Source organism: Triticum aestivum, chromosome 3D (genome assembly GCF_018294505.1).
Source record: "Triticum aestivum cultivar Chinese Spring chromosome 3D, IWGSC CS RefSeq v2.1, whole genome shotgun sequence".
Classification (NCBI taxonomy): Eukaryota; Viridiplantae; Streptophyta; class Magnoliopsida; order Poales; family Poaceae; genus Triticum; species Triticum aestivum.
The window spans coordinates 477,153,519-477,225,607 of NC_057802.1; positions in this window are offsets into that span (position 1 = coordinate 477,153,519).

Sequence of the window (72,089 nt, forward strand, 5' to 3'; positions counted from 1 at the left end):
GATAGTATTCGGACAAGAGAATGGTTTCGGGACGTTTCGGATATTTATCGGAGTACCGAGGGGTTACCGGAACCCCCCGGGGAAAGTAATGGGCCTACATGGGCCATAAGGGAGAGAGAGGGGAGCCCGCAAGGGGTGGGCCCCCATGGGCTGTCCGAATTGGACAAGGGGAAGGGGGCGCGGCCCCCCTTTCCTTCTCCCTCTCCCTCTCCTTCCCTTTTCCCCCTCCGAAATAAAGGAAGGGGGGCCGACTAGGACTAGGAGTCCTAGTCGGTCCCCCCCACTTGGGCGCGCCCCTAGGGTCGGCCTCCTCCCTCTCCTCGTTTATATACAGGGGCAGGGGGGCACGCCATAGCACATCAATTGTTCACTTAGCCGTGTGCAGTGCCCCCTCCACAGTTTACTCCTCCGGTCATATTGTCGTAGTACTTAGGCGAAGCCCTGTGCGGATCACATCACCATCACCGTCACCACGCCGTCGTGCTGACGAAACTCTCCCTTGACACTTTGCTGGATCAAGAGTTCGAGGGACGTCATCGAGCTGAACGTGTGCAGAACTCGGAGGTGCCGTACGTTTGGTGCTGGATCGGTTGGATCACGAAGACGTTCGACTACATCAACCGCGTTAAGCTAACGCTTCCGCTTTCGGTCTATAAGGGTACATGGACACACTCTCCCCCTCTCATTGCTATGCATCTCCTAGATAGATCTTGCGTGATCGTAGAATGTTTTTGAAATTGCATGCTACGTTCCCCAACACGATCTTGCGGTGCTCAACCTAAGTGACATAAAGAGACATGACACACATGTATCATTGATATTAAGGATAAAAAGATGGGGTCTATTCCTACATGAATAGATCTTGTCTACAACATGTCATGGTTCTTATTGCATTACTCCGTGTTTCCATGAACTTAATACACTCGATGTATGTTGGATAGCTGTCGATGTGTGGACTAATAGTAGTAGATGCAAAATTGTTTCGGTCTGCTAATTTTGGACGTGATGCCTATATACATGATCATTGCCTTGGATATCGTCATGATTATTCGCTTTTCCATCAATTGCCCAACAGTAATTTGTTTACCCACCATATGCTATTTTCTCGAGAGAAGCCTCTAGTGAAAAGTAAGACCCCGGGGTCTATTTCCTATCATATTAAAACCAAAAATATTTTTCTGCATTTTTTATTTATTTATTTTATTTTGTGTTTTAGTTAGATCTATTTTTTTAATCTCATACAATTTAATCAATCTCAGTACCAAGGAGGGATTGACAACCCCTCTTACGCGTTGGGTTGCAAGTATTTGTTATTTGTGTGCAGGTGTTGTTTACATGGTATTGCTTGATTCTCCTACTGGATTGATAACCTTGGTTTCATAACTGATAGAAATACTTACCTTTGTTGTACTGCACCATCCTCTCCTCTTCGGGAAAATACCAACGCAGATACAAGCAATCAGGAAAAATTTCCGGCGCCGTTGCCGGGGAGACATCATCAACATCTATCAAGTACCCAATCATAAATATCATCTCCTTGCAATTACTTTCACTACAAAAAAATACACTTCCGTGATGATACGTGTTTGTCACAGTAGGTCACGTTTTCTGGCATGCATGTACATCCATGACGATTTTACGACGGAATCAAGATAGTCATACCTGTGCTATCATAGAAGTGTTCCATGACATTACCAAAATTATCATCACTAAAGTGTCCACTTCCATGACGATAAATGGCGCGTCATGGAAGTGTTTTTGCCAAGGGTAACCGACACGTGGCATCCACCGTAACGGGTCGTCGTAAGCTATCGGGTCCGGTTTTGGATCCGATAACCCGTTAACATCCAGGACCAATGAGGATTTTCCATGTGTAAAATTCTCATTGGCCGGAGGAAACACGTGTTGGCTCACCGTTGGGACAGATGTCATCCATTCATTGGACAGGAGGCGCCTATGACACGTCGACATTTGGCACGGCCCAACAGAGGCCCATTCCGATGAAAAGGCCGGCCCATTTAAATTGGTCAAAAGGTAACGGGCCGGCCCACGGAAAGCCTGTTCACGGCCTGTTCGTTTATAGCCCATTTACGGCCCGCTAACTCACGGCCCGTTACGGCCTATCGAAATTAAGCCCAGTAGCTTCATCTGGGCCGTCCAATATGATTCTAGCCTGTTGTAACTTCCGGCCCATGATGTCTTTTAGCCCATACGAGGCCATTTGTAACTCTTGGCCCATTAAAGGCCCGTAGTGAATCTGGTCTGCAATGAAAAGTGCACCGCTTTATACCCATTAACGGGCCATTATTCCATTGGGCCATTTCCAACCCGTGTTATCTTTCGGCCTTCTCAGACCCATTTATTCTTGGGCTCATTTCCAGCATTCGGTTACTTACGGCCCGTTACTCGCCTTTTATGCTTGTGGGCCAAATTCAGCCCGTGGTTACAATCGGCCCGTTTGCGGCCCGTTAATCCATTGGGCCGTTTTCATAGCGTCATCAAATAGGACCAATTAATGATGGTCCATTATGGTCGGCCCATGAACAGACGATTCCAAATCTAGCCGTTTAGGGCCCATAATGCGGTCTGTTATTAGCCCATGTTTGGCCGATCGATCATACGGCCCGTAGAAGGCCCTATTGATGCTACGACCCGTAGAAGGCCCATTGTTTCTACGACCCTTAGAAGGCCCATTGTTTCTACAACCCGTAGGGGGCCCATGGTAACTACAGTAAATACATAGCCCATGGTTATTGTGGCCTGGTTTTAAAAAATAGGTTACCGCAGCCACTAGCAAACCGCGGAAAAAGAATTGCACTGACTACAAGCAAACAAATAAACAAGACAACAAGGAAATAAATAAGCAAGCAACTTACGCTAGGCTATCACGACTATTACACATATTACATCCACTGGCATCAAAGTTCGCCACCCGTGCAAATATAGGGAACAAAGTGGCATATCATATACACTGGTTGTCAAAGTTGGCGACCAGTGCAAATAAACGCCGCAGCAAAACGAGTCCAGAACTGAAACCACTTCGGAAGAGCTCAAGAAACAATATCCTGGGTACCCATAATGCTGGCAAGATGCTTAGCAAGCTTATTGACTTTCTCTTGTTTGGCGCTTAAATCCTCCAGCACTTGTTGTTGCACCAGAAAGTATGCATCTGAATTCTGCAAGGACTTCCTCAGTTCTTCAGCTTCCTGTCGCATAACATCTGATCGATGCCTTTCAACTTGAAGTTGAGGCTCAAGAAGCCGAACTGATTCAGGCAGCGAGTTCAAAGAGCTGTTGCCAGCAGTAGTAGCCAGTAACTCGAACACTACATCAAGACATGACTTTGGGGTTGTCTAAGTGTCTTCAATATAGTTTTTATCAGCTTTCTTGGAGACCAACAGGGATGTCTCGCTATCTTGAACCTTATCTTCATTACTTCCTTTACCATTGCATAACGGGGTATTCTTCTCCAATATTTTATCCGCGTTCTAAAAGAGAAACAAACAAACACATCACAGGGTTACCATGTTGTATATGAAACTCATTTTGGTAAACTAGTTCAGTAGTAAGGTGGACAGGATAACAGCATGAAACAAACATATATCTATGTAGTATGGTCACTTGTATGGTCTATATCATTCTAGTTTATGTTGCCAAATCAAGATAGAGACAGTTCGAATCATATCTATTTAAGACAAAGCAGCATAGATAGAATATAAGTGTGGGAAACTACACAACAATAACAACACTTGTAATGTGCATGACATGAGAACATAATTGTTTATTCAATTGAAACTGAAATCAACATAGAGCAAGTTACAATAGCAAACACGTTAAAGAAACAGGTTCAAAACATAGGGCCATTTGCATTTCTGCCCCTAACTCGAACCACCTACTCACATTTGCCCCTAATTTCAAAGCATGCTCAAATTTGCCCCTCTGCCGTTAAGCACTACTCAGAAATGCCCTTCCGTCCAGTCAAAGGCCTTTGACCGTCAAAGGCTCATGTGTATTGTAGCAGACGGAAAGTTCTACAGTATTGGACGGAAAGTGCTACAGTACTGTACGGAAGGGCATTTCTGAGTAGTGACTTAACGGCGGAGGGGCAAATTTGAGCATGCTTCAAAATTAGGGGCAAATTTGAGTAGTGGGTTCGAGTTAGGGGCACAGATGTAAATGTCCCTAAAACATACCTGTTGCGCCATTGGAGTTTCAATTACATCCTTCAAATTTGAAATTAGTTGGTATGAGTAAATACAGTGATGCAAGAGCAAAGTAGTATGAACCATAGCTATGAACCTGACCTGAGAACAATTCTTCTTCTACTTTAAGCGTTGACTTGGGGTTCGGAGTGGTGGTCCTCGTGCTTTGGCCACTGCAGTTGCCTTACTAACTGCTCATGTTTGGGTGCTCTATGGTGGAGACGGTGTTGTGTCAACTGGAACTGGGTTACTATCTGCTGGGATTGGGGTTAGAAGGGGTGTAGCTGGTTCTCAGTCCAACTGGGTAGGGGTAAAATCTGCGTGAGTCTGGGTTATGTGTGGTGGGGCTGGTTCTTGGGCAAGTACAACCGTGGTTCTATCTGCATCGACACGTAGCACGATCTTTTCTGAAGACCGTGTTTTTACTCCCACAGCTACTGCCATCACCCCCTCCAATTGAAATGGCTGATAAACAAGAAAAGTAATTGAATGTATAGACATTGTAAGATAGACAAGTGCAATGGATAGTAGGGAAGAAAACAGGGCATGAAATAATTCACATTTATGTTGTCTAACCAAACAGAATAGCAGGACATAATTTCACAAATATGATGGCTAATTAAACAGGGTAGCATGACACAATTTCACATGTATGATGGCCAACTAAACATGATAGAATGACATACTTCAAAATATGACGCCTATGTAAACAGGATGACATGATATAACTATACGATGTGTCTATTAAAGTGGTTGGCATGCCATAAATCACAAACATGCCGTCGATGGAAACATGATGACATGATATAATTCACGGATAGAATGACATAATTCAAAATATGATGATTATGTAAACGGGATGAGATGATATAACTATATTATGTCTTTAGAAAATGGGTTGGCATGTCATAATTCAGATACATGCAGTCTATGTAAGCATCATGGCATGATATAATTCAAATATATGATTTATATACTAATCAAGTGAGCAGAGGGCAATCGCATATATGATGTGTCAACTAAGGAGATGTCATTCAATATTGTGTATATGATGTAAAAACTAAGCATTGCAATACAACATATGCACGATATGAGTAATATAACCCTGCCAAGTTTGAGCATACACCTCAGGGGGGATAATAGGACTGGTCATCTGCCTCTGAATCCTCCTCTGAAGAGCTATCTGTAACCAGAATTATCTGCTTCAGTCGGTAGCATTGTCTGCCTGAAGACCTTGTTTTCACTCCAGATTTCTCCATCACCAATTCAAATGGCTGATGCACAGGAAGAGCAGTTGAATATACAAACATTGTCGACAAATGCAATGAGAAATACAAAAAAGGACGGCATGATATAATTCACATATATGACGCTGGCTAAACAACATGGCATTGCATAATTCACATATATAATGCCTTGCAACAAGATAGCATTGCATAATTCACATATATAATGTCTTGCAACAAGATGGCATTGCATAATTCACATATATGGTAATTAGACACTAAACAGGTGGCATTCACCCAAAGCATGTCTAAACTAAGCAAATGACATAGCAATGCAAGATACCATATGCACGATATGAGCAACATAACCCTGCCAAGTTAGAGCATGCACCTCGGGGGGGAAATATCATTGGTCATCTGTCTCTGAATCCTCCTCTAAGGAGCTATCCGTAACCAGCAAGACATGTGCTTCGTCAGATAACATTGTCTGCTCCGAAGACTTGTTTCCACTCTAGATTTTTCCATGACCGTGCCGAATGGCTGATGCACAGGAAGAGTAATTGAATGTACTAAAATTGTTGATAAATTTAATACGTAATAAAAAAATGATGGCATGATATAATTCACATATAAGAGGACGGCTAACCAGGGTGGCATTGCAAAATTCACATATATGATGCCTGGCTAAACAAGATGGCATTGCATGATTCAGATATACGATAAAGAAACTAAACAGATGGCATTCACAAAAAGCATGTCTAAACTAAGCAGATGCCATATTTGATGTATAAAGTAAGCAATGCAAGGCACCATATGCATGATATTACCAACATCAACATGCCAAGTTAGAGCGAAGACCTCAGGGGGTAAATAGGAGTGGTCTTCTCCTTCTGAATCCCACTCAGAACAGCTATCTTCTTCTTGATTACAATCCGAAATGGGTGGAGGGGGCTGCCTTTGCGCCAACCATGGAGCGACGTCTGCATGAAATTTTATATTTCCACGCAAGGCTCGTCTCTTTTGCTCTACCTGTTCAGTTCCATTGTGTACAATAACTGACATGCATAGGAATAAAACATAGTGAGATTATGTAAGGAGTGCATGCACACATCCAGAGTGATGGTAGAAAACTGTGGATAGACCCAAAACCAATGATAGCAGGCAGATAATAGCTTTAGTTAAAAAATACAGATAATGGCTCCTTTAATGTTTGTTTGCACCCAACATGAAACTCATAGTAGACACTCGAGATTAACCAGATAGTACTGATTGCTGCCCCAATATGTACCCCACAATCATTTAAAAACTCAAGTTTCAGCATTAGTTTGGACCTGACTCGGAGTCTAATAGGTGAACACGATGATAAAGTAGCATGTCATCATATTAAGCGATGCATAACATAAGCAGACACGGAAGAGTGCGACCTCTCTTGCGGACTGATACGTCTCCAACGTATCTATAATTTTTGATTGTTCCATGTTGTTATATTATCATTCTTGGATGTTTTATAATCATTTTATATCTTTTTTGGGACTAACCTATTGACATAGTGCCAAGTGCCAGTTGCTTTTTTGCATGTTTTTTACATCGCAAGAAATCAATACCAAATAGAGTCCAAACACCGCGAAACTTTTTGGAGATTTTTTTATGGACCAGAACACCCAGGATGGGCCAAAGCAGCACCTGTGGGGTGCTCCGAGGGGGGAATAACCCACCAGGGTGCGCCTGGGGGCCCAGGCACGCCCAGGTGGGTTGTGCCACCTCAGTGGCCTCCCGCACCCCCTCTTTACCCTATAAATTCACAAATATTCCAAAAACCCTCAGGGTTAACCTAGATCAGAAGTTCCGCCTCCGCAGGCCTCTGTAGCCACTGAAAACCAATCTAGACCCTTTCCGGCACCCTACCGGAGGGGGGGTCATCTCCGATGGCCATCTTCATCATCCGGGCGGCCACCACGATGAGGAGGGAGTAGTCCACCCTCGGGGCTGAGGGTTTGTACTAGTAGCTATCTGTTTAATCTCTCTCTCTCTCTCGTGTTCTTGAGATGTCACGATCTTGATGTATCGCGGGCTTTGTTAATATAGTCGGATCATATGGTGTTTTCCTCTCTCTATCTTGTTGTGATGAATTGAGTTTTTCCCGTTGAGATTTCGTTGTTATTGGAGTGAATACTTTTATGTATTTGAGAACACTTGATATAAGTATTGCAATTGAATACTCATGGTGACAATGGGGTATGGTATTGATTCACTTGATATATGTTTTGGCACTCAACTCGCGGATTCCCGAGGTGACATTGGGGTAATCTATGCATAGGGGTTGATGCACGTTCTTGTCTTTGTTTCTCCGGTAGAAATCTTGGGGCACTCTTTGAAGTTCTTGGTGTTGGATTGAGTATTAAGAATTTTCTTTGGTGTTATTTTTGTACGAACTCTAGGATAGAACGAACGGAAAGAATAGCTTTGTGTTATTTTAGTACGAACTCTTGAATAGATCGAACAGAAAGAATAGCTTTGAGGTGGTTTCGTTCCCTACAAACAATTTATTCTTATGTTCTCCGCAAGATAGGAACTCTGGAGTGATTCTTCATCGCACTTTGAGGGGTGGTTATATGATCCAATTATATTAGCGTTGTTGAGAGGTTGCACTAGCGAAAGTACGGACCCTAGGCCTCATTTTCAAGCATTGCAATATCGTTTTAGTGCCCGTTTACTATTTGTTACCTTGCTGTTTTTATTTATTCAGATTATAAAAATATATTTCTACCATCAATATTACACTTTTATCACCATCTCTTCGCCGAATTAATGCACCAATACAATTTGCCATTGTATTGGGTGTGTTGGGGACACAAGAGATTTCTTGTATTTGGTTGCAGGGTCGTTTGAGAGTGACCATCTTCATCCTATACCCCCACAGATTGACCTTAGGTCATCCACTTGAGGGAAAATTGCTATTGTCCTACAAAACTCCGCGCTTGGAGGCCCAACACGAGTTTACAAGAATAAAGTTGCGTAGTAGACATCAAGCTCTTTTCTGGCGCCGTTGTCATGGAGGTGAGTGCATGAAGGTATATCTTTAGATCTTGCAATTGAATCTTTTAGTTTCTTGTTTTATCAATAGTTTGGTTTATAAAAGAAAACTACATAAAAATGGAATTGAGGTTGCATTATATTATTGATCATCTTTATAGTATCTTTCTTGAAAATGATGGTTCAGAAAATTGTGCTCAATTGTTAGAAGAAGAAGTAAATAAAATGTTTGGCCCAAGATATTTGAATGATGACCATGATTGCAATGTTGTTAGTATGAATTCTTTGAATATCCATGATGCTAATGATATGCAAAGCCATAAGCTTGGGGATGCTATGTCTGATGAAGATGATGTTTTTACTCCCCCAAGTTTTGATGAGAAAATTTATTATGATGAAAGCATGCCTCCTATTTATGATGATTATATTGATAAAAGTGGGTTTGGAAGAGTGCCAACTCTAGGAACTAATGATGCCACTATTTTGAACCACTGAAACAGTAGGAGAGGCTCCTACTGCTAATTAAATAAAAGAATCAGCAACTGTACATGAGTGTTATGTTACAAATCCATCCCACTTTGTGGGTGGAAGGGAGGGGGTGGAGCTACACTTAGATCTTTATTACAAGGTTTGCAAAAAGGAAAGTAAGAAGGGTTTATTCTTATCTCCCACCCTATAGGTAAGGAGAGCTAGGTCTTCTTTCAATCTAGAGAGTCAGGAGCTTGTGGATGGGGTTATGCCTCGAAAGTGTTTATTGTTCCTTTCTTTCCAAATGCTCCAAGCAGATTGAAGGAGAATCTCCACAAATAAGGGTCTGTTCCAAGAAGTTTTAGCAGATTCCACCCAGTCCAACCTATTGCCTTGAGTGGTCCCTTGCATTCCAATTTTGGCCCAACAATGCAAGCTAAAGGGACATTCAAAGAATAGGTGCTCCACTATTTCATCATTGCATATAGGGCAAAGCAGGCAGCCGAAAGTGTTACCAATGTTATAATGTCTGCGTTTTAACATGTTTCTGGTGTTCAGCCTATCCGAAAGTAGGAGCCACCCAAAAACTTTGAGTTTCATCGTGGTTTTTGACTTCCAAAACAACTAAAAAGCAGGGGGAGCTTGGATGTCTCTGAAGTAGAAATCATAGGCGGTCTGTTATTAGCCCATGTTTGGCCGATCGATCATACGGCCCGTAGAAGGCCCTATTGATGCTACGACCCGTAGAAGGCCCATTGTTTCTACGACCCTTAGAAGGCCCATTGTTTCTACAACCCGTAGGGGGCCCATGGTAACTACAGTAAATACATAGCCCATGGTTATTGTGGCCTGGTTTTAAAAAATAGGTTACCGCGGCCACTAGCAAACCGCGGAAAAAGAATTGCACTGACTACAAGCAAACAAATAAACAAGACAACAAGGAAATAAATAAGCAAGCAACTTACGCTAGGCTATCACGACTATTACACATATTACATCCACTGGCATCAAAGTTCGCCACCCGTGCAAATATAGGGAACAAAGTGGCATATCATATACACTGGTTGTCAAAGTTGGCGACCAGTGCAAATAAACGCCGCAGCAAAACGAGTCCAGAACTGAAACCACTTCGGAAGAGCTCAAGAAACAATATCCTGGGTACCCATAATGCTGGCAAGATGCTTAGCAAGCTTATTGACTTTCTCTTGTTTGGCGCTTAAATCCTCCAGCACTTGTTGTTGCACCAGAAAGTATGCATCTGAATTCTGCAAGGACTTCCTCAGTTCTTCAGCTTCCTGTCGCATAACATCTGATCGATGCCTTTCAACTTGAAGTTGAGGCTCAAGAAGCCGAACTGATTCAGGCAGCGAGTTCAAAGAGCTGTTGCCAGCAGTAGTAGCCAGTAACTCGAACACTACATCAAGACATGACTTTGGGGTTGTCTAAGTGTCTTCAATATAGTTTTTATCAGCTTTCTTGGAGACCAACAGGGATGTCTCGCTATCTTGAACCTTATCTTCATTACTTCCTTTACCATTGCATAACGGGGTATTCTTCTCCAATATTTTATCCGCGTTCTAAAAGAGAAACAAACAAACACATCACAGGGTTACCATGTTGTATATGAAACTCATTTTGGTAAACTAGTTCAGTAGTAAGGTGGACAGGATAACAGCATGAAACAAACATATATCTATGTAGTATGGTCACTTGTATGGTCTATATCATTCTAGTTTATGTTGCCAAATCAAGATAGAGACAGTTCGAATCATATCTATTTAAGACAAAGCAGCATAGATAGAATATAAGTGTGGGAAACTACACAACAATAACAACACTTGTAATGTGCATGACATGAGAACATAATTGTTTATTCAATTGAAACTGAAATCAACATAGAGCAAGTTACAATAGCAAACACGTTAAAGAAACAGGTTCAAAACATAGGGCCATTTGCATTTCTGCCCCTAACTCGAACCACCTACTCACATTTGCCCCTAATTTCAAAGCATGCTCAAATTTGCCCCTCTGCCGTTAAGCACTACTCAGAAATGCCCTTCCGTCCAATCAAAGGCCTTTGACCGTCAAAGGCTCATGTGTATTGTAGCAGACGGAAAGTTCTACAGTATTGGACGGAAAGTGCTACAGTACTGTACGGAAGGGCATTTCTGAGTAGTGACTTAACGGCGGAGGGGCAAATTTGAGCATGCTTCAAAATTAGGGGCAAATTTGAGTAGTGGGTTCGAGTTAGGGGCACAGATGTAAATGTCCCTAAAACATACCTGTTGCGCCATTGGAGTTTCAATTACATCCTTCAAATTTGAAATTAGTTGGTATGAGTAAATACAGTGATGCAAGAGCAAAGTAGTATGAACCATAGCTATGAACCTGACCTGAGAACAATTCTTCTTCTACTTTAAGCGTTGACTTGGGGTTCGGAGTGGTGGTCCTCGTGCTTTGGCCACTGCAGTTGCCTTACTAACTGCTCATGTTTGGGTGCTCTATGGTGGAGACGGTGTTGTGTCAACTGGAACTGGGTTACTATCTGCTGGGATTGGGGTTAGAAGGGGTGTAGCTGGTTCTCAGTCCAACTGGGTAGGGGTAAAATCTGCGTGAGTCTGGGTTATGTGTGGTGGGGCTGGTTCTTGGGCAAGTACAACCGTGGTTCTATCTGCATCGACACGTAGCACGATCTTTTCTGAAGACCGTGTTTTTACTCCCACAGCTACTGCCATCACCCCCTCCAATTGAAATGGCTGATAAACAAGAAAAGTAATTGAATGTATAGACATTGTAAGATAGACAAGTGCAATGGATAGTAGGGAAGAAAACAGGGCATGAAATAATTCACATTTATGTTGTCTAACCAAACAGAATAGCAGGACATAATTTCACAAATATGATGGCTAATTAAACAGGGTAGCATGACACAATTTCACATGTATGATGGCCAACTAAACATGATAGAATGACATACTTCAAAATATGACGCCTATGTAAACAGGATGACATGATATAACTATACGATGTGTCTATTAAAGTGGTTGGCATGCCATAAATCACAAACATGCCGTCGATGGAAACATGATGACATGATATAATTCACGGATAGAATGACATAATTCAAAATATGATGATTATGTAAACGGGATGAGATGATATAACTATATTATGTCTTTAGAAAATGGGTTGGCATGTCATAATTCAGATACATGCAGTCTATGTAAGCATCATGGCATGATATAATTCAAATATATGATTTATATACTAATCAAGTGAGCAGAGGGCAATCGCATATATGATGTGTCAACTAAGGAGATGTCATTCAATATTGTGTATATGATGTAAAAACTAAGCATTGCAATACAACATATGCACGATATGAGTAATATAACCCTGCCAAGTTTGAGCATACACCTCAGGGGGATAATAGGACTGGTCATCTGCCTCTGAATCCTCCTCTGAAGAGCTATCTGTAACCAGAATTATCTGCTTCAGTCGGTAGCATTGTCTGCCTGAAGACCTTGTTTTCACTCCAGATTTCTCCATCACCAATTCAAATGGCTGATGCACAGGAAGAGCAGTTGAATATACAAACATTGTCGACAAATGCAATGAGAAATACAAAAAAGGACGGCATGATATAATTCACATATATGACGCCTGGCTAAACAACATGGCATTGCATAATTCACATATATAATGCCTTGCAACAAGATAGCATTGCATAATTCACATATATAATGTCTTGCAACAAGATGGCATTGCATAATTCACATATATGGTAATTAGACACTAAACAGGTGGCATTCACCCAAAGCATGTCTAAACTAAGCAAATGACATAGCAATGCAAGATACCATATGCACGATATGAGCAACATAACCCTGCCAAGTTAGAGCATGCACCTCGGGGGGAAATATCATTGGTCATCTGTCTCTGAATCCTCCTCTAAGGAGCTATCCGTAACCAGCAAGACATGTGCTTCGTCAGATAACATTGTCTGCTCCGAAGACTTGTTTCCACTCTAGATTTTTCCATGACCGTGCCGAATGGCTGATGCACAGGAAGAGTAATTGAATGTACTAAAATTGTTGATAAATTTAATACGTAATAAAAAAATGATGGCATGATATAATTCACATATAAGAGGACGGCTAACCAGGGTGGCATTGCAAAATTCACATATATGATGCCTGGCTAAACAAGATGGCATTGCATGATTCAGATATACGATAAAGAAACTAAACAGATGGCATTCACAAAAAGCATGTCTAAACTAAGCAGATGCCATATTTGATGTATAAAGTAAGCAATGCAAGGCACCATATGCATGATATTACCAACATCAACATGCCAAGTTAGAGCGAAGACCTCAGGGGGTAAATAGGAGTGGTCTTCTCCTTCTGAATCCCACTCAGAACAGCTATCTTCTTCTTGATTACAATCCGAAATGGGTGGAGGGGGCTGCCTTTGCGCCAACCATGGAGCGACGTCTGCATGAAATTTTATATTTCCACGCAAGGCTCGTCTCTTTTGCTCTACCTGTTCAGTTCCATTGTGTACAATAACTGACATGCATAGGAATAAAACATAGTGAGATTATGTAAGGAGTGCATGCACACATCCAGAGTGATGGTAGAAAACTGTGGATAGACCCAAAACCAATGATAGCAGGCAGATAATAGCTTTAGTTAAAAAATACAGATAATGGCTCCTTTAATGTTTGTTTGCACCCAACATGAAACTCATAGTAGACACTCGAGATTAACCAGATAGTACTGATTGCTGCCCCAATATGTACCCCACAATCATTTAAAAACTCAAGTTTCAGCATTAGTTTGGACCTGACTCGGAGTCTAATAGGTGAACACGATGATAAAGTAGCATGTCATCATATTAAGCGATGCATAACATAAGCAGACACGGAAGAGTGCGACCTCTCTTGCGGACTGATACGTCTCCAACGTATCTATAATTTTTGATTGTTCCATGTTGTTATATTATCATTCTTGGATGTTTTATAATCATTTTATATCTTTTTTGGGACTAACCTATTGACATAGTGCCAAGTGCCAGTTGCTTTTTTGCATGTTTTTTACATCGCAAGAAATCAATACCAAATAGAGTCCAAACACCGCGAAACTTTTTGGAGATTTTTTTATGGACCAGAACACCCAGGATGGGCCAAAGCAGCACCTGTGGGGTGCTCCGAGGGGGGAATAACCCACCAGGGTGCGCCTGGGGGCCCAGGCACGCCCAGGTGGGTTGTGCCACCTCAGTGGCCTCCCGCACCCCCTCTTTACCCTATAAATTCACAAATATTCCAAAAACCCTCAGGGTTAACCTAGATCAGAAGTTCCGCCTCCGCAGGCCTCTGTAGCCACTGAAAACCAATCTAGACCCTTTCCGGCACCCTACCGGAGGGGGGGTCATCTCCGATGGCCATCTTCATCATCCGGGCGGCCACCACGATGAGGAGGGAGTAGTCCACCCTCGGGGCTGAGGGTTTGTACTAGTAGCTATCTGTTTAATCTCTCTCTCTCTCTCTCGTGTTCTTGAGATGTCACGATCTTGATGTATCGCGGGCTTTGTCAATATAGTCGGATCATATGGTGTTTTCCTCTCTCTATCTTGTTGTGATGAATTGAGTTTTTCCCGTTGAGATTTCGTTGTTATTGGAGTGAATACTTTTATGTATTTGAGAACACTTGATATAAGTATTGCAATTGAATACTCATGGTGACAATGGGGTATGGTATTGATTCACTTGATATATGTTTTGGCACTCAACTCGCGGATTCCCGAGGTGACATTGGGGTAATCTATGCATAGGGGTTGATGCACGTTCTTGTCTTTGTTTCTCCGGTAGAAATCTTGGGGCACTCTTTGAAGTTCTTGGTGTTGGATTGAGTATTAAGAATTTTCTTTGGTGTTATTTTTGTACGAACTCTAGGATAGAACGAACGGAAAGAATAGCTTTGTGTTATTTTAGTACGAACTCTTGAATAGATCGAACAGAAAGAATAGCTTTGAGGTGGTTTCGTTCCCTACAAACAATTTATTCTTATGTTCTCCGCAAGATAGGAACTCTGGAGTGATTCTTCATCGCACTTTGAGGGGTGGTTATATGATCCAATTATATTAGCGTTGTTGAGAGGTTGCACTAGCGAAAGTACGGACCCTAGGCCTCATTTTCAAGCATTGCAATATCGTTTTAGTGCCCGTTTACTATTTGTTACCTTGCTGTTTTTATTTATTCAGATTATAAAAATATATTTCTACCATCAATATTACACTTTTATCACCATCTCTTCGCCGAATTAATGCACCAATACAATTTGCCATTGTATTGGGTGTGTTGGGGACACAAGAGATTTCTTGTATTTGGTTGCAGGGTCGTTTGAGAGTGACCATCTTCATCCTATACCCCCACAGATTGACCTTAGGTCATCCACTTGAGGGAAAATTGCTATTGTCCTACAAAACTCCGCGCTTGGAGGCCCAACACGAGTTTACAAGAATAAAGTTGCGTAGTAGACATCAAGCTCTTTTCTGGCGCCGTTGTCATGGAGGTGAGTGCATGAAGGTATATCTTTAGATCTTGCAATTGAATCTTTTAGTTTCTTGTTTTATCAATAGTTTGGTTTATAAAAGAAAACTACATAAAAATGGAATTGAGGTTGCATTATATTATTGATCATCTTTATAGTATCTTTCTTGAAAATGATGGTTCAGAAAATTGTGCTCAATTGTTAGAAGAAGAAGTAAATAAAATGTTTGGCCCAAGATATTTGAATGATGACCATGATTGCAATGTTGTTAGTATGAATTCTTTGAATATCCATGATGCTAATGATATGCAAAGCCATAAGCTTGGGGATGCTATGTCTGATGAAGATGATGTTTTTACTCCCCCAAGTTTTGATGAGAAAATTTATTATGATGAAAGCATGCCTCCTATTTATGATGATTATATTGATAAAAGTGGGTTTGGAAGAGTGCCAACTCTAGGAACTAATGATGCCACTATTTTGAACCACTGAAACAGTAGGAGAGGCTCCTACTGCTAATTAAATAAAAGAATCAGCAACTGTACATGAGTGTTATGTTACAAATCCATCCCACTTTGTGGGTGGAAGGGAGGGGGGTGGAGCTACACTTAGATCTTTATTACAAGGTTTGCAAAAAGGAAAGTAAGAAGGGTTTATTCTTATCTCCCACCCTATAGGTAAGGAGAGCTAGGTCTTCTTTCAATCTAGAGAGTCCAGGAGCTTGTGGATGGGGTTATGCCTCGAAAGTGTTTATTGTTCCTTTCTTTCCAAATGCTCCAAGCAGATTGAAGGAGAATCTCCACAAATAAGGGTCTGTTCCAAGAAGTTTTAGCAGATTCCACCCAGTCCAACCTATTGCCTTGAGTGGTCCCTTGCATTCCAATTTTGGCCCAACAATGCAAGCTAAAGGGACATTCAAAGAATAGGTGCTCCACTATTTCAGCATTGCATATAGGGCAAAGCAGGCAGCCGAAAGTGTTACCAATGTTATAATGTCTGCGTTTTAACATGTTTCTGGTGTTCAGCCTATCCGAAAGTAGGAGCCACCCAAAAACTTTGAGTTTCATCGTGGTTTTTGACTTCCAAAACAACTAAAAAGCAGGGGGAGCTTGGATGTCTCTGAAGTAGAAATCATAAAATTTGTTGGTCGTGTAGAAGTTGGAACCCCAGGTGTAGATCCATTCATCATGTATTAGTTTATCTTCGAGCTGAACGTCTGAGGTCAAGTGCTGTAAGTCTCTGGTTTCGGTGTGTGCCTGCTCAGACAGAGGCAGGTGAAACGTTTCTAGCAAACTGGTGGTTCCCAGAAACGCGGCAACAGAGATGTCTTCATCCTTTGCAAAAGAGAAGGCGCGTGGGTGGGTTTCAGCCAGGATTTGACCCATCCACATATCTTTCCAGAAGAGCGTGGTTGCACCATTATTCACATTCACCAGGGTGATTCCTCTATACATAGGCATTAACTTTGAAACGTCCCGCCACGAGAAGGAACCACAAAGATCGGTTACATGGGGTATCCGTGAGGTGTAATAAGAGTTCCAAATCAGCTCCACCCAGGGTAGATCGCAATGATTGTAAAACTTATGAAGGAACTTGAGTAGAAGGGCCTCATTCTAGATTTTAAGATTTAGAACCCCAAGACCACCACATCTTTTTGGCTTGCAGACCATATCCCATGCAGCTAGGGAAGTGCATTTGTCACCTTGATCCGTTTTCTTTGTCCACAGACATTTTCTTCTTATCTTGTCCAAAAGTTCAACAATTCCAGCTGGAAGCTTGAGTGTGCACACAGCGAAAATGAGCAGGGAGGTAATAACTGAATTGAGCAGGGATAGCTTGCCACCGTAGGATATCATATTCAGTGTGGCAGATAACCTCCTTTCCAGCCGACAAACCAGAGGCATGAGATCGTTCATGGAAGGTTTAGTAGTCCCCGTGGAGAGGCCAAGGTACGTAAATGGCATCTTTCCCACCACACATCCAAAAATATGCGCCAGGTTGTTGTAAAGCGTTTCATCACAGTTGATCGGGACAAGTGTGGATTTGTGGAAGCTTATTTTTAAGCCAATAGAAGTGGCATGGTCGGTCAGAATGCCTTTGATGATTGTAGCCTGAGTGGGACAAGCCGGCATTGCAAGGATCGTGTCGTCCGCATATTGAATAACAGGGTATTCAGTTTGGGTAGTGCATGGGAAGGGTAACTTGATGAGGTCTCGAGCAAATGCATCATTAATTGCAGCTTGTAGCAGATCCGCGGCTAGGACAAAAATGAGGGGGGACAAAGGGTCACCTTGGCGAACACCACAGTTGCAATCAAACTATCTCCCGGGTACGCCATTAAGTAAGACAGCTGACTTTCCCGAGGCAAAGATGCACTTAATCCATCCAAGCCACTTTTCATTAAATCCCATTTGGCGCATGATCTCAATCATGGCATCATGATCAATGGTGTTGAAGGCCATAGCAAAATCTAGATGAAGTAGTATGATCTCTTTCTTGGAGGCTTGGCACTGATAGATGTATTCGAAGGCCCAGGCTAGACAGTCTTGGATCATGCGCCCCTTGAGGAAACCGTATTGATTGCGGTGCACAATTTTGAGGACGATTCATTGGAGTCGGTTAGCCAGCAGTTTACTTATTACCTTAAGACAGCAATTAAGTAGAGTGATCGGTCTGTATTCATTAATTGTTGAAGGCGCATTAACTTTTGGAATGAGAGTGATTAGGCCTTCATTGATGCTCTCTAGGTTCAGATTACCCTCAAAGAACTGGTTGCAAAGCTTGTAAAAGTCCTCCTTGATCACCTCCCAGCAAGTTTTAAGGAATATACCTGTAAATCCATCAGGGCCCGGAGCCCGATCGGCCGGCATCGTTTTGATCAAATGGTCTATCTCTGCCACTGTGAAAGGTACAGTGAGTTCATCAAGGCCATCAATTTTTTTATGAGTCTGGGCAAGTCAAACTTCATGTCATGCTTGGTTTTAGTGCCAAGTCAATCCTTGAAGGTCTGAAAGATGATGGCCTCTTTGCTTGCGTGGTCCTCCGCACAAAAACCAGAATCTGTGGTGAGGGAGGGTATGTTGCTTCTGTGATATCTCTCTGAAGCCATTGCTTGAAATCTTTTTGAATTTTCATCACCAAACTGGACCCACCGACTTGTGCAACGCTTCTTCCAGTATTGCCGTTGATATGAGAGAAGCCTGAGTAAATGTTTCTTGAGAATTGCCCTGAAATTGGCTTCTGGTGTTGTGAGATGTCTCTTGTTTTCCAAGCCATCAATTTCAAGCAGAGCCTTATTAGTGTTCTCAATAGCGATGGATAACTTAGAGATGTTCTTTCTCCAGCTTTTGAGGTCGTGTCTTAGGTGTTTAAGCTTTTTGCACAGATTTGACGCCATATTTGTAGAGTGCGCAGGTTTGGCCCAGGCCCTCTTGACAATATCTAGAAACCCCGGGTGATGGATCCAATAAGATTCAAATCTGAACAACTTGGAGCGTGGGATCTTCGTTTCAATAGTGATGACACAAGGAATATGATCAGAGACCGGCCTACGGAGGGGTTTAACAATAGTGTTGGGATATGAGGTGGTCCAATGATTACTAGTGAAGATGCCACTATTTTGGAGGGTGTTGAATCTTATTGTGATAATTATGAAAGTGGATTTGGAGAGGTCGTGACTTTATTTCGTGATGAATCCACTATTTTGGAAGAGGTTTCAATTGACTATGACAACAAAGTTGCTATCTATGATGATTATGGTGATTACATGTATGATCTAAAGAATAATGATAACCATGAAACTTTTCATCATGATTTTAATTTTCAATCCCATGATAGTTATTTTGTTGAGTTTGCTCCCACTACTATTCGTCAGAATAAATTTGCTTATGTGGAGAGTAACAAAATTTCTATGCTTGTGGATAATGAAAAGAATGCTTTATGTGATAGTTATATTATTGAATTCATTCATGATGCTACTGAATATTATTTGAGAGTGGAACATATGCATCTACATATCTCATTAATATCAAGGTTCCTCTCTATGTGTTGAAGTTTTCGAAGTTATGCATGTTGTGCCTTCCTATGCTAGTTGATTCTTGCTCCCATAAATTGTTTGCTCAAAAAATCCCTATGCATAGGAAGTGGGTTAGACTTAAATGTGCTAGTCATATGCTTCATAATGCTCTTGTCATGTTTCAATTCTTATCTTTTATGCGAGCATCATTGAAATCATCATGCCTAGCTTAAAAGGCGTAAAAGAAAAGCGCTTGTTAGGAGACAACCCAACACTTTTACCTATTGTTTTTGTCTGTTCACATGATTAATATACAGTAGTAATCATGTTTTATTGCTTTTATTTCAATAAAGTGCCAACTAAAGCCTTTGGGATCATGTTGGTTGATAGTTGATTTGATCTTGCTGAAAAACAGAAACTTTTGCGCTCACGAAAATAATTCTCATTTTCAAAACAAGAGTGATTTTGAGTTGATTCTTTTTGCAGAAGATTAATATACAAATTTCTCACGTGTTCCTAATTGTTTCATAATTTTTGTATTAGCAGAAGTATGGTAGTTATCCAGATCATTACAGACTATTTTGTTTTTGACAGATTCTGTTTTCAATGCATAGTTTGCTTGCTTTCTATTTTCTATGGCTTATATTGCTAAATATAAATTGTGGAAATGATAAGGTACAGTAGGCATGGTGTGAGAACAATTATTAATCTTGTCTTTGACAGTACCAAAGTGAATGGTTTGCTCTTTATCATACTAACCTATCTCACAAAGTTCCGTTAAGTTTTGTGTGATTGAAGTTTTGAAGTTTTGGGTGAGATATCGATATGAGGAGAATAAGGAGTGACAAGAACCTAAGCTTGGGTATGCCCAAGGCACCCCCAAGGAAATATTCAAGGAATATCCAAGCAACTAAGCTTGGGGATGCCCCGGAAGGCATCCCCTCTTTCGTCTCCAACATTATCGGTAACCTCACTTGGAGCTATATTTTCATTTGTCACATGATATGTGTTTTACTTGGAGCATCAATTTATTTTGTTAGGATTTGCTTGCTGTTATTTAGAATAATGTTTTGCATCTTTTATTTCAATAAAAGTGGCAATGATAGCCTTTAGTATGCTTATTTTGCAAGTCTACATGTTGCTGTTTCAAAACAGAAAGTTTATCGATGTTGCAAAAATTCCCTAGAAAAGTCAGAATGTGATAAAATGTTGAAACTTTTTGAAAAATAAGTTTGATAAATTTTCTACAGTGTGGGAAATTTTCATGACTTTTGGACTTAGGGAAGTATTGATACTCTTGCATTCTTTACAGACTGTATTATTTTGGCAGATTGCTGTTATGTTTGCATATGTTTGCTTGTCTAATGATTCTATTTGAGGATAGAAGTATTAAATATGCAGAGGCATTTAGTATGCAATGTTGAATAATAATTTTAGTGATTTGCTACAGTATAGAATGATAAGGTTTTTGCATTGGTTTATACTAACTGATCTCACGAGTTCTTGTTGAGTTTCGTGTGGATGAAGCTTTTGAGATTTAGGAAAACCGTGATATGAGAGGAATTAAGGAGAGACAAAAGCTCAAGCTTGGGGATTCCCAAGGCACCCCAAGATAATATTTCAAGAAGTGTCAAGCATCTAAACTTAGGGATGCCCCGGTAGGCATCCCACCTTTCTTCTTCAACAATTATCGGTTAATATCGGTTGAGCCTAAGTTTTTGCTTCTTCACATGATGTGTGCTATCCTTGGAATGTCATTTTATTTTGTTTTGCTTGCTATTTTAATAAATTACTTAGATTTGAAAGTTTTTAAATAAAATAGAGTCCTCAAATAGTTTCTAGGGAGGCTAGGTAAGCGGCACGCACATCCCGTCAACGAAGCTCTTTTCTATGGAATTGCTCTAGTGCTTCACTTATATCTTTTTTAGCATAGTGTGCTTAAGTATTTTTGAAGAAATTCTCTCTTGCTTCTCTTAAATTAATTTGAGAGAAACAAATATTATGCTCATGATCTTCACTCATATTTGTTTGAGCTTATAAAAAGCAACACATGAAAATTAGTTACAAAGTGATAGATATCCAAGAAAGATATAATAAAAACTTTCATGAAGATCATTGGACAAAATAAACTTGATTCCTTGTAATAGTTTTGATATATGATGATGTGATATGTTAGTCATGTTGATGAGTAATTATGCTTTAGAATATTTGTGTTAAGGTTTGTAATTCCCTATGCAAGCACGAAAGTCAATAGTTATGCAATGAAATTACATCCTACTTGTGGTGCATTATTTGGTGTCAATTATGCTCAATGCTCGCTTATGAGATTGTTCGTTTCTTGGTTGGTCGCTTCCCAATCTTTTGCTAGCCTTCATTTTGCACTAAGTACGATCACTACTTGTGCAGTCAAAATCCTTTAAACCAGGTTTGCCACATGAGTCCACTATACCTACCTATATGCTAAGCAGATTTGTATGTGCCATCTCTAATTTTCAAAATAAATTTCTCTTTTGTGTGCTCATACCGCTCGCGAGGCGGTGAGGGGTGGCCAATATTTTCCATGCTAGATGTGTTATTCTCATGATGAGGGTTTATTCACTTATCATTGCACGAGAGTAACGCAAAGGTATTAGGGATGCCCAGTCTCGAAATGAAAAATGAATTTACTTTATGGTGTCAAATAATAAATTCCTTGGAAAGTGTTGGTATGGAGGGCACCCGTGGATACGGTTAGCCATGGAAAGTGAAAGTATGGTGGAAAAAGGAATAAACTTTATTTTCTGTTTGGGAACCGCTAATGATATATCTAGCATGGAAAGTGTTGGGAGCTCTAAGTCATTTTCATTGGTTGGAAAAGTATGTCTCTCAAAATGTTTTTATCTCTCAATTTTCGCCTTGAGCTCTGGCACCTCTACAAATCCCTACTTCCCTCCGCGAAGGGCCTTTCTTTTACTTTATGCAATTTTTATTTTTAATTTGAGTCTCCATCTTCTCTTATAAAGCACCAACTAGGAGGCACTATGATCGTACTTGATCATTGGGTGTAGCTAATATGCGAGTGTGTTTCATGAATGGATCAATGATTGAGCATGATGGGCTAGGGATGACTTATTTTAGCGTTGATATTTTGAAAGACATGGTTGCTTGTTGATATGCTTGAGTATTTAAGTTATCATGTCAAAACTAGAATATTGCTTTGAACAATATAAAAGTCCAAATGTCCATGCTATAAAGAAAAGAATATGAGATGACATGTTAGGCATCATTCCACATCAAAAATTCTATTTTTATCATTTACCTACTCGAGGAAAAGCAGGAATTAAGCTTGGGGATGCTGATACGTCTCCAACGTATCTATATTTTTTGATTGTTCCATGCAATTATATTATCATTCTTGGATGTTTTATAATCATTTTATAGTCATTTTATATCATTTTTTGGGACTAACCTATTGACATAGTGCCAAGTGCCAATTGCTATTTTTTTTGCATGTTTTTTACATCGCAGGAAATCAATATCAAACGGAGTCCAAACACTGCGAAACTTTTTGGAGATATTTTATGGACCAGAACACCCAAGATGGGCCAGAGCAGCACCTAGGGGTGCCCCGAGGGGGGCACAACCCACCAGGGCGCGCTGGGGGCCCAGGCACGCCCAGGTGGGTTGTGCCCACCTCTGTGGCCTCCCGCACCCCCTCTTTACCCTATAAATTCACAAATATTCCAAAAACCCTCGGGGCTAACCTAGATCAGAAGTTCCGCCGCCGCAGGCCTCTACAGCCACCGAAAACCAATCTAGTCCCTTTCCGGCACCCTCCCGGAGGGGGAATCATCTCCGATGGCCATCTTCATCATCCCGGCGGCCACCACGATGAGGAGGGAGTAGTCCATCCTCGGGGCTGAGGGTTTGTACCAGTAGCTATGCGTTTAATCTCTCTCTCTCTCTCTCGTGTTCTTGAGATGTCACGATCTTGATGTATCACGGGATTTGTTAATATAGTCGGATCATATGGTGTTTTCCCCTCTCTATCTTGTTGTGATGAATTGAGTTTCTCCCTTTGAGAATTCATTGTTATCGGATTGAATACTTTTATGGATTTGAGAACACTTGATACATGTCTTGCAATTGAATACTCGTCATGACAATGGGGTATCGTATTGATTCACTTGATATATGTTTTGGCACTCAACTCGTGGATTCCCGAGGTGACATTGGGGTAATCTATGCATAGGGGTTGATGCACGTTCTTGTCTTTGTTTCTCCGGTAGAAATCTTGGGGCACTCTATGAAGTTCTTTGTGTTGGATTGAGTATTATGAATATGAATTTGCTTTGGTGTTATTTTAGTACGAACTCTAGGATAGATCGAACGTAAAGAATAGCTTTGTGTTATTGTAGTACGAACACTTGAATAAATCGAACGGAAAGAATAGCTTTGAGGTGGTTTTGTACCCTACAAACAATTTATTCTTATGTTCTCCGCTAGATAGGAACTTTGGAGTGATTCTTCATCGCACTTTGAGGGGTGGTTATATGATCCAATTATATTAGCATTGTTGAGAGGCTGCACTAGCGAAAGTACGGACCCTAGGCCTCATTTTCAAGCATTGCAATATCGTTTTTTTGCCTGATTACTATTTTTTACGTTGCTGTTTTTATTTATTCAGATTATAAAAATATATTTCTACCATCAATATTACACTTTTATTACCATCTCTTCGCCGAACTAGTGCACCTATACAATTTGCCATTGTATTGGGTGTGTTGGGGACACAAGAGATTTCTTGTATTTGGTTGCAGGGTCGTTTTAGAGTGACCATCTTCATCCTATACCTCCCACGTATTAATAAACCTTAGGTCATCCACTTGAGGGAAAATTGATATTGTCCTACAAAACTCTGCGCTTGGAGGCCCAACACGAGTCTACAAGAATAAAGTTGCGTAGTAGACATCATGGACCCATGTAGTCCTCAAGGTCATCTGCTCAGTTGATGATGGTAATGCAGTTGTCGTGGCTGCCGGCGGCGGGGAAGAAGATCCGAGTCGGCGAAAGACAGTCTGGAGAGCGGATCCCTGCTGTGGTGAACCCTTCCGTCATTGGAGCAGCTGAGCTGGGTGGAACACAGCGCAGCAGGAGCGGGACAAACCACACAAGGTTTTCTTTGGCACATATTTGTAACAGAAGTAATTGTGTAAGGGCTTGTTTGAACTTGAGGACTCTAACAATGCAGGGATAGGAAATACACAGGAATAGGACAAGAATGCACCTGCAAAACAGAGAATTTAAAAACACAGGATTTCTGCCAATGTGGGTGTTTGGTTCACAAAATTGGAAGATAACAGGATGCAAAGAAGCATGGTGAGATTAAGTCAAAGCACAATAAAATGTACGGTTATAATGTTATTATGCTACTATCTCTTAGTCTTGTGCTTCATGAATAGGAATTTGAAAAGGAGGACAAGTGGATATTAAAATTCCTACGGTTTTTCTTTCAAGGAGACACTAAAGGAACAAATCCTACAGTTTCCCTTTGCTCCATTCCTTTGAACCAAATGCATGAATAGTAATACCATAGGAAACTTTCCAATTCCTATGTTTTTCCTTCACTTTCCTTTCAAGCACTAGTGATTCTAGTAGCCAGGCTTGAGCAAGGAAAAGCCTACACTCAAAAAATGTTTTTGTGCTACTTCTACTACTTTGGACCCAGGCCACTGCCCTACTAGCTCAACTCCCAGGCCCATCGACAAATGCACAGCTCAAACGCGCAGAGATAAATAATGATGGCATTCAAGAGAGTCCATCACGGATAGCGAAGTTGCATGGTACCTCACTGCTTGTCATATAGTAGGATAAAATAATCGTATTTCACGTTACTACGTGTGCTCAGTGGACAATATATATAACATGTAGAGTAAAAAAGAGATGCAACAAGTGTACAACCTCTTTGGTGCCATGTCGATCTCAGCGTGATTGGGTTGGTCGGTGAGGATGCTTCGGCTGATTTGGCTGTCGAAGGATGGGAAGAAGATCTTAGGCGTCTGGATATGGAGCCCGGGGTACTGCTCCGCTGTGATGGAGGATTTCGTCGTTGGAGCAGCTCCGGTGAGTTGTACGACGCCGAGGCTGAAGCAGGACAAGAGAGACAACGCTAACCTGAGTGGAATTCTAATAGCGTCTCCAATAGATGACGTAAAATACATAACCACAAAGTGCTAGATGTAAAATACATCAGCCGCTCATCTCCGAACTTAACTGTCGAAACTGAATTTAACTGTCGAAACTGAACTTAACTGTCGAAATTGAATTTTATTGTCGAAACTGAACTCACTAGTAGCACAAAAGCAGTAGCAGCAACAGCAGCGCCCGGAGCAGCAGCGCGTGCGAGAGCCGGGGCAGCTGGTCGTGTAGCAGCATCAGGGTGAGGCTACATGCCAGTCGACTGACTTTTTCATCTCTGGTCAATCGATTTTCCAGCCGTTGGATACGAAATCAAGGGCATGCAGTTCATCTTCAACCTCCACCCCCCTGAGCCGCCATCCACCACCGGCCAAACCGCCGCCCCCCGCCACCCGCGGCCGACGGTGCGCCGCCCCGCCCGCTCCAAAACCACTCCCCACCGCCGGTCCACCGCCATCCCAGCCATCCCTATAGGCCCCCTCGTGCCGAGCTTTTTCCCCGGTGATCCTCACGCCACCGCCCCACCACCACCGGCGACCACCGCCCCCACCCTGAACCCTAAGATAGATAGTGGGGTACCTCTCCGGTGAGCCCCCCTCCCCACTGCGGCTGGTTCTTCCTTAACTCCGGCGAGCCCCCCACCCCCTGAAAATCGACTGACCCAAAAGTCGATTCAGTCGACCGAAGTGCTATGTCGGAGCAGCATCGCAAGCAAGAGCAAGAGCGAGAGCAGCAACAAGAGCAAGAGCAAGAGCAAACCAGGCAGGGGACCGAGAGCAAGAGCAGAACAGCAGCGTGAGCGAGAACTAAAGCAGCAGCAGCTCCTACTAATGAGGACGTCACCGTCAAGGGAGCGACGTCGTGGAGGAAGTGGGCCGGCGACGCCGCAGTGGATGGAGCCACGCGCGCCATGTCGGCTCGGGACCGAGCGCTGGTAGCACTTTAAGATCGAATCAAGAAGAAAATGTCGCGATTAGTGTACAACCTCTTTGGTGGCGCCGATTAGGCCTCAGCTTTATTAGAGGAAACGATGATGATGATGCTCTTCCGTTGGTGCAGATGAAGACGGCGGTGTGGGAATGGAGGTGGCGTGAAAGACGAGGGGAACATCGGGGCAGCTCCTTGGAGGTGGAGGACGTGGTGGCTGAACCGGCGGGACAACGAGATCGAGGACGGATCCTCATCCGGTATGATGGATGAGGGACGTCGAGGTGTTGCTGTGGACGACGTCGTCGGGGAAGAGGCTCCAGCTGGGTGGCGGACCGAGGAGGGTGTGGGGCTTCACGGGTTTTCGTGGCCTCGGTGTACGAATGGGTGGGCTGATGGGATGGGACTGGGCAACCATGGCTTAGGGACGCGCTTGTCCTAAATGTGGGGTAAGTTACGAAAGTACCCCCACCGATTTGAGCTAGGCGGTTCTTTCGATTCAGGGGTATCATGGGCATTTCGCGTGTCGGGATTTCGCAGGAGGTGGGAGTTTTCGCGCACGTTGTAATTTTTGGGATAGCAAGGCGCGGGTTGAGATGGAGGGAGTTTTCGGAGCACAACAAGACAAAGATATATGTTAAATATTTCAGGGTAACAAGGCGCGGGTTGAAGCGGCGGGATTTGAGGGAGTCCTGGACTAAGGGGTCCTCGGGCGTCCGGCCTGTTGGACATGGGCCGGACTAATGGGTTGTGAAGATAAGAGACCAAAGACTCTCTCCCGTGTCCGGATAGGACTCTCCTTGGCGTGGAAGGCAAGCTTGGCGACCAAATATGAAGATTCCTTTCTCTGTAACCGACTTTGTACAACCCTAGTCCCCTCCGGTGTCTATATAAACCGGAGGGCTTAGTCCGGAAACGGACACAGTCATACAGGCTAGACTTCTAGGGTTTTAGCCATTACGATCTCGTGGTAGATCAACTCTTGTAATACTCATATTCATCAAGATCAATCAAGCAGGAAGTAGGGTATTACCTCCATAGAGAGGGCCCGAACCTGGGTAAACATTGTGTCCCTCGTCTCCTGTTACCATCGACCTTAGACGCACAGTTCGGGACCCCCTACCCGAAACCGCCGGTTTTGAAACCGACATTGGTGCTTTCATTGAGAGTTCCACTATGTCGTCCCCAAAAGGTTTGATGGCTCCTTCAATCGTCAACAACGATGTTGTCCAAGGGTAAACCTTCCTCCCCGGACAGATCTTCGTGTTCGGCGGCTTCGCACCGCGGGCCAACTCGCTTGGCCATCTGGAGCAGATCGACAGCTACGCCCCTGGCCATCAGGTCAGATTTGGGAGCCTGAACTATGTCGCGGACATCCGCGGAGACTTGGTCTTCGACGGATTCGAGACCACGGCAGCCGCTCCCTAGCCCTACGATAAACATGACTTAAATATGTCATCAGACCATACTCAGGAAATTGCACGTGTAACCGCTCCGGCCTTAGATCCAGAGCAGATCACGCCATCCAAGGACGGGAAGCTCAAGCCCGCCACGGAAGCCGCAGACTCCGCGGTGTTGGAGCCACACGCAGACCTAACCTCGGGTGATATCTGCATCTCCGGAACCTCGGACTCATTTCTGGTAATGAGTTCCGAACCATGTGCGTCCGCTTATGTCGAGCCAGATCAGTCATCGGTCACCGAATTCAGCGCCGCGGACATCTTCCGGTACTCGCCTTTAGGCGATGTGCTGAGCTCATTAAAAAATCTGTCCTTAGTGGGGCACTCATAGCCGAACTATGTCCGGTTCGAACTGGAGGCTCATGACGGGGAATTTCGCTTCCCACCCGCCACCCACTACATAGCCACTGTCGAGGACTTAACCGACATGCTCGATTACGGCTCCGAAGACATCGACGGTATGGACGACGATGCAGAGGAGGAGCATGGCCAAAACCGCCGTTTCCCGGACGCTGGACGGCCACTTCTTCATACGACGTATACATGGTGGATACACCCAAAGAGAATAACGACGAGGACAAGGAAAATCCAGTTGAGGATGAGCCTCCTAAGACACAACCAAAGCGTCGGCGTCAGTGGCGCCGCTCTAAATCCCGCCGCAGCAAGGACAACAACACCGGCACAGGAGACGATCACACTCCGGACGGTGCCGAAGACAGAGAAGATCCCGACGAACAAACAGCCGAACAGGACGACCGGGAAGATTGGCCAGTTAGCCCTGACGAACAGGCCATAGACGACGACTCGGAGGGCAACACTTATCTTCCACCCTCCGAGGATGACGTGAGCCTTGGCAACGAGGATTTTATCGTTCCTGAGGAACCTCTCAAGCAAGAACGCTTTAAGCGCCGGCTAATAGCCACTGCAAGGAGCCTGAAAAAGAAGCAGCAACAGCTTCAAGCTGACCAAGATCTGCTCAATGATAGGTGGACTGATGTCCTAGCAGCCGAAGAATACGACCTTAAACGCCCAGCCAAAAGTTACCCGAAGCGCAAATTGCTACCTCAGTTCGATGACGAGGCGCTGGAGCCCGTACCATCATTGCGCAATGCGGCTGACCGACCACCACATGGTCGGGATAAAGTGGCAACTCAAGCCGAACACCAGACCGCCCACCTCGCCGTAAAGGCAGGGATAAAACAGCTCGGGGTTACACATATGACCTTCGGCAGGACCTGGATAGTAGAGCAGGACATACAAGATCGATCTATGGATCGCGAGGACGTGCCTGGACACGCGACGACGGCTACCTATTCGGACGTGACAAACCTAGTCATGCCCGGGCCGAAAACCGCAGACGGACTCCATCGGAGCTACGTCGCGATGCGGCCCGATATAGAGGCGCCACACACCCTCTTTGCTTCACCGACGAAGTAATGGATCATGAATTCCTAGAAGGGTTTAAACCCGTAAATATCGAATCATACGATGGAACAACTGATCCTGCGGTATGGATCGAGGATTTTATTCTCCACATCCATATGGCACGCGGAGATGATCTTCACGCCATCAAATACCTCCCACTAAAACTCAAAGGGCCAGCTCGGCACTGGTTAAACAGTCTGCCTGAAAATTCTATTGGCAGCTAGGAGGACTTGGAAGAAGCCTTCCTTGACAACTTCTAAGGTACATATGTCCGGCCACCAGATGCCGATGACTTAAGTCACATAGTTCAACAGCCTGGAGAGTCAGCCAGGAAATTCTGGACTAGGTTCCTAACTAAAAAGAACCAGATCGTCGACTGTCCGGATGCCGAAGCCCTAGCGGCCTTTAAACATAGCATCCGTGACGAATGGCTCGCCCGCCACCTCGGCCAGGAAAAGCCGAAGTCCATGGCAGCCCTCACATCACTCATGACCCGCTTTTGTGCGGGTGAGGATAGTTGGCTGGCCCGTAGCAAAAACACAGCAAGTGAAATGGGCACCTCCGAGGTAAAAAATAGCAACGGCAAGCTCCGACGCAACAGACACAAACGCCGAAGCAATGGTGACAACACCGATGACACGACAGTCAACGCCGGATTCAGTGGCTCCAAGTCCGGTCAGCGGAAGAAGCCATATAAAAGAAACAATCAGGGACCATCCAGCCTGGACCGCATACTCGATCGTCTGTGCCAGATCCATGGCACCCCAGACAAACCAGCCAATCATACCAACAGAGATTGTTGGGTTTTTAAACAGGCCGGCAAGTTAAATGCCGAGAACAAGGAAAAGGGATCGCAAAGCGAGGACGATGACGAGGAGCCCCGGCAACCGAACACAGGGGGACAAAAGAAGTTTCCCCCTCAGGTTAAAACGGTGAACATGATATATGCCACACACATCCCTAAGAGGGAGCGCAAGCGCGCGCTCAGGGACGTCTATGCGATAGAGACAGTCGCCCCAAAATTGAACCCATGGTCGTCATGTCCGATCACCTTTGATCGCCAGGATCACCCGACCAGTATCCGTCATGGCGGTTCAGCCACACTGGTCCTCGACCCAATCATTGATGGATTCCACCAAACGCGAGTCCTCATGGACGGTGGCAGAAGCCTCAATCTGCTCTATCAGGATACAGTGCGCAAAATGGGCATTAACCCATCACGGATCAAGCCCACAAAGACTACCTTTAAAGGAGTCATACCAGGTGTAGAGGCCCGCTGTACGGGCTCAATTACGCTAGAGGTTGTCTTCGGATCTCCGGACAACTTCCGAAGCGAGGAGTTAATCTTCGATATCGTCCCTTTTCGCAGCGGCTATCACGCACTGCTCGGACGAACCGCATTCGCTCGATTCAATGCGGTGCCTCATTATGCTTACCTCAAGCTCAAGATGCCCGGACCACGCGGCGTCATAACAGTTAATGGAAACACGAAATGCTCCCTCCGTACCGAGGAGCACACCGCTGCCTTAGCAGCAGAAGTACAGAGCGGCCTTTTCAAGCAGAACCTTAATTCGGCGGACGAGCCCCCGGACACTATCAAGAGGGTCCGGACTATTCTGCAGCAGGACAGCTCGGCTCGTCAAGAGCTCGACTAGCAATTTGGCCTCCGTCCCAGTCCCGATGAAGTGGCAGCATTCGCACCGCGCGTACATAACTACGCACTCAAAATGCCATGGGCACAGACGGAGGCATAACTAGCTGGTGATCCACAGTATGGCTTGACAGCTCCCGGACACATATACTTTCACTGTTCCTTTTCTAATTTTTAGGTTTCTTTTCCAGAGGCCTTCCCTGATGGCTTGGTCGTAGGTCCTTTCAAAGGACAAATACACCAAGCCGGCAGTCAACTTGGACGTAGAGGGGAATTTCTAGGTGGTTTCTTTAATGACCACTCTACCTATTTCCAGGGCCCACACGCAGCTCTCCCTTGGTCATGGCATATTAAATAGCATGTTGCTTATCGCACTATTTGTATCAATGTGCTTTGACGTATTAATCAAATTATAATGGAAATAGTTTGCAGCCTAAATTTTAGGGCCCCTGCTTATTGCCTTTGCTCCTTTTCTGTTTTCCTTTTTATTATTAATAAGCTTATCAGATAGCACCCGTACACTGTGGTACGTTTCAATTTGCCAGGGGCTTCATAGCGCCCCACACTATGGCAACAAAGTCCGAACACTTTTTACAGTATAGTTCGGCACCCCGAATTTAGCACTATATGCATTGGCTCCGAATCATGTCTTTGGTCAATAGTTGGGTTGCCCGGCTCCTGTGCTTGCTACCTTACGTTCCGCTATATCGGCTAAGGTAGTAAAGGGAGCACTACTGCGATTGTGCCCTGGTTTACCCGAAGGAGCACCTCAGTAGAGAAAGCCGAAAACTGACTGTCATGATGCGGCGAGAGCCGGTCAGCTCTTCGGAGGTTTCAAATCGTTAGAGATTTTTTCCGCATTACGCGAAGGATCGGTACTTACCCGATCAGGTGCTTATAGCATTCTAGTTCGGATACTAGGGGTTGCGCTCACATTTTTATTGTCAAACTCCTATGGCTAAGTGAGAGTGCTAAAGCCGCATAGTCTGATTGTCTGGTTCGTTGCGCTAAACACCTCCTTCAAGGACCAAACAATTGGATCAAGAGTGTTTAGATTCCATCCCGAACACCCCCGTACTACCTACGTGGGGGCAGAAGCCGACGACTGGCCAACTCTCAGATTTCATACAACACGGCCGTACAGGAGGTAATTTTTTTAAACATAACAAAAATTATATTACATAACAACTTTGTTTCATCATACAAGGCAGAGACAACATGAATGTATTCATTCAAAGATAATGTCTTTCGCACATTGCGTCGCCACAATGCGAGACCCCTCCAGGACATCTTCAAAATATCGCTCGGGCGTGCGGTGCTCCTTGCCCTCAGGTGGCCCTTCGGTCAAAAGCTTGACGGCGTCCATCTTCGCCCACCAGACCTTCTGTTGACGTCCAGCCATGCGCGCGCCCTCGATGCAGACCGACCGCTTGATGACGTCCAGCCGAGGACAGGCGTTTACCAGCTGCTTCACGAGGCCGAAGTAGCTGCTGGGTATAGCTTCGGTGGGCCACAGCCGGATTATTAAATCCTTCATGGCCAGTTCGGCCACCCTATGCAGCTCGACCAGCTGTTTTAGCTGATCGGTGAAGGGCATTGGATGTTCTGGCGCAAGGTATTGCGACCAGAACAGCTTCTCCGTTGAGCTCCCTTCTTCGGCTCAGAAGAACTCCGTGGCGTCTGACACACTGCGCGGCAGATCCGCAAACGCCCGTGGAGAACTCCGAATCCGGGTTAGTACGACATACTTCTTCTTCACATACTTGCTTTGCATACTAAATGCCTTACCCGCCGCGAACTTCTTGGCCTCCTGGATCTCCTGGAGGGCGCCCTGGGCCTCAACCTGGGCTTCTTCCGCGCTTTGGCGAGCCTTGGCGAGTTCGGCCTCTCGAGCCGAAACATCGCACTCCAAGGCCTCGCATTTCTTCACAGCGTCCTGGAGCTCTTGTTGGACCTCGTTGACCCCGGCCTTGAGCTTCTTACGGGCGGCTTGCTCCTTGGTAGCTTTCTCCTCGGCTTCGGCCAGGGCCTTTTTAAGGGCCTCGACCTCGGTCGTCGCTCCTACACATATCATAACACTATGGTCAATACACATCATTTATTCTTTCCGAGTACATAGCGAGTCATTACATACCTTGCTGGTCTTCCAGCTGCTTCCTCGCTTAGCCGAGCTCCTCCTCGGCCCGCTCCAGTCTCTGCTTTAGTACGGAGTCTTCGGCAGTGTGTGAGGTCGTGGCCAGTAATGACGCCTGCTCATTCATACAAGACACATTTAGTTAGTTTCCTGCAAAAATGAATGGATCCTCTGTCCGGCCTTGCTTTCCGAACACCGGACAGTGTCTCAGGGGCTATTGTCTATATTGGGATTTTCTCTTTTGCGTCGCTCACCTCAAAACCTGCCAGCAGGCCGCTGCAGGCTTCGGTCATTCCTCTCTTGACAGAGTGAACCTTCTCAATCACCGTACCCATAAGGATACGGTGTTCCTCCACAATGGAAGCGCCTCGTAGCGCTTCCAGAAGATTGTCCGGTGCCCCTGGTTGGACAGAGGTCACCGGCGGAATAGGCACACCCCCTTCTTTCGAAGGAGGTTGCTGGCCGAACTCCGGATCCGTATAGGTCTCCGGCAATGTATTCGACTGGGGGTCGAACTGAGCATGGCCCCCATCGCCAGTCTCCATGGGGGACTGCTCCCCCATGTGCACGGCGGCCGAGGTTTCGCCCTCTGGCACCACCCTGACAGCCTCCTGAGACTCTCCCTGGCCTGGGAAAGTCCTTCGCGACAGCACCTCAGCGTCGCCCTTAGCCGTGGGAGAGTAGGCGGCCGGCGGTGACCCACTGGCCATCGCCTTTGAATCCAACGAACCCCTTGATGAGGATCGCTGGGAGCTGTCATGGGCCGGACTGCAGTAGCACAATTAACCGTGTTAATACATTAAAGAGGAGAGGACGGATACACAGACGAATACGAGTTTGTCAGTACTTACGATGCGGCCAGGGGCTTGCTCCGGGGGCGTCGCTCCGGACTGCTGTCGACGTCCCATGCGGTGTTATCCGTAAGGGAGCCTTTCCCCTTCTTGGGCGCCTCCGCCTCCAGATTTGTGGAGGCCGCCCTCTTCTTCCTCCCCCCATCATGGGGAGGGTTGCTTTCCTCATCCTCCTCGTCGTCATCTTCGGCGGCAGAGGAGTGAGTCTTGTCTTTGGACATCGCATCCGAAGCGCCCTTATGGCGGGGGCCACCCCGGCCCCCCTTGGCCTTCTTCTTGTCCTTCTTCTCCGGCGGCTGATACGGCGCTGGGACTAGCATTTTCGCTAGGAGCGGGATGACTGGCTCTTCGGGCAGCGGAGCCGAACATTGAATCCGCTCCGCTTTCTCCGACCATACCTGAAAGGATAAATCAGCAAAGTTTAGTTACCCTCCTTGGACAAGCAAGTAGAGGATACGCCTTGAGATGTGCAGGACTTACCTCATTGGCGGGGTGGGCAAGATCGTGCCCATGGTCCGAGTCTATGGCCGGTGGCTTCTCGTCGCCCTTGAAGAGCAGCTTCCAGGAATCTTCGTGAGTGGTTCCGAAGAGCCTCACCAAGGTCTGGTGCTTCTCCGGATCGAATTCCCATAGAGGGGAGGTTCGTCTTTGGCAGGGGAGTATCTGGCAAACTAGCATAACCTGGATCACGTCGACAAGCTTGATGTTTCTGTCCACCATGCTTTGGATGCGCGTTTGCAGCGCCATCAGCGCATCCAACGAAGACCAATTTGGGCCCTTCTCCATCCAGGAGGTCAGCCGCATTGGAGCTCCGGACTTGAAATCGGAGGCCGCGGCCCAGGTGCCTCGCGGGGCTCTGTGATATAGAACCACAGCTTCTGCCACTCCTTGAAAGTCTCCACAAACGTGCCTTTGGGCCATGTGACATTGGGCATCTTGCTCATCATGGCTCCTCCGCACTCCGCGTGTTGGCCGTCCACCACCTTTGGCTTCACGTTGAAGATCTTGAGCCACAGTCCGAAGTGGGGCTGGATGCGGAGGAAAGCCTCACACACGACAATGAATGCCGAGATGTTGAGGAAAGAGTTAGGGGCTAGATCATGGAAATCTAGCCCATAATAGAACATAAGTCCGCGGACGAAAGGGTGGAGCGGAAACCCTAGCCCGCGGACGAAATGAGGGAGGAATACCACCCTCTCGTTGGGTTTTGGTGTGGGGACGACTTGTCCCTTGGCCGGAAGCTGGTGGGCGATCTCCTTCGCCAGATACCCGGCCTCCCGAAGCTCGGCGATGTCCTTCTCCTTGACGGAGGAGGCCATCCACTTGCCTTGCCCTCCAGAGTCGGACATGGTTGAGAGCTTGCTCGGGGTGGATGAAACGAGAACTTGGGCGCTGGAGCTCGAGAATGGAAGGGCAGAGGAAGAAAGAAGGCATGGGTGAAGAAGGAGAATCCTTATCCCCTTATAACGGCAGTGAATATCGAACGCCTCCCCACTCGCCTTAAAACTCACCTATTCCCAGGAGCTGTGCAAACGGCACGGTTGGATTACCCATGACCGTATTGATGAGAATCCCGCGATAAGGGGACATGATCTCTGCTTTGACAAGACGTGCCAATGGAAACCGCATCTCGAAACGCGGAACGGTACATTAAAACGGTTCGAAATAATGACTGGGCAGACGTGATGTCATCTTGCAAAAAGTTGTCAGTGGATGGGACTCGTGGAATATTATACTCTCTACGGCTGTGTGTGTGGTACTTTTGTTGAAGATCTGGACATGTTCGTTGCGTCCGAAGACTATCTTGGAGTATTCGGGAAGGGGAACCCGCCTTGCAATGCCGAAGACAATCTGCACACCGGACACCTCGTCATTGAAGCCTGGTTTAGGGGCTACCGAGGGAGTCCTGGACTAAGGGGTCCTCGGGCGTCCGGCTTGTTGGACATGGGCCGGACTAATGGGCTGTGAAGATACAAGACCGAAGACTCTTCCCCGTGTCCGGATAGGACTCTCCTTGGCGTGGAAGGCAAGCTTGGCGACCAAATATGAAGATTCCTTTCTCTGTAACCGACTTTGTACAACCCTAGTCCCCTCCGGTGTCTATATAAACCGGAGGGCTTAGTCCGGAAACGGACACAGTCATACAGGCTAGACTTCTAGGGTTTTAGCCATTACGATCTCGTGGTAGATCAACTCTTGTAATACTCATATTCACCAAGATCAATCAAGCAGGAAGTAGGGTATTACCTCCATAGAGAGGGCCCGAACCTGGGTAAACATTGTGTCCCCCGTCTCCTGTTACCATCGACCTTAGACGCACAGTTCGGGACCCCCTACCCAGGATCCGCCGGTTTTGACACCGACAGGAGTTTCGCAGCACGATAGACAGAGATGATGCTAGCTTGAAATTTCGGCATAACAAGGCGCGGCTTGAAATTTCGGGAGAACAAGCTTAACGTGTACCAAAAAAAGACAATTCGCACCTCATCACTAGAGAGAGCCATGTCCCGTTTTACTATATTACTAGAAATGCATTCAAATACAACAACAACAAAACGTAAAAAATGGGGACAACAAACATAACGTGTACAGTAACAAAACAATTTGCACTTCCCTCAACAATAGAAAAACAATGTGTATTGTCTAGCATATGGACCAAATTTGAGTACATTTTTCCTGTTTGAATGGGATTGTACTCGAGTTAGTTATACAACAATCTAAATATTATCTTCACAACACATGACATGAATATAGGAGAAGTAAATTCCTATATAAATACGAACTACATGTACATGCGATCTCAAATTCAAATATATGTATCCATTTTATGTTGAATTCAAATCGTAGTACATGTATGCTCTAGCTAGATGTTTAGAATCTAAACCATGTATGATACTACGTACAATGTGTTTAACACGCACAACACACACACAAACACCATTTAGACTAGTAAGGTACACGTGCATTGCACGCATGAGATTTGGGAACCAAATTATGAATAAATACCACATTATAGCATGTAAGCTTTGAGTCATATATGCATGATGTAGATGTTCGTTTAATTCTTATAGTTCATTCCATTCAAAATCATCTAGTTTTTATAAGAAAGCTAATCTATTTTAAGATTCATGGAATTGTGCGTTGTAAAGCATAATGTAAAAACAAATAATGGCAAATCATGTAGAAAAACATTTGGGCAATTCTGATACGGAAGATTCTAGAACAAAGAAGTAGTGCTTGTGTTTTGAGGTTTGTGCATTATGCTTAGGTTCAACCATGGAGTCTTCTAGATTGTACATGTGGCAAAATCTGGTGGAATCTAGATGATATCCAATGGCCAGTAGTGCTCGAATTTGCCATCTCTGCACCATCGGATTGGCTTCATCCAACGACCATCTTTCAAAGTTAAAGTTATCCACATTATATAAAAAAATATAAAATATAATATATAGGGGTATAGATATAGATATGTGATACGAAAGCCACCCATCATCTCCAATTAGAATAGTGTGTCCATGCACGGATGCAATGTGGCCAAACAATGTCTGCCGTCGGTATCTCAAATTTAAATCAGTCTGACCAATTGCTCAATGTGTACACAGTACAACATGCTCGTTTCCAAACCAGACCACGCATATCCCAGTTATATTCATGCATGCGTGGGTTTCAAACATCATGATCTCTTATTCAAATATTCGAATTCAACTTTACATTGATTATGACTTCACCTAGTCTTTTACACCCACACTGTCGTCTTGCCTTTATAATTGTACCACTAACTTTCTCTCGTGCATGCATGCACACACACTACCACTCGGCATTATCCATCGCACACATGCAATCTTTTTCTTCAGGTCGGTCTCCCATGCATGCGCACACACACACCTCCCCCTCTTCATCATATCGGGCATTCTTTATCTCTCACGTGCATGCGCAACGGTCAATGTTCCTCTATGTGTGTGTATATATAGCTAGGTCTTTCCCAGTTTTCCACACAAACCGATCAGTCTATATATCTAGTGAGGTCTAACCCTCTTTCCCATGTACACATCGATCAATCTGTACCTCTCTATATAGGATTACATAGCTAATACACCCATATTAATTATATATCCAACGTCCCCCTGTCATCATCCATGCCTTTCGCTTCATCTCTCAGACGCGCGCACAGTGGCAAAGACAGGGGCAGCAAGGACCCTCCCCCCCAACATCACTATATATTGAGGCTAATATGAATGTGATCATTAGACTATTGCTGGGTAGCACGATCTTTTCTGAAGACCGTGTTTTTACTCCCACAGATACTGCCATCACCCCCTCCAATTGAAATGGCTGATAAACAAGAAAAGTAATTGAATGTATAGACATTGTAAGATAGACAAGTGCAATGGATAGTAGGGAAGAAAACAGGGCATGAAATAATTCACATTTATGTTGTCTAACCAAACAGAATAGCTGGACATAATTTCACATATATGATGGCTAATTAAACAGGATAGCATGACACAATTTCACATGTATGATGGCTAACTAAACAGGATAGAATGACATACTTCAAAATATGATGGCTATGTAAATAGGATGACATGATATAACTATACGATGTGTCTATTAAAGTGGTTGACATGCCATAAATCACAAACATGCTGTCGATGGAAACATGATGGCATGATATAATTCACGGATAGAATGACATAATTCAAAATATGATGACTATGTGAACAGGATGAGATGATATAACTATATTATGTCTTTAGAAAATGGGTTGGCATGCCATAATTCAGATACATGTTGTCTATGTAAACATCATGGCATGATATAATTCAAATATATGATTTATATACTAAGGAAGTGAGCAGAGGGCAATCACATATATGATGTGTCAACTAAGGAGATGGCATTCAATATCGTGTATATGATGTAAAAACTAAGCATTGCAATACAACATATGCATGGTATGAGTAATATAACCCTGCCAAGTTTGAGCATACACCTCAGGGGGATAATAGGACTGGTCATCTGCCTCTGAATCCTCCTCTGAAGAGCTATCTGTAACCAGCAAGATATCTGCTTCACCAGGTAGCATTGTGTGCTCTGAAGACCTTGTTTTCACTCCAGATTTCTCCATCACCAATTCAAATGGCTGATGCACAGGAAGAGCAGTTGAATATACAAACATTGTCGACAAAAGCAGTGAGAAATACAAAAAAAGGACGACATGATATAATTCACATATATGACGCTTGGCTAAACAGCATGGCATTGCATAATTCAAATATATAATGCCTTGCAACAAGATATCATTGCATAATTCACATATATAATGTCTTGCAACAAGATGGCATTGCATAATTCACATATATGGTAATTAGACACTAAACAGGTGGCATTCACACAAAGCATGTCTAAACTAAGCAAATGACATACCAATGCAAGATACCATACGCACGATATGAGCAACATAACCCTGCCATGTTAGAGCATGCACCTCGGGGGGGGATAGGACTGGTCATCTGTCTCTGAATCCTCCTCTGAGGAGCTATCTGTAACCAGCAAGACATGCGCTTCGTGAGATAGCATTGTCTGCTCTGAAGACCTTGTTTCCACTCCAGATTTTTCCAGGACCGTGCCGAATGGCTGATGCACAGGAAGAGTAATTGAATGTACTAAAATTGTTGACAAATTTAACACGTAATAAAAAATGATGTCATGATATAATTCACATATAACATGATTGGCTAACCAGGGTGGCATTGCAAAATTCACATATATGATGCCTGGCTAAACAAGATGGCATTGCATGATTCACATATACGATAAAGAAATTAAACAGATGGCATTGACACAAAGCATGTCTAAACTAAGTAGATGACATCCTTGATGTATACAGTAAGCAATGCAATGCACCATATGCATGATATTACCAACATCAGCATGCCAAGTTAGAGCGAAGACCTCATGGGGTAAATAGGAGTGGTCTTCTGCTTCTGAATCCCCCTCAGAACAGTTATCTTCCTCTTGATTACGATCTGAAATGGGTGGAGGGGGCTGCCTTTGCGCCCACCATGGAGCGACGTCTGCATGAAATTTTATTGCCACGCAAGGCTCGTCTATGTTGCTCTACATGTTCAGTTCCATTGTGTACAATAACTGACATGCATAGGAATAAAACATAGTGAGATTATGTAAGGAGTGCATGCACAAATCTAGAGTGATGGTAGCAAACTGTGGATAGAACCAAAACAAATGATAGCAGGCAGATAATAGCTTTAGTTAAAAATTACAGATAATGGCTCCTTTAATGTTTGTTTGCACCCAACATGAAACTCATAGTAGACACCCGAGATTAACCAGATAGTAGACATATAGTACTGATTGCTGCCCCAATATGTACCCCACAACCATTTAAAAACTCAATTTTCAACATAAGTTTGGACCTGAGTCGGAGTCTAATAGTTGAACACGACCATAAAGTAGCATGTCATAAAATTAAGAGATTCATAACGTGAGCAGACACGGAAGAGTGCGACCTCTCTTACGGACCCGTGTAGTCCTCAAGGTCATCTGCTCAGTTGATGATGGTAATGCAGTTTTCGTGGCTGCCGGCGGCGGGGAAGAAGATCTGAGGCGGCGAAAGACAGTCTGGAGAGCGGATGCCTGCTGTGGTGAACCCTTCCATCGTTGGAGCAGCTAAGCTGGGGTGGAACACAGCACCGCAGGAGCAGGACAAACCACACTAGGTTTTCTTTGACACATATCTGTAACAGAAGTAATTGTGTAAGGGCTTGTTTGAATTTGAGGATTCTAACAACGTAGGGATAGGAAATAGACAGGAATAGGATAGGAATGCACGTGCAAAACAGAGAATTTAAAAACACAGGATTTCTGCCAATCTGGGTGTTTGGTTCACAAGAATTGGAAGATCACAGGATGCAAAGAAGCATGGTGAGATTAACTCAAACCTGAAGAAGTGTACAACCTCTTTGGCGAAGCCATGTCGATCTTAGTGTGATTGGATTGGCCGGTGAGGATGCTCCGGCTGACTTGGCTGTCGGAGGAGGGGAAGAAGATCTTAGGCGTCTGGAGATGGAGCCCGAGGTACTGCTCCGCTGTGATGGAGGGTTTCGTCGTTGGAGCAGCTTCGGTGAGTTGTACGACGCCGAGGCTGAAGCAGGACAAGAGAGACAACGTTAACCTGAGTGTAATTCTAATAGCATCTCCAATAGATGACGTAAAATACATAACCACAAAGTGATAGATGTATACATCAGCCACTCATCTATGAACTTAACTGTCGAAACTGAATTTAACTGTCGAAACTGAACTTAATTGTCGAAACTGAATTTTGCTGTCGAAACTGAATTTTACTGTCGAAACTGAATGCACTAGAGGTGAGGCTACACGTGAGTCGACTGACTTTTTCATCTCTGGTCAGTCGATTTTGCAGCCGTTGGATACGAAATCAAGGGCGTGCAGTTCATCTTCAACCTCCACCCCCCCTGAGCCGCCAGCCACCACCGGCCAAACAGCCGCCCGCCTCGAAAACACTCCCCACCGCCGGTCCGCTGCCGCCTCGGCCATCCCTCTAGGCTACCCCATGCCGAGCTTTTTCTCCAGCGATCCCCACGCCACCGCCCCACCACCGCCGGCGACCACCGCCCCCACCCTGAACCCTAAGATAGATAGTGGGGTACCTCTCCAGCGAGCCCCCCTCCCCGCTGCGGCTGGTTCTTCCTTAACTCCGGCGAGCCCCCCCCCCCCCCCACCCCCTGAAAATCAACTAGCCCAAAAGTCGATTCAGTCGACTGAAGTGTAGCTAAATCGGAGCAGCATTGCAAGCAAGAGCAAGAGCGAGAGCAGCAGTGCGAGCAAGAGCAGACCAGGCAGGGGACCGAGAGCAAGAGCAGAGCAGCAGCATGAGTGAGAGCTAAAGCAGCAGCAGCTCCTACTGATGTGGACGTCGCCGCCGAGGGAGCGACGCCGTGGAGGAAGTGGCCGGCAACGCCGCCGTGGATGGAGTGGCGCCGTGTCAGCTCAAGACCGAGCGCCGGCAGCACCGTGAGATCGAATCAAGAAGAAAATGCGGCGATTAGTGTACAACCTCTTTGGTGGCGCCGATTAGGCCGCAGCTTCATCCAAGGAAACGGTGATGATGATGCTCTTTCGGTGGTGCAGGTGAAGACGGCGGTGTGGGAATGGAGGTGGCGCGAAAGACGAGGGGAACGTCGGGGCAGCTCCTTGGAGGTGGAGAACGGGGTGGCTGAACCGGCGGGACGACCAGATCAACGACGGATCCTCATCCGGTAGGGTGGATGAGGGACGTCGAGGTGTTGCTGTGGACAACGTCGTCGGGGAAGAGGCTCCGGCTGGGTGGCGGACGGAGGAGGGTGTGGGGCTTCGCGGGTTTTCCCGGCCTCGGTGTACGAATGGGTGGGCGGATGGGATGGGAGTGGGGAACCATGGCTTAGGGACGCGCTTGTCTGAAATGTGGGGTAAGTTACGAAAGTACCCCCACCGATTTGAGGCGGTTCTTTCGGTTCAGGGGTATCATGGGCATTTCACGTGTCGGGATTTCACAGGAGGTGGGAGTTTTCGCGCGCGTTGTAATTTTGGAATAGCAAGGCGCGGGTTGAGATGGAGGGATTTGTCGGAGCACAATGAGACAAAGATTTATCTTAAATATTTCGGGGTAACAAGGCACCGGTTGAAGAGGTGGGACTTTCACAGCACGATAGACAGAGACGCTAGCTTGAAATTTCGGCATAACAAGGCGCGGCTTGAAATTTGGGGAGAACAAGCTTAACGTGTACCCAAAAAAAGACAATTTAGACTAGTATGATATACTACGTACAATGTGTTTAACACACAGAACACACACACAGACACCATTTAGACTAGCAAGGTACACGTGCATTGCACGCATGAGATTTGGCAACCAAATTATGAATAAATACCGCATTATAGCATGTAAGCTTTAAGTCATATATGCATGATGTAGATGTTCGTTTAATTCTTATAGTTCATTTCATTCAAAATCATCTAGTTTTTATAAGAAAGCTAATCTATTTTAAGATTCATGGAATTGTGCGTTGTAAGGCATAAAGTAAAAACAAATCATGTAGAAAAACATTTGGGCAATTCTGATACGGAAGATTCTAGAACAAAGAAGAAGTGCTTGTGTTTTGAGGTTTGTGCATTATGCTTAAGTTCAACCGTGGAGTCTTCTAGATTGTACATGTGGCAAAATCTGGTCGAATCTAGATGATATCCAACGGCCAGTAGTGCTCAAATTTGTCAACTCTACACCATCGGATTGGCCTCATCCAACGACCATCTTTCAAAGTTAAAGTTATCCGCACACTATATAAAAAATATAAAATATTATATATATAGGGGTATAGATATAGATATGTGATGCGAAAGCCACCCATCATCTCCAATTAGAATAGTGTGTCCATGCACGGATGCAATGTGGCCAAACGATGTCTGCCATCGGTTTCTCAAATTCAAACAAGTCTGACCTTGTTCAATGTGTATACATTACAACATGCTCGTTTCCAAACCACACCGCGCAGATCTCCGTTATATTCATGCATGCATGGGTTTCAAACATCATGATCTCTTATTCAAATATTTGAATTCAACTTTACATTGATTATGACCTCACCTAGTCTTTTACACCCACACATTGGTCTTCTCTTTATAATTGTACCACTAACTTTCTCTCGTGCATGCATGCACACACACTACCAGCCGGCATTATCCACCGCACACATGCAATCTTTTTCTTCAGGTCGGTCTCCCATGAAGGCCACACACACACACACACATCCCCCTCTCCATCATATCGGGCATTCTTTATCTTTCACGTGCATGCGCAACGATCGATGTTCCTCTATGTGTGTGTGTGTATAGCTAGGTCTTTCATAGTTTTCCACATAAACCGATCAATCTATATATCTAGTGAGGTCTCACCCTCTTTCCCGCGTCCACATCGATCAATCTATACCTCTCTATATAGGATTACATATATAGCTAATACACCCACATTAATTATATATCCAACACCCCCCTCTCATCATCCATGCCTTCCGCTTCGTCTCTCAGACGCGCGCACAATGGCGAAGACAGGGGGCAGCAAGGGCCCTGCCCTCCCCCCCTAAGATCACTATATATCGAGGCTAATATGAATGTGATCATTAGACAATTTCTGGTAAAAAAAGGTTTAAGTTGATGAATTGGCCCTCCTCGTAAAGGATTAGCAATGCTTGGCCCCAGAGCTCATTTATTTTTCTTGGCTCCGCCACTTCGCGCAACAGCGCACGTTCTCGCCCCCTCTCTTTAAATATCGATCTCGCACTTGTGCACTCCTTCATAGTCTCCCTCCACTTGGCCCCTCGCACCATCGTCTAGCCCCCCACCAGATTTTGCCACATGTACAATCTAGCAGACTCCATGGTTGAACTTAAGCATAATGCACAAACCTCAAAACACAAGTGCTTCTCCTTTGTTCTAGAATCTTCTGTATCATAACTGCCCAAACTTTTTTCTAGTTGAATTGTCATTATTTGTTTTTTACTTTATGCTTTACAACGCACAATTCCATGAATCATAAAATAGATTAAGGGATTCTTTGATTCAAAGGATTCTCAAAGGAATTTTGGAGGATTCTAATCCTTAGGAATTTTTCCTATCTTGGTTGTTTGATTCGTAGGATTGTAAACCATAGGATTTATTTGCACTAGATTTCATAGGAAATATTCCATCCACTCAAACCTCTTTGAAAGAATCCTACATTTTTTCTATGCACAATCAAACACTCGTATAATCCGGTAGGATTCAAGACGACATTCAACTCTAATCCCATGTTTTTCCTATTCCCGCGTTTTGGAAATCCTATGAATCAAAGAGGCCCTAGCTTTTTTATAAAAACTAATTGATTTTGAATGAGATGAACTATAAGAATTAAACGAACGTCTACATCATGCATATATGACTCAATTCTTACATGCTATATAGTGTGGTATTTATTCATAATTTGGTTGCCAAATCTGATGCGTGCAATGTACGTGTACCTTACTAGTACTTCGACTATGTGCAAAACACGTAAATTAGAATTCCAATGGCACGCTACACAATGTCTCTCTTTCAATTCATGAAGCCATGTGGCACATGTGGAGGCGTTGTCGCGACCTCCTTGTGTGGATTGATCACACTGACGTGCTGCTGGTTCCAGAAGAATGTACTCGTCCTCTCTGAGGCACACTGGCAGTACATGCACGAATCAAAGATGTGCACGCACGCCATGCACGCACACGCGGGTACACGGGGGACGCATTTTTTACGAAGATCCACCCCATGTGATAATTTGATGCGTGTAAAGTCCTTCACTTCATTGATGGTCAACTAATACAGCGCATGCAAATTGAGTGGACGTGAGGGAGGAAGTAGTTGAGAAAGACATTACTACTCCACTGCGTGCATGCGAGTAGTTAAATCATGGGTTGCTACTTCCATTGGTCTCCTTCGTATTTTGTGCCAATTTTTTACCATATTTTTAAGTAACATAATATTTATGCATGTCATAAAAAGTGGCACAAAAAAGGGGGCCAATAAACCAGGACGTAGGCAGCATGATCAATTTTTGCCAGGGCTACTATTGGTGGCCTTTGTATTTAAATATGGACAGAGTGGAGTAGTACTATCTTTATCTTAGCCTCATTGGGCTCTCCCAGCGCCTAGGCTCGCCTCCCCGCCTCGCCCACCGGATCCCGCCATGGATAATCCCTTAGATCCCAGGATCCCGCGGGCTGCCCTCTCGTTGCGGCCCGCAGCACTGCCGCCTTTGAGCGAAACCCACATGTGTTTTAGAGGGGATCCATTGCTCTGGAATCACATATCGGCGGCGCCGAAGGACATGCCAGGGCTGCATTTCAGGTGGTGGGCAGCAAGGGCAAATCGGATCGAGGAAGCGTCGCATCGATTGGAGAGAAGTTCCAAGGAGCTGCGCCTGGTGCAGCACAAGGCAGAGGCGCAAGTCGATCTCAGGGGAGAGATGCTGAGGGATGTCAGCATCTAGCAGCGTCGCGTTGATTTCGAGCTAGGGCTAATGGCAGAGATCATATTCACGGAGTCGACTGCGGAGGAAAGAACGTGCATGCCTGCGCAATGGCATGAGCAGGCGGTGCAACTGTTCAAATGGGCGGTAGGAGAAGCCAAATCCCGGGACCAGTTGCGGTGGCCCTGCTGGGCATGCATCATAGGCGAGGTGAGCTGCCCTCCTTCCCCGCCAGCGATGCAATGACCTAGTCGGTTGCTCCTGCAGTGAACATGCAACGCCATGTCGGTTTGCAACCTTGACAATCACTCCATCTATATGTATTGTATTCCTGTGAAAATACTTGGTCGTTTGAAAAAAGATGGTAATTGATTTATCACTAGTTTTTGAATGCTTGGTCATGACAATCAACCGAAGCCACAACCAGAAGTCTCCATCGCGTAATACTTTACGGTCGGTCGCACCAACAGACGGTCAGTCGGACCCGCGTCTCACCGAAGGGACACGCATCGGCTTGGTCTGACATGTACGACCAATTACATCACTGACTTGTGCAACCGCATTTGAGCAGTGTAGTACTCCCTCTATCTCAGTTTATAAGTCTTGCATGTGTACCTAGGTCGTTAATTTGACCAACTTAATAAGAGGCATACATTATGAAAAATATATCATAAAAAACTTCAAATATTCTATTTTTAATGATATATTGTTTATGTTAAATAATTTATTTTATATAAGTTAAATTGATGACCTAGATACATGTGCAAGCCTTGTAAACTGAGATGGAGGGAGTACTTGAAATTTATGTTCCACTAAACTCATCGGGAGCCTTTTCGGGCCTCGAAACCAAAACCAACAATTAATCTTTACCTTGTTCCCATCACATTCCAAAGTACTAGTGCTACAATTAAGTGCAAGCCTTCTCACACCTACTAGTACGTACCAAACCTGAACGTGTTCCCACTATGCAGGTTTTAGTAGTAGTGCTAGTACTTAGGTTATAAAAAGGGGAACTACCTAACCGAAAATTACTCTACCTTCCTCCTCATAAGTCATTCTTCGTCCGTCCTTGCCATGGTCGGTGTGCAGAGCTCTAGGTCAAACAAGGGAGCGGCAACCAAGGCCGTGGAAAAAAGAGAGAGGGCTTGCCGCCTCGCAGAGACCTCGAAAGATCTCCTACGGGCAGGCGATGGCTCCCAGGAGTGCCCTAGCCGTGGAGGCGAACATGCCGATCTGGCGGTGCTGGAGTCGTTATCCCTCGATGGCATGCCCGGTCAGCTCAATAGGCATAAGGAGTTCATCCACGGCTTGGTGGAGCTGCTGAAGGAGAGCCTCGACGACATGCCCGCTGAGCTCAACGAGAAGGGGGAGTTGACCGCTGTCTTGGTGATGCTGCTGAAGAAGAGCATTGCCTCGGAGAAGAAGGCGACCGGCAAAATCCTGCAACTTCAGGAGGACAAGGCGAAGCTCTGCCACGAGCTCGACCCGCTGAAGGAGGAGAACGCCGGCTGGAAGAAGCTACATGAGAAGAGTAGTTCCTCGATGAAGATGCTACAGGCCCTCGTCATGGAACAGAAGGAGGAGTTGACGAAGGTCCGCATCGAGCACCCGGCGGCTGTCAAGGTACGTAATGCGGTCGTGGGACAGATGATGAAGACTCGTGTCGAGAAATCCCGCGTCATGGATAGAATGAAGAAGATGGCGGAGGATACGCGCAAGGAGATGGAGGTCGTGGAGGCGATGAAGAAGCAGTTACGACTCCGCGGCCAGCAACCCTTCATGTAGTAGAGAGCAGCGCCCCAGACTTGTGTGTGCGTCTTCCGTCTTTTAGGGGGGTGATAATCTTCCTTCTTCTTTTGCTCCCGTGTTTCTTCTTTTGCTTCGGGTGTTTCGCCGCACGTGTCACGTTCTCTGCGAGGCATGAATAGAACAATGCTAACAATGAGATGACTAGAAAATTAGATCATTTTTATCGCCATATGGCACTGGGCTGCCGTGTTTCGTGCTCCTCTGTCGTACTCCAGTGGAAAACTTGAGTATACCGCATGGTTCTTTGCTCCTCCTCAGGTCGTCGGCACATTTATACGAGCAGTCAAATCACAAGGCCCCGCCTTCCAGCAGTAATGAGCCGTCAAATCACAAAGGCCCTCGCCTCTCGTGAAACCGACCAAGCTAGACTGGCCCGCCCTCTAGCCTTTTAAAAAATGTATACTTTTGTACAGTAGTAGTATCGATGGATTGTGCCATGGAGCAAAACAAACAAGATGAAATCAAAGAAAAAGGTGGTACATATAGAGAGCGCTCGTCACCAAATTATGCATATAGTACTATTAAAAAAGCTAGTACGTGCTTAAATGGGGTGCTAAATTCTATTAAAGAAATTAGCATACCTATTTAATTCTTGGGTTCTTATATTTATACCACTATTTGTGTATCACTACTCAGTTTCGCCATTAGAAGTTACAACTACTAAAAAATGCCATCGATCCGTGAGATGCTGATATGTCTCCAACGTATCTATAATTTTTTTATTGTTCCATGCTATTATATTATCTGTTTTGGATGTTTAATGGGCTTTAATATTCTCTTTTATATTATTTTTGGGTCCAACCTATTAACCGAAGGCCTAGTGCCAGTTTCCATTTTTTGCCTATTTCAGTGTTTTGCAGAAAAGGAATACCAAACGGAATGAAACCTTCGCGATGATCTTTCTTGGAACAAACGCAATCCAGAAGACTTGGAGTTGAAGTCTGGAACTCCGCGAGGCGGCCACGAGGCAGGAGGGCGCGCCCCACACCCTCATGGGCCCCACGGAGCTCGACCGACGTACTTCTTTCGCCTATATATACTCTTATTCCCTAAAAACAAAAGGGGGTGCCACGAAACCACTTTTCCACCGCCGCAACCTTCTGTACCCGTGAGATCCCATCTTGGGGCCTTTTCCGATGATCTGCCGGAGGGGGAATCGATCAAGGAGGGCTTCTACGTCAACACCATAGCCTCTTCGATGATGTGTGAGTAATTTACCACAGACCTTCGGGTCCATAGTTATTAGCTAGATGGCTTCTTCTCTCTCTTTGGTTCTCAATACAAAGTTCTCCTCGATGTTCTTGGAGATCTATTCGATGTAAAACTCTTTTGCGGTGTATTTGCCGAGATCCGATGAATTTTGGATTTATGATCAAGATTATCTATGAATAATATTTGGTTCTTCTCTGAATTCTTATATGCATGATTTGATATCTTTGCAAGTCTCTTCGAATTATCGGTTTAGTTTGGCCTACTAGATTGATCTTTCTTGCAATGGGAGAAGTGCTTAGCTTTGGGTTCAGTCTTGTGGTGCAGTGACAGTAGGGGCAGCAAGGCACGTATTGTATTGTCGCCATCGAGGATAAAAAGATGGGGTTTATATCATATTGCTTGAGTTTATCACTCTACATCATGTCATCTTGCTTAATGCGTTACTCTGTTCTTATGAACTTAATACTCTAGATGCATGCTGGATAGCGGTCGATGTGTGGAGTAATAGTAGTAGATGCAGAATCGTTTCGGTCTACTTGACACGGACGTGATGCCTATATTCATGATCATTGCCTAGATATTCTCATAACTACGCGCTTTTCTATCAATTGCTCGGTAGTAATTTGTTCACCCACCGTAATACATGCTATCTTGAGAGAAGCCACTAGTGAAACCTATGGCCCCGGGGTCTCTTTCTTATTATATTGCATCTCTTTTATTTACATCGCATCTCGTTTTATTATTTTGCAATCTTTACTTTCCAATCTATACAACAAAAATAACAAAAATATTTATCCTACTATCTTTATTAGATCTCACTTTTGCGAGTGAACGTGAAGGGATTGACAACCCCTTTATCGCGTTGGTTGCAACATTCTTGATTGTTTGTGCAGGTACTAGGTGACTTGCGTGTTATCTCCTATTGGATTGATACCTTGGTTCTCAAAAACTGAGGGAAATACTTACGCTACTTTGCTGCATCACCCTTTCCTCTTCAAGGGAAAACCAACGCATGCTCAAGAGGTAGCAAGAAGAATTTCTGGCGCCGTTGCCGGGGAGATCTATGATCAAGTCAAGACATACCAAGTACCCATCATAAACTCTTCTCCCTCGCATTACATTATTTGTCATTCGCCTCTCGTTTTCCTCTCCCCCACTTCTAAAACGATTTTCAAAAACCTTTGCCTTTTCTTCGCCCCTTTTCCGTTCGCCTCTTTCCCGTTCGCCTGCTTCTTGTGTCCTTGGGTGTTTGTGTTCCTGTTTGCTCTGATGGCTTTACCAAAAAGCGTTGATCCTCACCTTAGAAGGTTGGAAGAAATTGAAAACAACGTTAGAAGCTTTATGTCTTTGCAGTTTGAGCATAATAATTTCTTCAGAAATGAGCTCAAAGAACAAAAAAGTTTTATGGAGTACATGAATAAAGAGCTTGATGATATGTCTAAGGAATTTTATGGTTTAAAATCTTAGTTTGCTCATCTTGAAAATTTAGTAGGCCAAATTTCGGATAAGCAGGCCACCTTAGTTAATAAGATGGCCACTAAACCGGAAGATCTAGATGATAATAAAGATGAAGATCTAAAAGTGATTGATGTGACTCCTATTAAATCTTTGTTTTCCAATATAGATCTTGATAAAGATGGGACTGGAGATGAGTCAACTTTAGTTAAAAGGCGTCCCAATGATTCGGAGTTTTTAGATCTTGATGCAAAAATTAATAAAAGTGGGATTGAAGAGGTCAAAACTTTGCATAGCAATGAACCCACTATTTTGGATTTCAAGGAATTTAATTATGATATTTGCTCTTTGATAGATTGTATTTCCTTGTTGCAATCCGTGTTAAATTCTCCTCATGCTTAAAATCAAAACAAAGCTTTTACTAAACATATCGTTGATGCAAATGCAATCTTATGAAGAAAAGCTTGAACTAGAAGCTTCTATCCCAAGAAAACTTCATGATGAATGGGAAACTACTATTAAAATTAAGATTAAAGATTATGAATGCTATGCTTTATGTGATTTGGGTGCTAGTGTTTCCACGATTCCAAAAACTTTGTGCGATGTGCTAGGTTTCCGTGAATTTGATGATTGTTCTTTAAATTTGCATCTTGCGGATTCCACCATTAAGAAACCTAAGGGAAGGATTAATGATGTTCTTATTGTTGCAAATAGGAATTATGTGCCCGTAGATTTCATTGTTCTTGATATAGATTGCAATCCTACATAGCCTACTATTCTTGGTAGACCCTTCCTTAGAACAATTGGTGCAATTATTGACATGAAAGAAGGAAATATTAGATTCCAATTTCCGTTAAGAGGCATGGAACACTTTCCTAGAAAGAAAATTAAATTGCCTTATGAATCAATTATGAGAGCCACTTATGGATTGCATACCAAAGATGACAATACCTAGATCTGTTCTTGTTTTTGTGCTTAGCTAGGGGCGTTAAACAATAGCGCTTGTTGGGAGGCAACCCAATTTTATTTTTGTTCTTTGCTTTTTGTTCCTTTTTAGTAATAAATAATTCACCTAGCCTCTGTTTATATGTGGTTTTATGTTTTGATTAGTGTTTGTGCCAAGTAGAACCTTTGGGAAGACATGGGTGAAGTCTTTGCAATCTTGCTGTAAAAAACAGAAACTTTTGCGCTCACGAGATTAGATTCCATTTTTTACTGGAGAGTCATTTTAGGTTGATTCTTTCTGAAGATGATTAATAGACAAATTTCTCACGTCCACCAATTTATTTCAGAATTTTTGGAGTTCCAGAAGTATTCGTTTGATACAGATTGCTACAGACTGTTCTGTTTTGACAGATTCTGTTTTTCGTGTGTTGTTTGCTTATTTTAATGAATCTACGGGTAGTATCGGGGGGTATGAACCATAGAGAAGTTGGAATACAGTAGGTTTAACACCAATACAAATAAAGAATGAGTTAATTACAGTAGCTTAAAGTGGTGGTTTGTTTTCTTATACTAACGGAGCTCATGAGATTTTCTGTTGAGTTTTGTGTTGTGAAGTTATCAAGTTTTTGGGTAAAGATTTGATGGATTTTGGAATAAGAGTGGCAAGAGCCTAAGATTTGGGATGCCCAAGGCACCCCAAGGTAAAATTCAAGGACAACCAAAAGCCTAAGCTTGGGGATGCCCCGGAAGGCATCCCCTCTTTCGTCTTCGTCTATCGGTAACTTTACTTGAGGCTATATTTTTATTCACCACATGATATGTGTTTTGCTTGGAGCGTCTTGTATGATTTGAGTCATTGCTTTTTAGTTTACCACAATCATCCTTGCTGTACACACCTTTTGGAGAGACACACATGAATTGGAATTTATTAGAATACTCTATGTGCTTCACTTATATCTTTTGAGCTAGATAATTTTGCTCTAGTGCTTCACTTATATCTTTCTAGAGCATGGTGGTGGTTTTATTTTATAGAAATTATTGATCTCTTATGCTTCACTTATATTATTTTGAGTCTTTTAGAACAGCATGGTAATTTGCTTTGGCTATAAAATTAGTCCTAATATGATGAGCATCCAAGATGGGTATAATAAAAACTATCATATAAAGTGCATTGAATACTATGAGAAGTTTGATTCCTTATGATTGTTTTGAGATATGAAGATGGTGATATTAGAGTCATTCTAGTTGAGTAGTTGTGAATTTAAGAGATACTTGTGTTAAAAATTTTAATTCCCGTAGCATGCACGTATGGTGAACCGTTATGTGATGAAGTCGGAGCATGATTTATTTATTTATTGTCTTCCTTATGAGTGGCGGTCGGGGACGAGCGATGGTCTTTTCCTACCAATCTATCCCCCTAGGAGCATGCGCGTAGTACTTCGTTTCGATAACTAATAGATTTTTGCAATAAGTATGTGAGTTCTTTATGACTAATGTTGAGTCCATGGATTATACGCACTCTCACCCTTCCACCATTGCTAGCCTCTCTAATACCGCGCTCCTTTCGCCGGTATCATACACCCACCATATACCTTCCTCAAAACAGCCACCATACCTACCTATTATGGCATTTCCATAGCCATTCCGAGATATATTGCCATGCAACTTTCCACCGTTCCGTTTATTATGACACGCTCCATCATTGTCATATTGCTTTGCATGCTCATGTAGTTGACATCGTATTTGTGGCAAAGCCACCGTTCATGATTTTCATACATGTCACTCTTGATTCATTGCACATCCCGGTACACCGCCGGAGGCATTCACATAGAGTCATATTTTGTTCTAAGTATTGAGTTGTAATTCTTGAGTTGTAAGTAAATAAAAGTGTGATGGTCATCATTATTAGAGCATTGTCCCAGTGAGGAAAGGATGATGGAGACTATGATTCCCCCACAAGTCGGGATGAGACTCCGGACGAAAAAAAAGAGGCCATAAAAAAGAAGAGAAAGGCCCAAAATAAAAAAAAATGAGAGAAAAAGAGAGAAGGGACAATGCTACTATCCTCTTACCACACTTGTGCTTCAAAGTAGCACCATGATCTTCATGATAGATAGTCTCCTATGTTGTCACTTTTATACTAGTGGGAATTTTACATTATAGAACTTGGCTTGTATATTCCAATGATGGGCTTCCTCAAATTGCCCTAGGTCTTCGTGAGCAAGCAAGTTGGATGCACACCCACTTAGTTTCTTTTGTTGAGCTTTCATACACTTATAGCTCTAGCGCGTCCGTTGCATGGCAATCCCTACTCACTCACATTGATATCTATTGATGGGCATCTCCATAGCCCGTTGATATGCCTAGTTGATGTGAGACTATCTTCTCCTTTTTGTCTTCTCCACAACCACCATTCTATTCCACCTATAGTGTTATGTCCATGGCTCACGCTCATGTATTGCGTGAAGATTGAAAAAGTTTGAGAACATCAAAAGTATGAAACAATTGCTTGGCTTGTCATCGGGGCTGTGCATGATTTAAATATTTTGTGTGATGAAGATAGAGCATAGCCAGACTATATGATTTTGTAGGGATAACTTTCTTTGGCCATGTTATTTTGAGAAGACATGATTGCTTTATTAGTATGCTTGCAGTATTATTGTTTTTATGTCAATATTAAAATTTTGTCTTGAATCTTATGGATATAAACATTCATGCCACAATAAAGAGAATTACATTGAAAATTATGTTAGGTAGCATTCCACATCAAAAATTCTGTTTTTATCATTTACCTACTCGACGACGAGCAGGAATTAAGCTTGGGTATGCTTGATACGTCTCCAACGTATCTATAATTTTTTATTGTTCCATGCTATTATATTATCTGTTTTGGATGTTTAATGGGCTTTAATATGCTCTTTTATATTATTTTTGGGACTAACCTATTAACCGAAGGCCCAATGCCAGTTTCTGTTTTTTTACATATTTCAGTGTTTTGCAGAAAAGGAATACCAAACGGAATGAAACCTTCGCGATGATCTTTCTTGGAACAAACGCAATCCAAAAGACTTGGAGTTGAAGTCTGGAACTCCGCAAGGCGGCCACGAGGTAGGGGGGCGCGCCCAGGGGGTAGGCGCGCCCCCCACCCTCGTGGGCCCCACAGAGCTCCACTGACGTACTTCTTTCGCCTATATATACTCTTATACCCTAAAAACATCAAGGGGAGCCACGAAACCACTTTTCCACCGCCGCAACCTTCTGTACCCGAGAGATCCCATCTTGGGGCCTTTTCTGACGATCTGCCGGAGGGGAATCGATCACGGAGGGCTTCTACATCAACACCATAGCCTCTCCCATGATGTGTGAGTAGTTTACCACAGACCTTCGGGTCCATAGTTATTAGCTAGATGGCTTCTTCTCTCTCTTTGGTTCTCAATACAAAGTTCTCCTCGATGTTCTTGGAGATCTATTCGATGTAATACTCTTTTGCAGTGTGTTTGCCGAGATCCGATGAATTGTGGATTTATGATCAAGATTATCTATGAATATATTTGGTTCTTCTCTGAATTCTTATATGCATGATTTGGTATCTTTGCAAGTCTCTTCGAATTATCGGTTTAGTTTGGCCTACTAGATTGATCTTTCTTGCAATGGGAGAAGTGCTTAGCTTTGGGTTCAATCTTGCGGTGTCCTTTCCCAGTGACAGTAGGGGCAGCAAGGCACGTATTGTATTGTTGCCATCGAGGATAAGAAGATGGGGTTTATATCATATTGCTTGAGTTTATCCCTCTACATCATGTCATCTTGCTTAATGCGTTACTATGTTCTTATGAACTTAATACTCTAGATGCATGCTGGATAGCGGTCGATGTGTGGAGTAATAGTAGTAGATGCAGAATCATTTCGGTCTACTTGACACGGACGTGATGCCTATATTCATGATCATTGCCTAGATATTCTCATAACTATGCGCTTTTCTATCAATTGCTCGGTAGTAATTTGTTCACCCACCATAATACATGCTATCTTGAGAGAAGCCACTAGTGAAACCTATGGCCCCCGGTTCTCTTTCTTATTATATTGCATCTCTTTTATTTACATCGCATCTCGTTTTACTATTTTGCATTCTTTACTTTCCAATCTATACAACAAAAATACCAAAAATAATTATCTTACTATCTTTATTAGATCTCACTTTTGCAAGTGACCGTGAAGGGATTGACAACCCCTTTATCGCGTTGGTTGCAAGGTTCTTGACTGTTTGTGTAGGTACTAGGTGACTTGTGTGTTATCTCTTACTGGGTTGATACCTTGGTTCTCAAAAACTGAGGAAAATACTTACTCTACTTTGTTGCATCACCCTTTCCTCTTCAAGGGAAAACCAACGCATGCTCAAGAGGTAGCAGATGCCTGCTCAAAAATGCAATTAGATATCTCAAAAATGCCATCGTTAAGTTAGATGTTTGCTCAAAAATGCCATTAGACATTGTTATTTTCACGTGAAACCCGTTGACCATGTTATATGACAAAAATAAGCCGATTCTCACAATGATAAGTGTGGCCCCGCTTGTCACGAGTAACCAAGCGAATAATTTTACAGGAAAATAAGAACGTTGTTGGGATCAAGTAGGCCCCACACTTTATTTTACTGTAGTGAGATAGAGGGAGAGCTGGCATGTTGGTCCATCGGTATTTATGTCATTATAACATGGCAAAAGATATTTGAGTCACAATAATGGTGTCTAGCACAACACACCCCTCAAGTAAAACTAAGCACCCTGAAATTCTTTGACAAAACTAAGCACCCTGAAATTCTTTGACAACTAAACTGCTGGCTATATGATGTTGGCCATATATATTGTACGTATATAATGTGAAGAAACCAGTGGTAGTACTATACGAACTAAAAGATGAACTATAAGAAATACTAGTATGTACGTACTAAAGAGTTAAAGTAACAAGAAGGAACATAACATAGTTCTGCTGGGGGCTCAGCACAACACACCTCTCAAATAAAACTAAGCACACCTGAAATTAAACTAAGCAATTAATCCGATAGACACTGCATTAGAACCACCATGAGCAATGACACTGCCACCTTACTCGGACTCCTCGTCCACGTGCTCGACTTCGTCCTTGTCCCTCTTCCTCTTGGCCGATACTTCTTTGCTTGAACCACACACTTGGCTCTTGCTCTTCATCCAACCATTGTAGATATTGAAACAAAGGTAGGCATCCATTGCAGCGTAGTGGATGTGATCTATATCTAGTACATTCCACTGCCATGCACGATGAAACTTGGGCGAAGGTTTCTTCAGTTTACCGTACGAAGGATGAACCATGGCTCCTGCCAGGGTCAGCATTGAAGGCTGATCACAGGAGGGCACTAGCCCATTCTTCTGGAGGTCGAAGGGCTTGCCTGCAACGAGGCCTATCCGACCCAGGACTCTTATGTCAGTCGTAAAGTCTACAATAACGAATTTGACTAGGTCGCCCGCGAGGAACTTCTTAAATTCCTCGCACTCAACGTCGGCATGGCATATGTGGTAGACCAAGCACAAGTTATGCACGCAAACCTGGATCACGGCGGGCTTCATCTTCTCTTCCTCCTTTAGATTCTTCTCTTTGCCCAGGGCTGTGGTGTACTCAACATCTAGCCCAGCGACCCACTCATCATTTGAGTTTTCGAACATGCGTCTGAAGCGAGCAATGCATCCTTTCACCGTCGTGGAAGAACGGGTGTAGATGACGTCGAACTCATCGCCGGTGATGGTTCTAACCTTGTACTCACTGCCGATCATGGAGATTTGGGACGCCATGGATTTGGGAGGAGGGTTAGGATTAGTGGAACTGCCGTAATGTGAAAGGACGGGACGACTAGGAGCGAACTGCTGTAATGTTAAAGGATGTCTGGGGACGAGTAGGAGTGAACTGCCAGCGGTTTTTTGATTGTAAAAATGCTGAGTGGGGCGCGCGAACAACAGGGTAGTGGCTTGCCTGGTGGATAAATGGATTCATGCATAGTACTATGGGGGCCCAATTAGATGTCATGTCTACTCGACGCCCAATTAAATGGCTTTCGATGTCATGTCAAGCATCGAGAAAATTACAGGTCATACAAAGCTTTCCATTCTCCCATGATACGGGCTTCCGAGAGCCCTTCGATCTGAGATCGAATGGTTGCATGGCGTGATTCTAGACCTATGGGTGAATATCCTACTGTGGAGGGTTATTCTGCAAATTTTTAGCAATTTAGCAAGCGACCGTTCGATCTCAGGTCCAAGGGCTGCCAACAGCCCGTATCATGGTCACGCCTACCACGACCGTCGCCTCACTCGTGCGGTCACGCCCTTGGAGATTTAAGAGTGAAATGCGCCACTAATCCATGAACTCAAATTGATTGCACACTTTAGACCAACAACTCAAGAAATGATCGGATTTAGTCCCCAAACTCGTTGATTTGATCAAATAAGGCCAAAATCGGCCCGACCGGGAAAAACTTGGCTACGTGGATGCTATATCATCGACCCTTTGACTGCTGTGAATTCATTATTTCTTATAAGGGTCTATTTGCAAAGTGGACGGGTTTTTTCTCATAAACCATGCTAACGTCGTTTGGAGTGAAAAACTATTAAAAAATTGTGTTTCCCAGGACTTGAACCTTAGCCATTCACCTTAGACAATGCATAGAACGTGACTTCAATGCCAATAGCATTCGTAAGGCAACAGTCAAGCAAAACACAAGGAAAGAGATCTCCTGATTGAAAAACGATCGGATGGGAACGCCTGTTTTTTTTGCTCTCTCTTGATTCTATGTGAAAATATATATATACTGGGATGCATAGCAGTGTGCAAAGCTGGTGTTGTCCCAGTGGTCATTGAGACAGTGCATATTCTGAACAGACAAGGTCCAAATCCTAGCCAACACAATTTTCTATTACTTTTTTCACTCCAAACGACGTTAGCATGGTTTATGAGGAAAAACCGACCAATTTGCAAATAGACCCCTGTGAAGAATAGTGAATCCAGAGGCAGTCAAAAGCAATGATGACATGACATCCACGTGGTCGGGTTTTTTCCCGCCCGGCCGGTTTTGACTTTATTTGATCAAATCCGATCACTTCTCGAGTTGTTGGCCTAAAATGTGCAATCAGTTTGAGTTTATGGACTAGTGGCGCATTTCACTCGAGATTTAACACGGTGTGTTAGGCTATCAGATGTTGGCATGTCATACATAGTCATCCCTTAGTCACTCATACAACAAGGTTAGCTATAAGGTTGGTTATAAGAGTATTATTTTTTACTTCTCTCTATCTCTTTCTTCATAGTATTTATTGCATTTGCCAAGGAGTGACCTCTTCCAATGAAATGGTGCTTAGATAAGGTGCGAAGGGCATTAAATGGCTTAGCAACTCAAGTCCCCAATGCATAGGTGCTTAGTTTTTTGTTGCTAAGTTTGCTTCATTTAATTAGCTATAGACTCAAAATTGTCTTTTCACCTAGGTACACGTGCTTAGCACCGTTTCTTCCTGGGTCACCAAAATAGTCTCTCTCTTCTTAATTAACTTGCCACATCAAACTTTTTGCCTATGTGGCAGGCTTAGCACCTATACGAGCAAGTACAATAGTGGGCTATAAACCCGCTTACATGGCATTTTTGCATATGTGGAGGAAAGAGGCAAGGAAAAAGTGGAGGAGTGGGCTCTCATGCAAGAGCCAGCCTCTGTCGAACCGACTAGGCAGAACTGCCCCGCCTACCGCGCAGGAAAATCCCCGCCCTCGACTTTTAAATAGTACAGTATACTAATTTTGTATCCATGGATTGCGCCATGGAGCAAAGCCTCAAGAAAACGGCGTTACATATGTATGGAGTATACAACACGCCCGTCGCGTTTGCGTCGCACCCCAGACGGTCGGTCGGTCTGGCACGCTGCTCTCCGAATGGAGCATGCGTCATATTGCGTTTGCACACACATGTGGGACCGCAATTGAGAACCGACCATAGGCACACTCCCCGACCCGCAAGTCGGGTGAGTTAATAGAAGAGAGAGACGAGCGATAGTACTAGAGAAGTGTTGTACATACATTGGTGCCTGGACGATCCCTGCATGACACGGAAGATCAGTCCGTCCATGCATGTGACCAGACTCCAGCAGACACGCCTGGATTGGCTATCGTCTACATATCATGCAGGCTGTGTTGTACAGGGCTGTAGTTCTGATGAGAAATCTAAAAAAAGGTTTCTTGTCATCTCACAATATTAGGTGTCATGTCCTTCGGATCACTGCGAGGGTTAAACAACGACAACTGAGTTCCTCCAAGGCACTGGTCATTGGGGGCACATGCACGAAGACTACTGGTTGCCATCTAGGTCAAGCCGGCTATGTTAATTAGGACATCTATCTATGGACCCCTTTTCTATGAGTTTATCTTTAATTTGAGCTTTGATCCTTGTCTAGTTTGTCCGTCGGGATTCATGTTGTCTCCTTTGGGCAGTTAGGTTATTGTTTCTTGTCATGTGGCATTTTTTCGTGTTATATGTTATAATCCGGTGCTTCATATCAAAATGATGACAACTGCGCCTCTGGGGCACGTGCATGAAGACTTCCCGACAGTCATTGACGAGGTCAAGTCGGCTACGATAGACAAAAGAAAACTACTACTCCACTATATAGGTAGGAGCCTCCGCGCTTGCTTGCTAATGTTGCTGTCTTCACACTGTCTCGTCCTCTCCATATCTAAACACGACAACGGTGGCCACACTCTCTCTCTCTCTGCTCACTGCTGGTTACAGATCCAGCCGGATCCTCTCTGCCAGGGAAGGAGAGAAGGTGCAATGTTCACGCGGTCGTCCTCGGCGATGGCTCTTACCCATTTTCGGCGCGTCCCGATCAGCGTGTATTGTCGTTCTCTCCCAAGCATCGGGCTAGGGAGGATCTCTGATCCCTTCTTCCTTGCTGTCGTTGTGTGGGCAGATCCGGCCTCCCGCCGCCCACCTAGCGACATCCCGGTGACCCTCAGATATAACTTCCTTCGAAACCGGCGTTGCTCTACTTCCCGAGCTCCCGACGTTGCTACATTTGTATCTTTTACTATTTCTCAGGCCCCCTCGTAAATAGGATTGATCGGCTGTTCGAAAGCCACCTAAATTTTTACTGTTAAGAGGTAAAACTAGTTCATGCACTCAAATCTAGTACTACTTGGTTCAAACAAGGAAGAAAGGGGGTAGGGGTGGGGGAAGATTTGTTACCTGAATCTAGGACTTGGTCGAAAGAGGAAATAATGGGGGCGAAAAGTAGCAGAGAATGGCTATCCAACTGGTCTCTTGGTCTAATACAGAAATAAAGGGAAACGCAGTACAAACTCAATATAAACCCGATCTATTGGTTGAAAAAGGAAAGAAAGTGGGGACTGGGGGACAAGTCAACATAGTATATCCAGCACTAGATTTGCTAGCCTCACAGAGTATAAGGTGGCTATACCGAACAGAAATGGGACCAAGCCAGATATCATGTTCTGATGTTTGTTGCCCTGAGCCACTCTTATGTAAGGCCACTGGTAAAATATAGCAGTGGCACTGCTAAAGTAATGACACGTTAAACCAATGTTGTTTTCAATGTAATGCCTCCAGTAATATGAATCAATGGCACTTTTTTTTATGTCCTGCTAAATTTCCCATTAAGATAAGTTGCTTCTTTTCGTTAGGAATGCAACTGTCCTGGTCCGCCTACTCTCCCGTGCCCAAATACCAACTCTGTAGCAGCTGTTAATGTAATGTTGCTCGTAAAATGAAGCAATGGCACCATTAAAGTAATGTCGTATTCAACGGTTGTCATACTTAATCCTAATGCCCACACTAATATCTAGCAATGTTGTTGCTTTAGAAATTGCTATTGTCCTTGTAGGATTGCCATTCAGATAAGGAACATGCTTCTTTTCATTTGATGTATGTTTCATCACTTGTTAGTCACCCTCCTTTCCACCTTTTTTGTGCAAACAGAGATATACATTTCACGCTTGATCTTAGTTGAACTACACAAATGATATCCAAATTATAGTTGAACTTTCCAGGAGCTTCACAACCAACCTTGATGTTGCTCAATTTTATTGCAACGAATGAATAAGAAGCTCTGTGTGTTTCATTTTCTAATGGAAATGGAACCGGGCCTAGGGCCCTTTTCTTAAAAAATGAAGAAGAAGATGCTAGCTCATGGGACATTGCTTCATTTTAGGTGAACTGCACCAAAAGGTTCCATGAATTGAATCATCCATGTTGGTGACTGGTGTCATCCCTTCTACGATGGCGTTGACTGCAGATATGGTTCCCATCACGAGGTATGTTCCTTTTTGGTCTGACCGTTTGCCAAAGATCCTGCATGTTGTGTCTGCTCTTGTGCTACTGTTTTGGAACTTCCATGATAAAGCGGTAATGTTATTATTTTGCACCTTAATCTAGTGGCACTATTAATTGAGGCAATGTACTGGCACCGCTAGTGCCACTAATTTTTTATATATATCGAAAGAGGGGGTTTCCTCCGATTTCATTAAAGAAACCCTACCACAGAGAACCATTATCCGACAACATCTCAGTGTAAACGGGCAGTTATGCAACTACTACTAGAACGGACTGAGTACTAGCAGGAGACAAGTTCGCCACATAAGCTAGGCAGGTAGGGGGACGCAGCACCAGCTCGACCAAGTTTGGATTACAACCCAAATGCTACCACAGAAACATTAGGGGGAAGATAGGGACTGAAAGAGCTAGCTTCAGCATCCCAGTCTAAGCACCCCCGGCCTCCATCCTTGCGATGCACGGTACACCTCATTTGCCACCTACTCGACCCTAGTGCCACTGATAAAATGAGGTAATAATACAGTTAAAATAGAGCGAGTGTCCTCTCTATCCTTTCATTTCCAATGTAGATAAAGAAAGTGCTTCTCTTTGTTAGTATATGTTTCATCAACTAGTCCCATTGTTAATGTTTAAGCATTTCTGCAAATTGGGGTGTTTAATTTTAGTTTATCTGCACAAAAATAGAGATTGGAATGTCTCAAGGCCCCTCCTTGTACTACCGTTGTACACTGATGTTCATCACTGGCAGAAGGTGTATCGGGGAGACTTGGGTCGATTTCCAGTATGAGGCATCGCATGGCCCATCTCGCCCTCGCAGCATGGCATACTATGATACTATCGCAATATTTTCTTCTATTTATTAGTGTATGTTTTATCAACTAGTGCCACTATAATGTAATCACGCTTTTTCATTATCTGTGCAAAAAGGGTTATTCAGCTGCATTTTGGTGGAACTGCACAAATGTATGGATGGAACCGGCATATATGCAGAGTGCAAGGTGTGCCAAGTAAAAATTACCGACACCAACCATGCTCCATGCACGCATTGGCATCCACCACCACCAGTGGGATGTGTGGCGCTCTCTGTGGACGGATCTTTCTCAGCAGCAAATCCTCTAACCAAATACTAGTAGCTTATATTGGCAGTTTTCTAGGGAGTACTCCTTTCTAAAAGAAGCACCAATCTATTTTTCTTTATTTGTACACAGTGTCACAACTTTGACCCAAAGGTCCAAAGCTATTTTAGGGTGATTGGCGTAGTACTCGGAGACTGATTGTAAGCATGATTTTCATTAGCTGTCACACTGATTGTAAGCATGAGCAGATGAAAGATTAGGTTAGTGCGAAGCTTACCTTAAAACCTACCGCCGCCGTTCAAACGAGGCGAGCGTCGAGGGAACCGTGGAGAACGGCGGGGAAGCGTCGTCGCGCCATCCGGCCTCCTCTTGCGGTGGGAGAACGAATACTCCTATGGCTCCGGCTGGCTCTTCGCCCTCACAAACGGCACACCGTACTAGATCGATTCGTTATCCTCTAGGTGCTCGACCATTCGACCTGTACGCCCACCACCTCCACTTGACTTTCACCTCGGGCGAATCTGTCTGCTCCATCGCCCAGAGGAGATACTCGATGAATTCGAAGGACTACGGCGTGACTGCTGCCGGGGAGTACATCGCCGCCTCATTGCCTCTATCTCGCTCTTTCGCATACATTGCCACATGGCCCTCACCATCCTCGAAATCTCCCACTCATTGTCAAACCAAGTAAGGATCTCCTTCAACCTGGCTAACTTTGCCTGGTCACCGCCGGTGATCTGCCCGATTCGCTGCTGCATCCTCTCCATAGATGTCCGTCTGAGTGGTCTGGTGCTAGCTTTGGAAATGAGAGGAGAGACGGTGGTCTTGCAATAGAGAAGATGGAGAGGCGAGATGGTGGTTGTGGAATGGAGATGATGGAGTGGAGAGGGGGTGGTTTTGCAATGGAGAAGAGGGAGAGGCGAGACGGAGGTTTGGGAATGGAGATGATTGAGAGGAGAGGAGGCGGTTTTGCAATGGAGAAGAGGGAGAGGAGCGTGGGACAGCGATTTAGGATTGGACGAGAGGGCCGGCGCACTGTGACTAGATCAAAATCAAAATCAATTTACCCTTCAATTAAGAAAACGACCCCATAATAACTAGTCTTCCTTTTATTCTGGGTCATAATTGACCATGATTTTCACAAATAAAATATATGTTATACGTTACAAAAATAATATAAGTTGAAAGTACATTTAGATACGAACCAAACGATACAATTTTTGGTGACATGCATTCACATTTTGCTTGTCAAATATAGTACGTAGTAGTAGGCACCTCCGGTGTAGTAGAAGTCGTCGTCGACGGTGGCGTCTGGCTCCTGGGCTCCGGCATCTGGTTGCGACAACCAGGTAGAAGGGAAGGGGGAAAAGAGGGAGAAAAGCAACCGTGAGTACTCATCCAAAGTACTCGCAAGCAAGGAGCTACACTACATATGCATGGGTATATGTGTAAAGGGCCATATCGGTGGACTGAACTGCAGAATGCCAGAATAAGAGGGGGGTAGCTAATCCTGTCAAAGACTACGCTTCAGGCCACCTCCATCTTGGGTCGGACACACTTTTCTGGGTCATGCCCGGCCGCGGAAGATCAACACGTCGCAGCCCTACCTAGGCACAATAGAGAGGTCAACACGCCGGTATCAGCAGCAGGCGGGCAGACCCGGCAGGGCGCCAGAGCATGGAGAGGCCGGTGGCCACGGCGAGCTAGGCAGGGCGCGGGGGTCTCCGTGCGGCGCAGCGGGGCGAGGCCACCGTGGCGACGGGGCTCGTGCAGCCCGACTGGACCCTGGCGCCGGCTGGGGCGGAGGAGGGCGCCGGCCAGGGCAAGGGACAGGGGCAGAGCGGGACGGCGGACGGCGCGAGCACGGCATGGACGGCGACTGCGAGGCCGGCGAGCGGGGCGAGGGGAGCAGGGGCATGCGGTGGGGCGCAGCCATGCGTGGCTGCGGCGAGGGCGATGCCAAGCGGGCGGCGGCAATGGCTGCGGGAGCAGCGGGCGTATGCGCGCACGGCGGTGGTCGTAGCGAGCAGCGGTGAGTGGGTGTGGGCGCGCGCGTAGGTGGACGTGGGTCGCGGGGAGCGCGACCAAGGCGCGAGAGGAGAGGGGAAGAGGCTCACATCGAGCCTGTCTTTGTGCAATCGCGTGCTCGGGGAGGGCCTGAGGTAGACGGGCGACGGCGACGAGGTCGGGGTCGTCTGGCTAGGCAGCACTGGCAACGGCGTCGGCACCGCGGCGTTGAGGCGAGGAGGAGGCCGTGGCACGGGTGCGAGGGGGGGTCATCGCCGGCGGGCCGCTCGTCCACCGTAGTAGGTTCGTCGGGCAGCGGGAGGGCTCGAGCACGGCGCCCTGCGGAGCCAGGGCAGCGGCGGGGCGCAGGGCGGCGGCCCGATCCAGATCGTGGGAAGGGGTGAGAGGAGTGAGGGGATTGTGGGAGTGGGAGAGAGTGGGGCAACCGGTTAGGGTTTCGGGAACGAGTGAGGTTAAGGGGCAAAGGGGTGGGCCGGCCTGGCCAGTGGGCTGGCCAGCTGGGCCGGTTGGCCCAGTGGGGGAGTTGTTTCTTTTCCTTTTTTGTTTAAGTTTTGGTTTTTATTTATTTTCTGTTTATTATTTTTCTATTTTATTTTCTATATATTTTTGTTTTATAAATATATATAAGTAGTACCTAAATTAGTGTTTCAAAATACCCCAATGCCACAAAAAGTTTGGATGACAAAATAAATCAGTTTAGTATTTTATTAATTGTAAAGGGCATTTAATTAATTGTTTTTGCTACTGTCTTATTTATTTTAGAGTCGTTAAACACTATATAAAAGTTTGGTTTCTCCACCATAATTACTTATGCATTATTTGGCACAACCAGAACATTTTGGTTTTGATATTTGAAAACTTTTATTGTTTGCCTTTAATTAAATTTGGAATTTGTTTCTTTTTTTAACTATCAAGAGTTTATCAACAATAATCGAGGTGACATGGCATCATTAGCGGGGGATCACTGTAGTTTAATTATCCGGGCGTCACAATTCTCCTCCACTACAAGAAATCTCGTCCCGAGATTTAAGAGGCGGAGTAAGGGGAAAAAGTTTGGTTCCAAAATCCTAACGAATCTTCTTAGTCTTGGTAGCTCTTCTCGAAGGGGTCGATCCATAGTGTTGATGTCTTCATTCATATGCATCAATGCATCACGATGAAGTTGTCGTCCTTCCTTCAGGATCTTCACCGTACTTACGAAAGTACAAGAGGGGAAAACTCTATAAGGACGGATCCTAATAAAATTGAGCATCGGACGGTTAACTCAGGGGAAGAAGCATAAGTATCTCCCGAGTTGAAACTTAAGAAGATATCGAGAGCAAAGTAAGAAAGTACCATGAGAAGTTTCAAACGGATAGGCAATCGTTCGATGTCTGAAAGACCGTGCGAAAGGGGTCCAGAGCAACGAGATTGAGTATTGCGTCTGTTACCAGAATAGATCACTAGGACGGTGGCCCATGAATTTCATACAAAGCCAAGCGTGAGGAATAACCTTGGGAACAGTGATGTACAGGAGAGACAGGTTTCGATCCTGTGGAACTGTGGGTTATGGGCCCACAATGTGGGTTAAAAGTAGGAAGGGCGGTGATGTCTTGCACGATCATGTAAGCAAGGCATGTCAGAGGATAGTCTGTCGGTTATGTCGGCAACAACATCGCATACCAAGGGTGACGGACAAAGAGAACCATTTTCCTGCTCGTTGAACAAGGCAGACCAATAGGCAAAGTTCTCGTCCATCGGCGGCTACCGGAATGTCATCAACAATAGTAACATGGTCTTGCTAACAGAATTGTACACCGAGGTGTTTACATAAGTAGGAGAATATTACTGCATAGATCATATAGATCACAAGAAAGGTTAAACCAAACAATGGAAAGGAAAATATGATTATCAGATTAAACAAAACAATGGAAAGGAAAATGTGTTAAAACACATATTTCAGGGGTATTTCCTTCCCAAGGACAAATAGAGCATGATATCTGTGACAGGATATAATGTAGAAAACCCTTTAGGTAAGGGGAGAGAAATTTCATGACATTACTCATACAACGGTGTTTGGATAATTGAGCAAGAATAAATTAGCATTGGGCTTCAAATGTTCTTGTTGAAAATCGGAGTACCACATACATGCTTCGAGATAGCATTGACATGGTCTTCAAGCAAAGGTCGGACTTTGGATACTCAATGGATTCATCAGGAACAACTTATAGAATAAGTCTTTCAATTTCCTCATGGAAGAATGGTTAACATTGCTAAAAGGAAGAACTATAACATTAGGTCCTCCGGCCAGGTGTGTTAGGCATGACATCTTCTTACCGGGTCATATAAAGACCAATCCTATGACTCTTGGAAAATGTCCCAACCATCATATCCGACTGAGATTCAGATCTGATTGGTGTCAGGATACCTCAGACTTAGGATACCTGAGAAGAAAAGGTGCAACACAAATTGACGAGATGACAATGTAAGATTCTCGGGAAATGAACTATGGAAGTGAGTTTTGAAACAAGAGTTCATCATTAAACCAAGGAGAGGATGAGGAGGTGGCTGATGGACTCAGCGACAACTCATCGAGATTTCCAAAAAGATGGATTTCCACCAGTATTCGAACAAGGAGATAACATTTGTCAGATCAAATGATATAATGAGGTATGCTCGAGGAAAACATACACAGTTAATCATTGATTGAAAGGTGCACCTGAAATATGGGCTTAGGTAGCATGATCAATGTTAGAATGGTGATTCGATAACGAATGGTCTAAGAATGAAATATCGACCATTAACTTGAAAGCAATAGGGTTGCTAGAAGTTTTGAAGTTGCACATCATAGTTCAATTGTCGGTTTTCCGGTTAGAAACAACACGGGGACCAAGGAGTGAACGGATATGGCAAGAAGTATCACCTGTATCAAGATCTCTTAAGAGGTGGTGAAATTCTCACGACTTTCTTGACATAAAAGATGGTAATACTTCCAAGGTAAAGAAGAACAACTATTGGGTAGCAAGGATCTCAAGGTATAACACAAAACACGAACAAGTTTGTGTTGAACGGAAGGCAATAAAGTGGTCGATGATAACACAAATCATCGAGGGCAAGGATGGTATTTCTCGTCATGAATTCAATTGATATCCTCGAAGGGGTCCAAATGTTGATGATGATCAAGAAAAAAAACCTTTTTTTGCTGAGAGGCTCCATGAAGAAGCAATCGAACAGCGATGACTTCAAGTCAAAGGAATGATGAAGCGAAACATTATTGGAACCAAGGTACGACACAAACTCACAATCAAGCTTGCTGTTCAATGCAAAATGATATGATGAGGAAGATCGACGTAAGCTTAGCTCATCATCCAAAATTGTGCTCCGGGAAGGACCAGGTAGCACAGTTAAATTTTAGCACGATAAGGATATAGCCAATCAGGCTAGGAATGACTTGAAGGATTATTAAACTCATAAGCAACGAAAATTACTTAGAGTTATCGTATCGAAGGTCGGAGCGCGGAATCGATTCCCTTATCGATGTTCTTGGTTGACGACAACCCAGAACCCGTGGAGTCACTATGACAGGGAAGGTACTACTTCATCAGAAATTCATAAGATATATCCTCGAGATACCATCGGGGTAATACAAGAAGGCAGATCAAAATAGAGATTGGGCAGGCGTATTGATCTGCAGAAGGCAAGTACTCTAACTTGTCCGAGAAATGGAATCAAGAAGAAAATATGGTCGGAACCACGGTTGCAAAAGACCAATTCCCATATATAATATGAACTTATACCAAAGAGGGTTTAAGAGAAGCATCGATGATAAGATCAGCATCGTGTCCATGAGCATGAACACAAGGTTCAAGGTCGACTCCCACTTCTCCAATACACAACTTCTCATTTACTGCTCTCAGTTAAGAATGTTTAGAGTTTGAAAGTTTAACTCGCGGAATACCAGAAGGTTATGACCCATGAAGATTTTTGGGTTCACACAAATTAAGGAAGGTATATGTTCAACCCATCGGGGCATCTTAGAAACATATACCACAACTCCAAGAGTAATGCATACAAGCTCGAAAACAGCACATGGTTGAGAAAGCAGATGATACAATTTACCCAAGGCATTACGTATCCGAGGACGGCTTAGAAGATTATTGAATATGAAGGACGCTGTCAGATAAAATCCAACAAAGTATCTGACGGTCCTTAACAGTGTTAATGTGAGTACCGGCAAAATCAAAGGACGAAACAATGCAAAGGCACTGGATTATAGAAACAACTGACTAATTCAAAGTTTAGATGCAAAGGAATTTATGATTTCCAAATCAAGGGATCAGAAGCAAACGCTCTGATTAGGGATGGATAAGTTGAATACCCTTAGGGGTACAATCGACGGCAATTGGATTGGTTGAGAACCAACTCATGTTCAAAATGACGTCTGAGCCGGAAAGATAATTTAAAAGATCAACTGATGATTGCGTGCATTTGCACTCATGTTGAATCAATAGGATCAAAATGATGGTGCCTAAGGATACTAACGAATATTGCCAGACATATGGAAAGCATCCATAATGCAAGCAGACAAGTATTGCAGAGCAATAAGCTACTAAGGATTTTTGGAGGGTCGAATAGTATTTCGAAGACCATTGTGAAACACATGAACAACTGGGGATGGGCGGATACTCGGTATGTGCGAGGAATTATCCGTAGGAGTGTTCATGTGGGTAATGAACTGCAAGGCAGTAGGCACAAAGAATTCTCGGAACTATAGAGAGAATTTTCGGGGTATCTTGTAATAACAAGATCCATGGGATTGAAAGGGCAAGTGTATGTAGTTATCCATAACGATATAACAGTGGTAGGGCATTTGCAAAGGCAGTGGGCACAAGTGTCTCGAGAGAACATCGGAGATTATCTTCGGAATCCTCTGGTGCAGCCGGCGATCATCTGGACTGAAGGGGCTCTCCCGGAGAAAGTATTTTCGAGAATCCTAAAGTTAGATTTTAGTAAATTCATTAAACCCGAATAGAAGAGAGATTAGAATCCCAGAGTATAGACGAGGAATAAAAGATCCTAATACCACCCAATGGCGACGTGGGCCCGTAAGGCACACATCCATGTTAGTAAAATTTTAGCAATGTCCAGACTCGACTTCGGCCAAGGAGTTTGGAAGGGGGATTCCTACAGGCAGTCGGCTCTGATACCAACTTGTGACACCGCCGGTTCAATCATACACTAATCATACACGCAAACGTGTACGATCAAGATCAGGGACTCACGGGAAGATATCACAACACAACTCTAAAAATAAAAAAAGTCATACAAGCATCATAATACAAGCCAGGGGCCTCGAGGGCTCGAATACAAGTGCTCGATCATAGACGAGTCAGCGGAAGCAACAATATCTGAGTACAGACATAAGTTAAACAAGATGCCATAAGATGGCTAGCACAAACTGGGATACAGATCGAAAGAGGCGCAGGCCTCCTGCCTAGGATCCTCCTAAACTACTCCTGGTCGTCGTCAGCGGCCTGCACGTAGTAGTAGGCACCTCCGGTGTAGTAGGAGTCGTCTTCGACGGTGGCGTCTGGCTCCTGGGCTCCGGCATCTGGTTGCGACAACCAGGTAGAAGGGAAGGGGGAAAAGAGGGAGAAAAGCAACCGTGAGTACTCATCCAAAGTACTCGCAAGCAAGGAGCTACACTACATATGCATGGGTATATGTGTAAAGGGCCATATCGGTGGACTGAACTGCAGAATGCCAGAATAAGAGGGGGGTAGCTAATCCTGTCAAAGACTACGCTTCAGGCCACCTCCATCTTGCGGCATGTAGAAGAGAGTAGATGGTAAGTTCACCAAGTAGCATCGCATAGCATAATCCTACCCGGCGATCCCCTCCTCGTCGCCCTGTTAGAGAGCGATCACCGGGTTATATCTGGCACTTGGAAGGGTGTGTTTTATTAAGTATCCGGTTCTAGTTGTCATAAGGTCAAGGTACAACTCCGGGTCGTCCTTTTACCGAGGGACACGGCTATTCGAATAGATAAACTTCCCTGCAGGGGTGCACCACATAACCCAACACGCTCGATCCCATTTGGCCGGACACACTTTTCTGGGTCATGCCCGGCCGCGGAAGATCAACACGTCGCAGCCCTACCTAGGCACAACAGAGAGGTCAGCACGCCGGTCTAATCCTAAGCGCATGGGTCTGGGCCCATCGCCCATTGCACACCTGCATGTTGCGTGGGCGGCCGGAAGCAGACCTAGCAACCTCCATTACAAAGGAAGTCACGTTACGCGGTCCAATCTGGCGCACGCCACTCAGTCGCTGACGTCACGAAGGCTTCGGCTGATACTACGACGTCGAGTGCCCATATCTTTCCCACGTAGTTGGTTAGTGCGTATAGACCAAATGGCCAGACTCAGATCAAATACCAAGAACTCGTTAAGCGTGTTATTTTGAAGTAACCGCGGACGCCGACCAGGGCCAGGCCCACCTCTCACCTAGGTAGTCTCAACCTGCCCTGTCGCTCCGCCACAAAGATCCACCCAGAGGGCCGTCAGGACAAAGGTCCTTTCAGCCCCCAATCCGTGAATCACTCGCGGGTACTCCTCGAGCCGACCCGACTTTAGTCACCACATGTATCATGTATAAAGTATATAAGTATATACCCGTGATCACCTCCCAAGTGATCACGGCCCGATAGTATAGCACAGCAGACGGACAAGAATGCAGGGCCACAGATGGAAAACTAGCATCCTATACTAAGCATGTAGGAATGCAGGTAAAGGTAACAACAGTAGTAGAAAGGACAGGCTATGCATCAGGATAGGATTAACAGAAAGTAGTAACATGCTACACTACTCTAATGCAAGCAGTAGAGAGTAGAATAGGCGATATCTGGTGATCAAGGGGGGGGGGCTTGCCTGGTTGCTCTGGCAAGAGAAGGGTTCGTCGTCGATGTAGTCGATCACAGGGGTACCGGCAGCGGTCTCGGGGTCTACCGGAAAGAAGTAACGGAGGGGGAACATAATAAATAACAGAGCA